The sequence below is a fragment of the Acomys russatus genome, chromosome 4 (genome assembly GCF_903995435.1).
Source record: "Acomys russatus chromosome 4, mAcoRus1.1, whole genome shotgun sequence".
Taxonomy (NCBI): domain Eukaryota; kingdom Metazoa; phylum Chordata; class Mammalia; order Rodentia; family Muridae; genus Acomys; species Acomys russatus.
In genome coordinates this window covers 31411346-31483434 of record NC_067140.1, presented here as the reverse complement: position 1 = coordinate 31483434, position 72089 = coordinate 31411346, and positions in this window count along the sequence as shown.

Below are 72089 nucleotides of genomic sequence, written 5' to 3'. Positions count from 1 at the left end.
ACCTCTCATGCTGCCTCTGGGCAAGGGAAAACCAGTTAGCTCTATTTAGGCAATGAGGGCCTGAAGAGGGATTGTGGGAGTGCAGGAGCCCAGGGTGGAGAGTAAGGAGGTTCCTGCTGGCTGGCCATCAGCTCAGGGAATGCCCTCTGTGCTGGGCCAGCAAGGAGTGAGTGCCAAGCCACACCTGGATAAGGTGGCCCAAGTGGAGGAGAACAGGCAAGCCTGACCCCACTGGCTACCTTCCTTCCTCCCTCCCTCTCCAGTCAAGGGCCTGGGGTTGCCAGACGTAGACAACAGACATCCTCATGAACGCTGCAGTATGCACCAAGGCTGCCAAGGAGCTGCCTCACACACCTCAAGTTCTCAACATGTTTGTACATCAGGAAAGCTGGGCTGCGGAAGAGCACATCCAGCCCGGCTGCCAGAGCACACCCCACCTTACCAGACCCCGGATTCCCAATCTGTAAATGGGTCTCATAAAAGCCCATATTCCAGGTTCCTGGAAGCATGCATTGCCAAGCTGAGTGAAGCACCCAATGGGCACTTGTTTCCTCCTTCCCTCCCTCCCTGGAAACCTTTCTGATAACTGTGCCAAACAAACATAGCAATAGGAAAAAGAAAACCAGGCTAGAGAGAGGGAGCTCAGAGGGTAAAGTGCTCGCTGTGCAACCATGAGGACATGAGTTCTAGTCCCAGAACCCACATGGTCACAGGAAAGAATCAATTCATGCAAGTTGTCCTCTGACTTCCATATGCTCACCGTGGCATGTGAACACACATACACACACCTCATACACACAGACACAATAAATACATGTTAAAAAAGAAAGAAAGAAAAATAGAGAGATATTGAGAAAAATTCACAACATTGACCAGGGGTCTCCATACCTGCTAGTGCACACACGCACAAAGCATGCACATATCCCTACACCAACACATACATGAAATCTAAAAACAAACAAAGGCCTCTCTTAAATTACCTGGAGGACTGGTTTAAGGCTCCTAGTGCATTAGCCATGATCCAGTGTCTATCCCAGGGCTGGTGTGGCTACCAAAGGTTCCACAGCCTTCTGTGGTCAGCCTGGTCATCCCCCTGCCTTTGGTCTGGACAGAGTTTTGAAGCCAAGCTAAGGAAAACCCCCATACATATGCATATGTTCTCCATTGTCACTTTGGGGGGGGGGTTCATTGTACCACACAAAGATCTTTCTTGTTCAGACGCCGTCTTTGACCCAAGCCGCAGGGTAGCACTGTCAGCTTTTCTTCCACAGGGAGCAACTTTCGTTCTTCTTTTGTGTGGTCACCTTCAGATGGTGAGGAGAGTCCCATACGTGGAACCTGCAGCATGGGCACAGACTCCTGTACTCCCAGGTGGAGTGTCTTGTGCAGAGAGATGCCTGTGGCTCTCTACCTCTACCCAGCCATACCTGCTTCCAAGGAACCTTCCAGAAGTCCACACAGCTAGCCACCTCATGCTGCTTCCTGCCTCTGCAGCACTCCTCTCCTCTGAAGTGCCCCATTCTACTGCTGCCCTGCCCAGCATATCCTTCCCCACACTCAATCCAGGCTTCCTCTGTGGTAGACATCTGTCCTAGATGCTCTGGAAACAGACAGACCCACAGCTCTGCAACACATACAAATATGACTTACTGGCACACCCACTGAAATCTGGTGGCTCGGTGGAAATGGCAGTATATCAGGCTTCAGGCACAGCTGGGTCCAGGGCCTCCGAGGCTCAGTTCTGGCCATCTCTCTGTTTGGTTCCCCAGGAGGTCAGGAGCCCTTGGCAGTCTCACAGCCACCTCTTTCTTCTCTGTAGTTCAGATAGCACAACTCCATTTTCCCCGGAGTTTCAACAGGAGCCAGAGTTCTTTTTGTTCTCTCTAGATTGGACCTTGGTGCACATCATGATCAAACAAAGGCCCACACTATCCTCACACTAGAGGCTCATGGAAGAAGATCTCCTGTCTTTGCACAATTGTAAGAAATAACACCCAGGAACACAAGGACCACATATTTAGCTAAACTCTAAGGCTCTTCCCCATCCGAAGGTCAGCTTTCCAAACCAAACCTGCACTCCTACCCGCTCCTCACCATGTTTATTCTTGGACAGGCCCACACAGATTCATGAAATCCTCTTCTATCACTGTGTGGGAGGGGCAACAGCATCCCTCTTTTGCAGCTGATGCAGCTGAGGTTCAGAGAAGGACAGGGACAGCCTGAAGTCACACAGCAAAATGATGCAGGCAGAGACAAGAGTCCTGGAACCAAGGACCCCTTGGAATTGGCACAATTAACATGTTGACACCTGCAGAGAGAAGAACTAGAGGGGAGAGGAAAAGAATTCTAAGCCTTGGGCTGTACAGCCTAGGTGCCCTTCTGTTCTGCCACTCAGTCTCTGGGCATAAAAGAGAAGGTGAGAAGCAGCTGGTTATGAGGCTGAGCACAGGTGACCCCTCCTTCCATGAGGGCTGTCATGAGGTTATAATGTAAGCCTGGGAGGTGACATGGTGACAAAGACAAGAGGGAAGCTCCTAGGACCCCACAGGACACGCTGCAGAGATAGTCCTGGGTGATGGTTCAGAGCCATGGACCAGCCAGGCTGGGGTCCTCGCCACATGACGAGCACATGCTGGGCTTTTGCCTGCAAACATCTCTGCTCTTTTCTTTGTTGATTGGATTACATCTTGCTGGAGTGGGTCATGCCCATGCTGTGTGTGTTGTGTGTGTGTGTGTGTGTGTGTGTGTGTGTGTGTGTGTGTGTTCGTTCATGTTCTTAGGGATTGAACTCAGGCCATCAGGCCTGATGATGGGCACCTTCCCTCACTGAGCCATCTCGCTGGCCCACTCCTCTCCTTTTCTGTGCCTCAGTTTCCTGGTCTGTAAAACTGGACAGTCCTCACTGTCACCTTCTAGAATAACTCTAAGGACTATGCACATCACGGTCTATGTGTCCCGGTGCATGCAGAGTTTCAAGATGAGCTGAGGTGTGTGGTATAGCCGTCACCAACTGTCAGTCCTTTCCCTCTTTTTTGTTTGTTTGAGACAGGGTTTCTCTGTGTAGCCCTGGCTGTCCTGGAACTCACCATGTAGACCAGGCTACAGTCATAGCACTGCAACAAAATGCAGCTGCTATTAATTTTTGCTCTATAAAGTAAAATCACCCATGTGGTAAACATGGGTGCTGCTCAAAGCCCTTTCCTTTCAAAACCTCACCAGTAGGCACTGGGTCAAGTGCACAAACAGAAACACAGGAAGGTTTTTCCCCCTTCTTTCATTTGGAAAAATAAGGAACAAACATGGGCTGTCTGAGAGGCTAGAGAGAAATTAGCATCTTATTAAGTCTTTGCTGTATGCATGTGTTCATTCTATGAAAAAAAAAAAAACAGTTTAATGAAACCATTTAAAGACAAATTAACAAAGGTGTGTGTGCAGAGAAAGCACCGGTAAAAGAGCCTCCGTGCTGGCAGGCAGCCTCCAAGCCCCACGCACCGTCAAAACAGACCTTGCAATAATAGACACAGTGTGTTCTGGATTTTGTAAAGAGTGAGAGAGAGGGGGGAAAAAAGATTTGAAGTGAGTGGGCTCAGCGTTGAGCAAAAACATGGAGCCAGCCACAGGCAAAGCCATTAACAATGCCGTTCTGCCTCTGGTTCATAAGACAGAGAAGGAACAGAAAATTCCACGCTCCTGTGCATATGTAGCTCTTTTGACAACAATCATGAGTTACTTATAAAAGAAAAATCTGCAAAAAAAAAAAAAAAAAACCAAAACCAAAGCAAAAGTTATGACTCTGAAACAGACAACTACTCAGTCCACCACTCTGCCTTCCCCTGCCTGTCAGCCTGGCTGGCACTGAGGACATCAGGGCAATGCCTCCATCTTCATATATCAAAGACCCGGACAGAGAAGTGGTCAGAATGATAGGGACATGACATTATAGTCAAAGCATATTATCCCTGTAGGGGGATGAGCAAGGGGACAGGGCTCCTGGCAGGGAGACTGCATGAGCAAGCTTGCAGAGGTTAGGCAGGATGACGTGGTTAGAACCACAAGAGACCTCAGCAACTGAAGGGGATGTAGATCTGGACAATAGGCTGTGATGTGGTTGTGTTGTGTCCCCAAGGCCTGCCGAAGCTGTGTGGTTCGCACTGGGAAGGTAATGGGAAGCCATGGGAAGATTTTTGAGCCAAGTTGCTATGTGTTTCAGAACAAGCTCTGGGAACAGAGAATGGATGAGAAGGGGGATGGGCCAGAAGGGATGGGAGCAAGAGGGTGGAGCCTACTGGGAAATCAGCAGCCTCCTGACTGATAGGCTGCTGGCCCAGAGCTTGAGAGCCATGCCTGACCTGGGACAGTGGGTGCTGGATGGAGAAGAGACAGATCCTAGCTGAACAGGGATCTCTCTGTGGAGATATTTTAAACCTGCACTCTCCCAGCACCACATCCTTGCCTACTGCTCTCACCCTGGACTCGGAGAGGTGGCTCAGTAGCTAAGAGTATTCGCTACTCCTGCATAGGATCTGAGTTCTGGTCCTCTGCAGCCATGCTCAGCGGCTCACAATCCCCTATACGTCCAGCTTCAAAGGATCTGCTGCCCTCTTGTCCTCTGAGGGCACTTACACACATACATGTGAACACACACACACACACACACACACACACACACACACAGAGAAATACACATGCGTGCACTCACAAAGGCATGTGCATACACACACAATTTAAAATACTAAAAATAATCTTATACAAATGCAAGAATGGGGCTCCCCTACAATCGTTCTCCTGGACAGAGCTTTCGTGGTCCCCTGCCCAAAGCAGCTAGCTCTCCATTCTTTCCATCCCAGAACTCTGTGGCCCTCATCACGATCAGTGGCCACCATCAATCTTGCCCAACTGGCATGCTATTATCTCTAATAATAGTCAGTGCCTTTCCTATCTACAGTCCTCTCTCAAACTGTATTTGTCACACACTAGGTTCTCAAAAGCTGTTCATTGAATGAATAAATAAGGATGATAAATAAATAAATAAATAATGCACCGGGGTGGAATGCCTAGTGGGTATTCAGAAAGACCCCTCTGCCATCAGGCACGCCTCTCTCTTTTGATGTCATTCACTCTGGTTCAGTTGAAAGTCACAGGAAGAGACACCAGCGTGTTCTGCTGAGACACCTGACAAGGAAGGGGCATGTCAGGCTTCTAAAAGCCTCCTGCAGAGACTGGAAGGTTTCTGTGGCCTTCTCCATGGAGGTTCCCTCACTCATCCCTGTGTAGTATTGGGGATTTAAGGCTGAGATCAAAAGAGGAAGCTGGAACCCAGATCCTTCCTGGAAGTCCCAGGCATCAGAATGCCAGAAATAACAGAGCTCAGATCCATCCTGGAAGTCCCAGGCATCACAACGCCAGAAACAAATTTCCCAAGAAATCCTGTGATGTGAGCTCAGTAGGAGAGTGACCCCTCCACCCCTCCCTCTGCAGCTACTATGCCCACCCCTTCATGCATCTCATGCTTGGTTGGGTTGCCTTCTACTGTCCTAGATGATGGCACAGCCGCTGTCCTGGGGATGAGTACAGTCTCTGTGACAGCTGTTCTTGGTTGTCAACTTGACTACATCTGGAATTAACTAAAACCCAAGCAGCTGGGCACACCTGTGAGGAACTTTTTCTTAATTAAATCATTTGAAGTATGAAACCCCATTTTTAATATGCATCTTTTGAGGTGGGAAGACCCACCTTTAAGCTGGACCATACCTTCTCCTGGCAGCCTTTGTTAAGGACATGGAAAAGGTAGCTTACACTCTGTGTTCTCTTGCTCTCACTGGCAACTCCATTCCTCCACTGGCATCAGAGCCTATGGGCGGGGGCGGGGGGAGGGGATTCTGGTGTAAACTGAAGACCAGCTGAGACATCCAACCTTGTGGACTGAACAACAAATGGATCCTCGGACTTTCCTTTGGTAGATAGAATAGTCAGCCTTTGCTAAACTAGCTGAACCACAGCTTGTACACCATTATAATAAATCTCCAGTCTCTGTCTGTCTGTCTGTCTGTCTGTCTGTCTGTCTGTCTGTCGGTCTGTCTCTATCTATCATCCCATTTTCATGGGTGGGGGCAGGGTAAGGGTTATAGAGCTAGGCACGTCTTCACATCACCAACTCTGCTCAGTGTGCCATGTCTGGACACTCCACAGTGGCAGAGGGAGGAGATCCCCGGTGTTGCCTCTATCCCCTCCCCCATATGTAGGGGCCACCTCGTCTCCTTATCTCCCTAGGCAGGAAACACAGCAGGATGGAGATAAGGGAGCAGGGGCAGCCTCTTTGAGCCTACACACTGCAGCTGCAGTGCGGACAGGCCAGAAGAATAGAAGGAAGCAGGAAGAGGCCAGAGTCTGTGCCTGTGTGGGAGGCTGTGTGCACTAAATCACAGTCCCCAGGCCCATCTCCCCCGGAGACAGGGAAGACTGAGGCCAGAGGTCCTTTCTGTGAGGCTAGGGTATGCAGTAGTCATGGGGTCTCAGCCATGCTCTGGGCTGTTGGCAAAGCAACATCATATCTCTCCATCCACAGATCCTTGAACACCTCACCTGTGGTCCACTTCGTTCACTGACTCCCAAACGCACTTCCCATGTGTCCCTCTGCCTCTGGTGACAGTACCTGCTTCCCCCAAAAGGCTGTCCCTGACACCCACAAGGATAGTTTTGGTGTAAAGAACTTGTGCTGCCAGTAGCAGTTGTCTCTGTCCACAGTGGCTGTACTCGGCTTCCTTCCCCTGACTGGTCTAATAGGAATGTTTCCTACTGTATCTGCTGCACAAAGGGATGTTTCCACCCAAGCGCTTGTTCCTGCTCCTCACAGCAACAGTTCTTGCCTACTGGGATGGTTCCTGTCCTTGCTGACCCATGGAGATGACTCCTGCCCTCAGGGACTAATGCTAATACAATGACTGTCCCTGCCCACACTGACTGTTCCTGCCCACACTGTCTCTACCCACACTGACTGCCTCTGTCCACACTGACTGCCTCTGCCCACACTGACTGCCTCTGCCCACACTGACTGTCTCTGACCACACTGACTGTCTCTACCCACACTGACTGTCTCTGCCCACACTGACTGCCTCTGCCCACACTGACTGTCTCTGACCACACTGACTGTCTCTGCCCACACTGACTGTCTCTGCCCACACTGACTGCCTCTGCCCACACAGACTGTTCCTGCCCATACTGACTGTCTCTACCCACACTGACTGCCTCTGCCCACACAGACTGTTCCTGCCCATACTGACTGTCTCTGCCCACACTGACTGTCCCTGCCCACACTGACTGTTCTCATCTATGATTACTATCCTGTCCATGTTTGGTGTTCCCAATCACAGACAATTACTGTTCACAATGACTGTTCTTAAACTGTTCCTGCTCACTATGATTATTCCCAACCAGAGTGTGTGTTTCTGCCCACAGTGACTGTCCCTGCCCACGGTGACTGTTCCTACCCATAGTGACTGTCCCTGCCCATAGTGACTGTCCCTGCCCATAGTGACTGTCCCTGCCCACAGTGACTCTCCTGGCCCACAGTGACTGTTCCTGCCCATAGTGACTGTCCATTCCCACAATGACTGTCCCTGCCCATGATGACTGTCCCTGCCCACACTGACTGTCCCTGCCCATGATGACTGTCCCTGCCCACACTGACTGTCCCTGCCCCTTGTAACTGTTCCTGACCACAGTGAGTGTTCCTGAGCATAATGACTGTTTCTGATCAGAGTGACCACTCTTGTCTACAGTGACCATCTGCCCACTGTGACTGTTCCTGTCCTGTACTTGACCACTATATCTGTTCCTGCTATTCACAGCGACTGCTCCTTCTCACAGCCGCTGTTCTTTCCATGTTTTTTCCCTCACATTGCTGTTTTCTGTCTTCTCACTGCCTCCTCTGAGGTCTCTGAGCACAGCCAGCACTCCCAGGATGTGTTGTTTGACTCTCAGATTCAGTGTCAGGAGGCCACAGTCCTCGCCTGTCTATAATGCTGGCCATAGTGGCTGCTTCCTACTCCCATGTTCTCCCTTGCCCTAGGGAACTGGTGCTCCAAGTCGAGGCCTGGCTCACAGTGTGTGCCCAATGGACTCATCTGGAAATGGCTTTCTCTCCTCTGGTCTGCTTTGTATCTCCTTTCTCCCTTCCACCCCACCCAGTACCAGCCAGAGCTAGGCCTGTAGCCTGCCAGTAGCTGTGAGGGTAGCAGAGGCTCACGTAGGAACACACAGGTGGCACACAGGATGACAGTCCTTTGGAATGCTAGGGTGCAAGCTTTTGGCTTGGAGGAATGGGTAGTTAAAGGTGACTGGGGACAGACACATAACAGGAAACAGGAAGCTGAGAAGTGTTCTTGAAACCATGGGAGTCATTACAGAGAGAAATGCTAAAGCCATGTCCTGGCAAGGGGCAGTGAGCCAGGAGAAAGCAAGGCCAGAGAATAGAGGGAGAGACCAGGTGTCACACACAGAGATATACTCGCATGTGTTTGGGAAGGTACATCCTGCCTCTAAGACAGTAGACAGATCTCATCGGGGCAGCTGGCTCCTGGCCTACTCCAGAGCAGTAGCCAAGGTCACAAGACCTCTGTGAAGGATGACTCACAACTGATATGAGGATGAGGCAAAGCAGCAAGGTGCTGGACATGGCTCTGGCTCCAAGGACTAGGTGCCAGCGCCAGTGTGGGTACCTCAGCACAGACAGGCTGTGCACAGGAGTAGTCCAGCCAGCCACCAAGAGCCTCTGGCTGCCTAAGCCTTCCCAGCCTCTAATGGCAGAGGGGTCCTGGAGGGTGGAATTCTAAAGAGATGGGGGAGGGGAAGGGGGAGCAAGCAAGAGGGCTCCCAATAGCAACTTGAACAGCCACAGCAGGCAATGGGACTTTCAGGACAGGAGCCTGCAACAGCTTCAGGCTGCACTTAGCCTACTGCAATGGGACGAGGTGGCCATGATGTAGGCCCTTGTAGCCAAAAAGAAGATGAAACTCCTTGGCACAACAGACTAGTGTACACTAGTGTTCAGTGGTAACCAGAGCTGGAAAACAGGGAAATGTGGGGTTCCTCCCACCTATCTCCTGCCACCTTCCTCTCCTCTGCTGAACATCAGAGAGGGGGTTAGCAGTGGTATTAATTGAAAGCGTAGGTTTGGGGGAGCTGGTGAGATGTCTCAGTGGTTAAGAGTGTGCTGCTCTTCTAGAGGACCTGAATTCTGTTCCCAGGACCCATGTCAGGAACCTCACAACTGTCTGCAAGTCCTGCTACAGGAGATGTAATGCCTCTAGCTGCCTGTGATACCTGTACATACCTGTATACACCCAATGTGTGTGCACACACACGTGCGCGTGCGCACGCGCGCGCACACACACACACATACACACACACACACACACATCCCTATACATAATTTAAAAGATAATTCTATGTTCAAAATGGTTTTAGAAAGAAAAGAAGCACAGGTTTTGGGAGGCTTTCACTTCCCCAGTTAACATCTCTCACTTTAACTAGTCCTATTCTACTTCTTATTTTCACCCCCACACACACCCAGCCAATCAGAGACCACTGGGATCTATATAATGTGGGAGCACACATCATTTTTGTCAGTCTGGATCCTGGTAAGGGTCCAGCTCTCAGCCAGCTCTGTCCATTAGAGAAGACGGCTCGTGAGACTCACCAAGAGGCTCCCGTTCTCAGCTCCCACCGGCCCTGCTTCCGGAGGGAGTTGTTGCTCCATCTCTGAGCTCCACCATTCCTGCCTTGGCATTAGAGACTGGCTGCAGTGGCTGAGAGGTGGGGGGCGGAGTGGGGGTGGGAGTATGAGGGGATTGCTCACTCCAGCCTTAGAGATCTGCCAAAGCCAGGGAGCAGTTGCTCCCCTCACCCTCATTGGTGACCTGCTTTCTGAAGACTTGTTCTACAAGGGACAGCAGCTTTACCCTGTAGAGTACATGGAACTGTGACACAAGAAACTGTCTGGTGGCACCCTGATGCCACCACGGTGGTGGGCATGAGGAGGGGCTCAGAGTTTCCCCTTTCGTGTTGGACTGTTATTTCTGCTCAATGATTAGGAATTTGCCTTGGTCTGTGGGCCCTTTACTCAGCTCTCAGAGACGAGAATTAACCTTAATGGGACTTTTGTGGAGCTAGGTAGGACAAAATGCCTGAGGAAGCAGGTCCAGACTGACGAGGGCTCACGGTTTCAGAGTTCAGACTGTGGTCTCTGGGCGCTGTGACTTAACAGACCATCACTGTGGCTGAGGGCTGAAGAGCATCTTCTCATGGTGGAAAGGAAGCAGTGAAGGGGAAGGCACTGGGGGACCTGGCATCACCTTCAAAGGCAAGCTTCCAAGATGGGTGACTGCCTGCTTCCTCCAGTGAGGTCTTGAAACTGGCCTGCCAGAAATGAAGATCTTCTGCAGGGGGACTTGTGTCCCTGAAAGAGAGATGGGCCGTCTTACAAAATGAGACTGAAAACCAGATACAGGGGTGGGGTGGGTCAGTGGTAGGTGAGACCACACCCTAACTAGAACCGCCTAGATGTGCGTATCCTGAGCCCTTTATCAAAACCTTGATTTAACCCCAGAGCCCTGCAGACAGACTTGAGTGGGTCGCTGGATCTCAGTGTCTCTCTTCCCAATGTGTCCTCACTGAATGAAGCTCCTTGCTCTACTTTGCACGTTTGATTTGGCTCTTTTTATCGCCTTAGTGAGGACAGGTAGTCAGACCTGACTAGGGGCACAGGTTGTGACCTCCAAGTTTGATAGCAGTCTTATCTCCCCCAAGTCCTCACCACCTCCAAGAGTAATTCCACCATCTGGGGACTAAATATTCAACACGTGAGCTTGTGGGGACATGCCATTTATGAAACATAGTGGAGTGATCAAGTGAGATGAGTCTGCCCTGGGCTTGGATTAACTCGGGAACTGTGGGAGTGGGGTACAGATCAGAGTCAAGGAGTCCTGACAAAAGATGAAGCCAGCCTGTGTACTTGTGCAAACATTTTGTCCTTCTCTCCCTCTTTCTCATCCTCTGTTTTTATCCTTTTGCCAGCATGGAGGTCCTATCATACACGGACCCCTTGACTTTGAACCCTCAGCCTACAAAATCAATCCTTGAGTTTAGCCACGTCTAGGAGTCTATTATAGAAACACACAATGGATCAAAACACCCCACAGTAGGACGCAGGATGAGTCCAAGTGCTCAGCCTGGCTTTTCTAAACCTGGGGCCTTAACAACCCCCAGTCTCACTCAGGAAGCATAGACTCTCCTCCACCTCAGAGCAGGACTGATTAATGTGGAAACATTCTATTGAGAAACCACTTTGTGGGCTGGGCGTATGGTTCTGTGGTAGAGCTTTTTTTTACTTAGCAGACATGAAGACTTGAACACAGTTCAGATTGGGGAGGAGAGGGAGGGAGGGAGAGAGAAAGAGACAGAGAGACACAGAGACACACACACACACACACACACACAGACACATTTTCTCCCACCGCACATGTGTCTTATCCTCTGAAAAATTTACTAACACATCACCTTGCATGAGCTGCTACTATTGGGTGACAAATGACTCTAAAGTGGCTTAAGGTACCCCCACATGCATTGAATCATAGCCTCTGTGGGTAAGGACCTCAGTCACCCCTACCTATGCCCTCCACTTCCAAGTGTCCCTGTGCTAAGGCTGCAGTTGACCTTATTTGAAGGCTTGATTGGGAAAGGGCCCATTGCTCATATTGCTCTGGCTGCAGCTGTGGCCAAGGCCATGCCCAATGCTCTTCCCAGTCTTTACCCCCAGGCTTCTCCCACATGGCTGTCAGCTTCCCCAGGCTGCCTCAGGATGAATGCTCTAATCTGTAGTTAGAACTGGAAGATTGGGAAACAGGGTCCCTGTGCCTTTTTCCTCCATGGTGGATGCCGTGTGCTATCTTTCCATAGGTTCAGAGTGGATTCATGGAGCCTTATTCTCCAAAGTCAGCATGGGAGGAGCATGGCTCGGACTTAGGTTAATGGGATTCCCAATCTGCAGCAGACCAAATGAGAGCAGAATATCTTCATACCTGCTTGTGCTTGACTATGGGCCAATGGGTTCCTACCGAAAGCCCCACTTCCTGCAATGATGTGACAATAGCAGTGATGATGAGAAAACCGTGTGGCACTTGCCCAAGATGTCACACAAGGCTTCCCTGAATGAGTTCCTTTTGTTTTTCTGAGTACCTGGGGTGACAGACTCCTGTTTCCACCACCCTGAATCAGACCATACCTTTCCCCTTCTGGAACTTTCCAGTGTGTGTGTTTTGTTTTTTTTTTTTTTTTTCCTTTCCTTTTCAAAAAGAATGCCAAAGACTTTTGTGTAGCTTCTGAGAGGGTGTGCTTTTCCCCTCACTAGCCTCACTGGCTCCTGACTGTCTCGCAAGTGCTTTTCAGCAGCCTAGACCTCTCCCCAGGGCTAGGTGCCCTGCCTAGCTTCATGCAGCCTTGTTGGGGGGGGGGGCACTATCTTAGACTCCCAGTTGAGCTGAGACTATTCTCTCAGTTTCCAGCCCTGCCCTGTCGGAGCATGGTCAAAGGAATGGTGCATGATGAACAATGCCCCAAGGAACCGTGGGAGAAGATCCAGGAAAAAAGCCAGAGGACCTTTTTCCTCAGGTGCGTTTTGTTCCCTGGGTTGTTCTTGGGTGTGATTTTGTGCCTCCTGTGTCAAATGTTTACATTTAATTTACAAGACATGCTGATTCTTGTTGGATGTCAGAATGTGGCTATCAAACCCCATCTGGTGAAAGGATGTGCTGAGTACAGTCCTTAGTGTAGCCTGAACCTGGACATGGCCTTCTGGCTTGCTTTGTGCTTTCCAAGATATGATCTATATAGTACATGCCAGGCTATTGTGTTAAAGTTGTTCTGTCTTGAGAAAGCTCTGGGAAAGAGCTGCTCTGGTAATATTTGGTTTGTGCTTACTGACCTTTATTTACACAGTTTTTCTGATCATGTTTGTTTTTCTGAACTCAAATGACCTTCCTTGGATCATTTCTTTTTTTTTTTTTCAATTTAAATTTAATATTATTAATTTATTCAGATTACAACTAAATTGTTATCCCATCACTTGTATCCTATCATTCCTCCCTCCCTCCTGCTTTCACTCTATTCCCCTCCCCTAGGTCTAAGACTGAGGGGGACCTCCTCCCCAACTATATGGTCATAGGCTATCAAGTCTCACCTTGGTAGCCTGCTTATTCTTTCTTTGAGTGCCATCAAAGCCTCCCCACCAAGGGGAGGTGGTCAAATATGGGGCACCAGAGTTCATGTCAGAGTCAGTCCTCATTTTCCACATAATTGTGGAGAATGTCCTGTCCATTGGGTAGATCAGAGTAGGGGTTCAATGTTTGCTATTGTATTGTCCTTGGTTAGTGCAATGGTTTGAGCAGACCCCCCGGGCCCTGATCCACCCATCACGATGTTCTTCTTGTAGGTTTCTCATTTCTTTCTTTGTTGCATCTGTGTATAGAAGTACACTGAAAACAGAAATAAAGTGGTTGACAGCACTAGACTGGAGTCCGCCCCATTCTTCCAGGTCCTCAGATCCCAGGTCTCGCAGAGACAGATCTGACCACACAATCATCACATCCTCCTCTGTCCACCATCACGCTGACATTTGTGTCAATACAGGCTTTTTTTTTAATTACCTAGACGGAAGGGCCCTTGCTGCCCACCCCAAGACTCAGGGGCCTGACTTCTTCACCACTGTGTCACCAGAGCTCACAATAATGCCTGTCTTCAGGCACTCTATAGACATTTGTCCAATGAGTAAATGGGTAAATTGGAGAAGAAGTGAAGGCTTTGGGCCACTGAGGAATCAGGCAAAGGGAGGTGTCTCCAGTCCTTCCTCTATGCCTGACTCACCTTCTTTAGTCTTTAGCTTCTGTTTCTAAAAGAACAGGGTTAAAAAGGAATTTTCTGGAAACAGCTGAGAGAAAGCTCCCCTTTTGTGACTCTGAATACAGATGGAAGATGGCAGGAGAGAAAGAAGTACTCTAGAACTTTCTCCCAGTAGCCCTGGCTGCAGCCATGGGGCTTCATTTCTCCTTGAGGCTGACCCATCGTACCACTTCTCATGTTCTTACCACCAAGTAACCAGCAACCCCTCACAGGCTCTTGACGCAGGTGGCTGCTAAGAACATCTTCCCTGTCCCCAGGCCTTTGGGGGAAACTCATCTTCCCACTTCCTTTCACTTTCAACAGGGTCTGTGCTCCATTCACAGATAGAGAAGCCGCCCGCCAGCCCTCCACCCCCCCCCCCCCCTCCCCACCACCTTGCAGAAAACCTCAGAGCAACCTGTGTTTTTGTTTGTTTGTTTGTTTTGTGAAATTCTACCAGTTGTCACAGCAGACCCAAAGTCTCTCAAAACTGACACCGAAGCCTTAACTTTCCATTCCTCAGAATATGACTGTGCATATCTGACCTTGGGAGTTTAAGATCATGCTTGAAACATGAGATCATATTTCAAAAGATAAGAGAGAAGAGGTGAGGAGAGGAACAGATATGAGAAGAGAGAAAAAACGAGCAGAGTGGAGAAGTCAAGACACAGACACACCCAGAGGGTAAGGCAGTAAAGATGCAGGGAGAAGTCACTATCAACCAAGGAGAACCTCCTCCCCCAGCCCCTCCATAGAGAGCAGTGGATCCTGACACTACCCTCTTCTGGCTTTTCCTGCTTAAGTTATCCAGCCAGTGGTACTTTGTCACAGCATTCTTAGCAAACTGATGTAGTGGGCGTGGTGCTTTTTATGTGTGCACTTTGATGGGATGCTTCTGGAAGATTGGTCCCCCACCTCTTCTAGAAGGGAACCAAGGAAAAAGGGGATCACTCCCTTTGGGTCTGGGTGGAAAATGGACATGTTCTGTTTAGAGCTACTGCAGCCTCTACCATAAGGCAAACAAAAGAAATGGATAAGCAGAAAGTTGGAGGGAATCTGGTTCTTGATAACATCATAGAGCATAATATCTCACTCTATTTCTGTACTTTATTTGTACAAGACAAAGCCTGTGGTTGGGGAAGTTCATAGGTCTTACTGGGGAAGCCACTGCCCGTTTGTTGTTGTTTTTAAATTAGCATGATGAGCCTGTCCAATTGCCTTCTAACATGTTTGTGTGTGCGCCTGTAGATCAGTGGCGGTCCCAAGCTTGCTGTCTCAATGGGGCAGCGGCTACCAGAAAGACCCATATGTGGTCAAAGTGTTGAGGATAAGTGACTCTTGGATGCTCAGTCCAAAGTAGAACATCTCAATGACCCCTTCCCTAAGACTCAGGGAACACTGTGGGAAAGATGGTGGAAAGAATGCGAGGCGAGGGCCTGAGAACAGAGTGGAATAGTGTGGAACATGGTCTTCCAGGCGGGGCATGCTGTTGCACAGCTGTGATTACCCACACAAGCCCTGCACAAGACAGGACCAGTCAACCTTCTGTCACGGAGGAGGAGGGGCTCCTGAGGCCTTGCTCTTCCCTGAGGATCCATAGGCTGTTAGTGGCTGGACTGAGGGGGGAATATTCTCTTTACTGGCATGGCCACTGGGAAATTGCTCATGCTTCTGTAGATAAGCCCTCCCCAGACTCATGTGTCCAACTCTAATTAAACTCATTTGTCACACACGAATATATGAAAGTCTAGAAGGAAGCAGAAAGGGGTCAGTGAGTAGGGGAGGGCACAAGGGAGGGTCACGCTGGGTGAGTAAGATCAAAACGCATTAAGTACACGTAATGGAAGTGTCATCCATGAAACTCACTATTATGTAGATTAATATACGCTAATAAGATCTTGTTTAAAACTATCACCAGAGGTTGAGGATAGCTCAGTGGCAAAGCATCTTACCCAGCCAACCCTCACTCCCCATTAGAAGAAAATGAAACATCTTGTCTGTTTTGGCCACTTGGAATCAGGCCTTTTCTTTGCATGGCACCCAGAGATGGAGGCAGGTTGGGGAAGCCCCACTTCCAGGGGCTTCCTAGATAAGACCTGGAACCTCAGAGGCATCTCAAGGGGCCCAAGGCACAGGGTGAGTCTGTTACCCTGGTGATACAGCAGGAGTAGGGCCGGCCCTTCCTCTCAGCCTCTGGTGAGGACTGATGGGACTGTGAAGTGCTGAAGGCTGCCTCTGGCCCACCACAAGCTGCAGTAGATCTCATCTCTCCCTGTCACCAGAAGCACATCAGCCAAGGCCACAGCTCTGCCCAGTCTCTGTCCACTCTGAGCAGAAGTATCCATTGACAGCATATGTTGGAAAGGTGTCTAGGAATTTGATGCTGGCGGAGGAGCAGTGGCATGGTGTTTTTTGGAATTCAGGAGTTGGAGTGGCAGTTTCCGAGCAAGCGTTTGACTTTGGTGGTGCTTAGGGTACAGGCTCAAGTTACCTTCATGCCTGCCAGTGGGGGTGCTGTGTTTATTTGTTTTGTTTTGTTTGAGACAGGGTCTCAGTATCCCAAGTCTCAAGACTCCCTATGTGGCTAAGGATGACCTTAAACTTCTGACCCTCTTGACTCTGTTTCCCTAGTGCTAGGCTTAGAGGTGTGTACCACCATGCCTGGTGCATAAAGTGCTGGGGATGCAATCCAGGCTAGGCCAGTGAGGTGGAGGTGGAGATTCCAGACACTGGCATTTGAAAGGCAGCAGCAACAATAAGACTGGAAGCGCTCTGTCTACCTGGTTGTCTGTCAACCAAGGGCACATGTCCCTCAAAAGCCAGCATTAAGAATTTGGGTGAGGTTAGTTCTGTGACGATGACCCATAAATGGCACAGCCAACCAGCTGCCTCTCCTCTAGTTTTTTGCTCTCCTGAAGCCAGGTCAGAGACGAGGGCTGGCACACCTCCAAGCTCCTCAGCATTTCTCCTGAAATAACTCATCTCCCTTCCTGTAAGTCTCGAACTGTACAGAGGCATGCGTGCAGATGAACTCCAGTGACTGTCCTCCAGACTCAAGCCAGAATCTCTAAGACAAGCACTCCTCCAAGGGAAGCATTCCCCGCCAGACAGCCAGACAGCGTGTGCTTCAAGGAACAAATCAAATCAAATAACGAGCCAAATAAACGCACAAAACTCTGGGTGGCCATGCCATGATGACCAAAAGCTTGTCTCTTGATCAGGGAGTGTTTAAGAAACTTGCCTGCAGGGGCTTGTATTCCTTCAAGCTTCCTGTGATAGGAAGTTTTTAGGCAGGGTCTCTCTCTCTGTATCCCAGGCTGGTCTTGAATTCTCCATGATCCTGCTTCTACCTCTCAGATGCTGGGATCACAGGTGTGTGTCCCCACACCCTAATGGCATCAGAACCTCCATCCCGGGGCAGCAGCTCTAGAATAGGGAGCCCAAGAAACACATGAGGTGGTGAAGGCCCATCCCCATGAGTAGTGGATGGATATTGTTACAAAATACCCTCTCCAAGCCCAAGAAATGCCAGTCACGTGATCTGATTAGTAGGAATTCTGTTTCAGATCGTCACAGGGCACCCCAGAAATGTGCACAGTCAGTTATGTGCCAATTAAAATTATAGCTAGGCATTTGAAGATTGTCGTTTAAAGGCCTGAAACAGAGTTGGCCTCCTGTTCACCCCCAACTTCTATGGCTCCGTCCTTTCCCAGTACAGATGACGTAGCATGAAGGCCAGACACCAGCGCCAGATTCTTGAACTTCATCGCCTTCAGAACAGAGACCCTAACACATTCTCAGGCATTATAAGTTTCCCAGGCTCAGACATAGTGTAATTATGCTACCCACCTCTTCCAGCTTTTCATGCACAGTCATCCATTATCCTTATGCCTCTGGCCTCTGTGGAACCTCCAGCATCTCATTCATTTTTTTGTTCATTCATTCATTCATTCATTCATTCATTCATTCATTCACAACTAAGCATATACTTACTATCTGTTTGCCAGATGATGGAGTAGACACTAGGGTTACAGCTTCCAAAGTGTTAGCAACTGCCACATCACACCCTTCTACAACCAGGACCTTTGCACAAACTGTCTCATTACCTTAAATTCCAGTCATCTCTCCCCTGTCCCTATGGACCCCTAAAGTCCCCCTTTATCCTCTGCTCTGGAAGCTTTTCAGATGTCCATGACATAAGAGATCAGGTTTTCCAGTGTCCTCTGCACTGTTATCTGAGCTTCTCGAGTCAGGGTAACATTGGTTTGAGTGACTATCAATGGGAGACCAGTGCTTGATCCCAGGTCACTCCCACACTTGGCTAATTTCATCCTGGTTGTGGGCCCAATAGGATAAGCTTGCCATAGATCTAAGGTTTTTCCAAAGAAGCAATCAGCCAAGTCCCTTGGAAAGTTGAGTGGCCCTCTCCAGTTTATAGCAGGAGAGGGGAGGCAGCCCTGTTTAGAGCTCCAGGTCCTAGAGTCCCCAGAGATGTTTTGGGCCCTGACTGGGACTAGTTCTTACTATCAGTGCTAGACCTCCCCTGTGGTCTCTGAGAAACGACCATAGCTATGGCAACTGTCCTCTCTCCTGTCAGCTGCATGTAGAACAGAACCAGGTCCACACACACTGTCTGTGTTGGGTGGGAGACAGGGGACAGGGTCTCAGAGGCCAGGGCATTAGTGTGGGAAGATGGATCATCCATGTGGCAGACTCTGGCTCAGAGGCAACACAGTAGCCTTGTGCTTTATGCAATGTGAGGTCTCCAGGCCCCAGCCCTTTCCTGAAAGCCAGGAAACAAAAGAGAATGAAATTAAGAGAAAAAGTCAGGACTGATGAGAGAGGGATGGGAGGAAGGGAACCAGGAATGGAAAGAAATAGAAGCAGACAGATAGAAACAGACACCGAAAGACAGATACAGACACACCAAAAGACAGACAGAGACACAAGGAGAGACAGACACAGACAGAAACAGCCATATGGGAACAAAGAAATCCACTCACCCATCCATCTATCCACCCACCCATCTATCCATTTATTTGTCTTCCACTCATCCAGCCATTCAACCATCTATCCATCATCTACCAGTCCAGCCATAGACTCATCCACCCATTTATCTATTATCCATACACCCACCTATGTATCCATCCACCTGTTCAGTCTGTTTAGCCATTCATCCACCCACTCTTCCATCAGTCTATCACTAAAACATGCAGGCACACACTCATCCCTCAGTCTATACCAACATCTCTCCATATAACCCACCCATTTATCCACCCACCCAACGATCCACCCATTTCTCTGGCTACTAACAAACTACCCACTCACCCGCCCACCTGCCTAGTCCACTCATTCATCCACTCATCTACCCACCCAAGACTTTTTTTTTTTAATTTGGTGAAGGAAATCAAACTCAGTGCCTTACGAATGTTAGGCAAGAGCTCTACCACTGAACTACACACCCAAAGCCACACTAGTGGATTTAAGCTTGGGCTTGAGCCCTCGGATGATGCCTTTGATATCAGGTCCTTGTAGAATGTGATTTGCAGAAAGTATATACTATTTGGTGTCACCTGCTTAATTCCGTTTCTGCTAATGCTAATATTTATTTAATGTTTTTTTTTTGTTTTTTTTTTTTGATTCAGAGTTTCATGTAGCCCAGGCTGGCCTCCAACTCCCTATGCAGTCAATGAGTGGCACTTCTGGTCTCCTTTCCTCTACCTCCTGAGTGCTGGGATTACATGCATGTAACCATCATTCCTGACTTATGCTGGGGACAGAATCCAGAGAATCGTGCATGCTAGGCAAGCACGCCCCCGGCTCTCTAGCCGCATTCATTTATGTTTTTATTCACCAAATGTTCTTTTGAGTCCCTTCTAGGAGCCAGGCACTGTGAGTGGACCTTGGGATAAGGTTGTTGCCAGGCAGCTGATTTGTGCATGCGCAGACCTGAGCTGTGACACTCTGTGCTGTAACCGAAGGGTCTCAGGGTCTTACAGCAAAGGCTGGATTCTTAGGAACCAAGCCACTAAGCAAACATTCTGGGGGAGCTTTATGGAGCTCAGCTGTTTGCACTGGCCCGGCATCTGTAAGGAGCTCTCACGGGGATGCTTATCTACCTTGTAATTGGCTCCTGGTCCTCGGTCTCCCGAGGGATGGTCAGACAGAAGGCTGTCTCTAGTTTATTAGAGCTTTACATGTGTGCGATGAAAAGTAAGGAATCAGTGGACAGTGGCAGAGCTGGAGAAAAAAGCTGGAAGAAAGGAAAAACTAGGACTGAAATGGACATTTGCAGCTGTGGGTGTGGCCCTTGGCCGGCTGCCAGTCCGGAGCAAACTTGGCCAAGCTACTTACTGATTTTGACCTGGGTCACTCCTCTCCTTGTCAAAGTCATGGTTGGTCCATTATAAGCAATGTCTGTTCCCTTTGCCTAGAGCTTCGTTCCTTGCCTTCTTCCCTCGTGTTCTTCCATACTATTTGGCAGACCACAGTGTGGGGGGTCAGCAGGCTATGCTGTGACAAGCACACCCCGCCAAAGCAAAGCTGGTTGCTGGCTGAGAACAAGATGTGAGTGATCACTGCAAAAGGCTCTGGAGGGTCAGTCCACAGCTGGCGTGTGAACTGGCTGTTCCCATGGTGTCAGGCAAGATCAGAACATTCGCTCAGTAAGAGAATCAGCCTCCCTCCAGAAAACAAAGATGCCATTTAGGCAGGATGGTCTCTTCGCATACACAGGCTTGCCCCATCACACCAGGACACATATGTGTCTAGACTTGTCCATCTGGGAGCTCTGTGAACTCCACAGTGGGATTCAGTCTCAGATACCTGTGTGTGTGTGGTGTGTGTGTATGGGGGCTACTATGGAACAGAGCAGAGGCTGAGGTAACAAGACCAAACAGTTACATGCAGCAAGAAAACATGACCAGGTACAGCAGGGTCCAGGGTAAATCTCAGCTCTGCTATTAGCTGGAGGCATTTGTCTGGTGACCCTGCTCTCTGATGGAATGGAGATGATGGCCGTGGTCTGCCAGCACTTTCTTGGGCAAGCCCCTGTCACCATGCCTGGTGGGGGAACAACCGTTTCTAGGGCTGGAGGTGGCTCTGGTTCCCATTGGCTTGTACATCTCTCCAGGGACCCTGACACAGAAGACCCTACTCACTGAGGCCCCACGTGAATGTTTCTTTTGAGCCTTGTTGCCTCGAAGCATGGAATGGCCTGTAGAGGCTCAGTGTGGGGAGGGGGCTGTAGAACTCAGTGGGTGTAGGGATAGGGTATAGAGGGTCACTGGGTGTAGGGATAGGGTGTAGAGGGTCAGTGGGTGTAGGGATAGGGTGTAGAGGGTCAGTGGGTGTAGGAATAGGGTGTAAGAGGGTCAGTGGGTGTAGGAATAGGGTGTAAGAGGGTCAGTAGGTGTGGGGAAGGGGTGTAGAGGGTCAGTGGGTGTGGGGATGGGGTGTAGAGGGTCAGTGGGTATGGGGAGGGGGTGTAGAGGCTCAGTGAGTTTTATGATGGGGGTGTGACGTTTGCTTAAACTGTCCTAGCAAAGAGCTTCTATTCCAGAGGCACAGAATGACGGACAGCTGTCACCTCAGGTTTCATTTCCCTGGGGTGGCCCCCTCCTGGCCTCTGGCTGTCCCCTGGTGGACAGCTGTCCTGGGTATCCCATGACTTGTGGGCATATGTCTGTCATATGTGTCCACCACGCTCCTTTTGACAGGGACACTGGGCAAGGGCCTTGTCTACGCTTCACCATCTGTAGAGAACCTTTATTTCCAAATGAGCCCCAGTCCCCAGGACCAGGACTAAAGACTCCAGCATGACTTTAGGGGACATAGTGTAGAGGACATAGCTGCTCCTAACACAAGGAGGAGCAGCTGGGTTGAGTGAGGAGAGATTCCAGCCTGAGATGCCTAGGTGACCAGGGTAGAAACAGTCCTTCCTGCTGGAGGGACCAGTACAGAACTTAGCTGTGTAGCTGTGACCATGGAGAAAGCTCTATCATAACCCGGATGGCCTGCTCTGCCATGGGCAAGCTTCAATAGCATGATCAGAAGTGACTGTTTATAAATACCCAGGACCTAACCATTAGTTCTCTGAGCCCCATGTGGTTCCTGGGGTGGGGGAGGGTCATTTAACTTCCCCACTGGCAGCCTTCACTGACTCAGGAGAACCCAGAAACCAGTCACTGGCTGATTTTGATGTTAAAAAAAGGAAAGGCTTAGGACCCTATGTTTGATTTGCTGGGGCATTCTAGGTGTGTGTTTCTCTTTGAAAACTGGGATTTCTGACTTCCTCTGGCCACTGGATTGTGAGGAGGTTTAAGTCAGCAAGAAGATAGTTAAATATCTTACCAGTGTCTAGAGCATCACAGGCACTCCTTGTGTTAAAAAACAGAAATGAAAAGAGCAGAGAGATGAAATAGCACGCCTGAAGACACACAGCTGGTGAATGAAGGTTTTGAATCCGAGTTTGCACCAGTTTCACCACCTGGGCATGGGCAGAGAAGAAAGCTCTTCATGAATGCCTGTTATTGGTATCATACCATTTGTTCAAGTTAAGAGAGATGATGAAATGGGACTGAAGTGCAGCAGATGCCTCCTGGGTAGGGGATCCTCTTGTTAGTCTCAGACTTGCTTTCTAGACAGCTTAGCCACAAAGAAGGAGAAGAAACTGGATGCTGGCCCCTCCCAGTAGAGGCTCCAGACCCCTGCCTCTTCCTTGTAAAGTGTGTGTGTGTGTGTGTGTGTGTGTGTTGTGTGTGTGTCTGTGTACACAAAGTGCATTCAAATATCTCCTCTTTTTAGTAGTGTTCCTGGGATGGAGGAGGCAGTGTGCAGCAGCGCATTGGGAAAGGGGGAGACAGTCTAGGGTTGACAACTGCTCCAGAGCCTAAAAATGCAATAGCGCATCCTTCCGAACTCAGAGGACATTCCTGGGACCCAGAGATTCATTTCTGGGAGAGGCTTTGGAAAGATAAACAAATGCAATCACTCTTGAGTGTACATTTAATGAACTGTCTGTCAATGTTTTTGGAAATGATTGCAAATTACACATAAAAGGAGACAATTCAAGAGAAAAAATCAAGGAGGCAATGATTAAAATTTTTCAAGTGCAGAATGCCTTGGGGGAAAAGCTAGATTAGATTGGGAGGTCAACCCCCTGAGGGAGGGAGTCGGGAGACCCTACCCTGGCAGGTGTCCTCCAGGTGCAGTTTTACCTAATGTGTTCCACGTGCCAGAGATTTGCCTGAGAACCTCACCAGCATCAATGCCAGGAGGTTGGACGCTGTTGTATCTTTGGGAAGATCAGGTGGTTTGAGCTGGCAAGATTAAAATGTTAGTGAAAAACCCTGCCCACCTGAATTCAGTCCCTGGGACCATGCAAAGATGAGAAAGAAGCAACCCCACAAAGCTGTCCTCTGACAGCCGTATGTGTGCTGCCCTCTGGCCTTCCCCCCCCCCCCCGCCTACACACACACACACACACACACACACACACACACACACACACACACACACACACACAAAGAAGACAAAGATCAGAGCATTTAAGTGGCTGACTTCAAGCAGCAGGGTTGGAATTCTCTATGCAAATGCCTGAGGGCAACCTCCACTTAAGGTGCTAGAGATCCAAGGTACCACCCCACCTCCCACCTCCCACCTCCCACCCCCACCCTCACCCCCACCCCCCAGAAAAAAGCTCACATTAGACAATGGCCCTAATGTTACAAAGCTGGAGTCACTGGCCATTCTTTCCTATGCTTTCCAACCCGTACTTTGTAAAGGACGCATGCTCTTTTAAATCTCAAGTGGTTTGCCGTGGCACAGAGCCCATGACAATGACCTAGTTGGGCTGGAAGTGAGGAGGTGGTGTTCAGGCTCCTTTTCAGAATTCTAAGGGTAGTGGAGCAAGGTCTGGTGGCCCAATCAGAACCTATGCTCATGTCTGGAGCTTCGTGTTCCAGTTGGGAGCACTGAGAGAGGGCAGAGTTCCACTCTGAAGGCTCCTGGCTCCTGGCTCAGGGTCCTTTGTGCAGGATGTCATTGCCCTACATGTCCCATGTCCAGGGGCTGAGCCCCAGCACCTGAGTTGTCCAGCCCAAGCTGATTCTGACAGACTTGAGACTTGGGATACTTGGGGCCTTTTCTTTTTGTGGGTGTTAGAGAAAATAACTCCAAAGAACTCTTTTGGGGGGAGACGTGAACATTTTCAAAACCCATTTCTCCCACACTCCTTGTATTACTTTCCTGTTGGCTCACAGTTTGAAGGGACAGTCGGTTACCAGAAAGACATGGTGGGGAAGGTACGGCAGCTGGTCACGTTCATCTGCCATTGGGACACAGAGAGAAGTGAATGAACGCTTGGCTCACTTTCTTCTTACTCAGCCCATCAGATGGTGCTGCCCATTTCAATTAACCCAATTAGAAACGTTCTCATAGACGCTACAGAGATTCATTTTCTAGATGCGTCTAGACTCTGTCAGATCGACAAATATCCTAAAACAGGGAGTTAAGAGGTATAGAATTCAGGAGGCCCATGTCATCACTGGGTTCCCACCTGTTCAGCTGGCCCTTCCTTCTCAGCATTCCTATCTAGAGAGTGAAATAGCTGGACTGCAATGATTTTTCTTTACAATGGGCAAATGAAGAATCTAGAACTGTCTGGGCTGGGCTGCCCCTGGGCCGATGCTAACCTGGACTCCATTTGGTCAGGGCTGGTTGTCCCTTCCACCTCACCTTTGGGTTGTCTCTCTCCCCTCCTCACACTATCCCCTTGGGAAATTCCTTTGTCTACCTGAAAACTCCTGGTCAGCCAACAATTTGGGGCAACTTCCTTGCTCTCCTGACAGAATAGTTGAGGGGATTCTGCAGATTGTTTGCTCAACTTTACTGGGATTGCTTTTGTGAGCAGGAGACTAACTCTAACAGCAACAAAGTGTGGCCTTACGTCTCATGGCCTAAACTTCCAGGTTCCCCATTTGGAGTAAAAAAAAAAAAAAAAGAAAAAGAAAAAGAAAGCACTTTTCTGCCTCTATAATATAGGCATCACATTTCCTGGTGTAGGGGTATCCCAGAGACCTTTCTGGTGCTCACTGCTCTTCAGGAAGGAGTAAGCCTGAGAATGCTCAGCCCTTCTTAGGCAAAGCAGCCAGTGGTATCTTGTTACACTTTCTTTTATTGTGACTGAAGATCCATTGTTGGAGTTTAATGACACCGTTTTATTCTCACTGCATTTGTTTTATGATATCCTTCTATTTATAGCAACCTTACACTGCTTTTCCATTTATGGCTGTGGCAGAACATATCACTGTTTAAAAACAAGCTCGTTTAAGTAAAACAAAATATAAAATAAGTGCTGATTTAAAGAAAGCCATTTAAACAGGCAGCTCTCACACTGGGACCCAGCCAGGTCCATGTTCTGAAGGAGACAGAAGGAAACTGAGGCCTGGAACTAGAATCACTGTCCCAGCTGGGTGTGAGGTGTGCAGCCAGCTCATACTCTTCATCTACTTAGTTGCTTCTGGGGCAGAACTCAGGTTGGCAGGCCTGGTGGCAAGCACATGTAACCAGTGAGCCCATCTTGCTGGTCCCCAGACTGTCTTGTCCTCCCTACAACACTCAGTCTGCTTTTATCAGAGTTAAATCTTTTAAAGCCTCTCCCTCCTGCCAAACCCAGGCCATCTCACTCACAGCTTGATTTGCCTTAAGTTTCTGTGATGGGATGCCTCTCTCTGCCGACTCTGTGAAGTGGTTTAAAGGTTAAGCTGTGGGCCCTTAGACATTCAGTTTCTTAGACTGTGGGCTTGGGAAGGCCGAGTCTTTCGGTCTGCCCTTCAAAAGTCTGTCTTGCATTCTGACCTCACCAATGTTCACAGCCAAGGCAAGAATGTCTGTCCTGGGTGAGATCTGTGTGTCAAGAGGTCTCCTGAGGAGCGTAGTTTGACGTGGGCATGCTTCCACACGTGCCTTTTCAGAGTAGAAGCGTCAAAGTTGGGACACTGATAATTGCTGCCTGTGAGAAAACGGGAGTTGTCATTTGATCCCTCTCATGGCAGTTTTTCTTAGGTTGTAGCTCTTATGTGCCTGCTTGTGAATTTTGTGTGGACTCCCTCGTGGCATGGTTAGTTATCTTAATGAAAACTGATGTCAGGGAGGGGGAGAGGGTGAGGCAAGAGCCTCGGGTCTGATCTTTAAGCAATGCCATGGTTTATAGCTTAGCTGATGAGTTTGGGAAGGCTTACCAGACTGACTAGAGGCTGTCACCAGCAATGAGCCTTAACAGGGCTTGCTGCACAGGCGCCCATCAGGTACAACCCTGGCAGTGAGTGAGAAACCAAGAGGCAACATCTCAATGAAGAATCTCACACTCAAGCCCTGAAGTCACACTCAAGGGTTTGATGATATCAAGAAAGCTCCCCTGGAATAAATGTCCCAGTCCAGCGTGCCACCCTTTCTCTCTTCCAGTAGTCTCCTAAATTCAGACACTAAGCGAGCTTGGAGAGGATGCTAGGGGTGCAGGGGACAGTGCAGAGCGCAGCCCAAGAGACCATGCGCTAGAACCGGGTGAAAGAGCAACCTTGTTCCACCAGGGCCGGGTTAGTCCAGAGACGCGCCAGCACCGGAGGCGGCAGCAGTGGCGACAGGAGACCAAGGGGAGGAGGCTGGGGCGGAGGGAGCGAGAGGGCGGGCCGGAGGGTGGCGGGAGGTGTGGCCGGCGGCGGTGGCGGGCGAGCGGCTGCAGCTGCCGGCGGCGTCTCAGGGGCTGCAGGCAGCAGGAGGACGCCGCGCGATTCCGAAGCCCAGCCGCGCCAGGCCACCCGGCCCGGGCCCCCAGCGGGCGTCGCCGCTCCTAGTCGCCTTTGACGCTTGGCCCAGCGCCCCGGTGCAGGATTGCCGGCGCCCCGCAAGTTGCGAGCGCACTCTGAGTCCACGGAAACTTTCCCCCCGCGGCCAGATCTCTGCCAGGTAGGACTCAACCACTGAGCCCCTCTGAGCATACTGGTGCGGGGACACTGCGCGCTCCAGGGGAGATCCTGGACCAGCGCGGGTCCCAGGACGCTCGGGGAAGCAGCCACCGAGTTCTGCTGCGACTCCACGGGGGGCGGATACAGCGCCGCCCGGAGTGACCCCGAGCATGCCCCGGGTCGCGGACTTCGCCCGGGTCAGGTGCAGCCAGCCATTCTGCACTCGGCGATCTCCGCGGCTCAGGCGACAGCAAGGCTGCAGGTGGGACTCGTAGGTCCGGGATGTTCGCCGGGGCTGTACTGAAAGTGAAGGGATGTGTGCGGGCGACCCTGGGCGCGGACAAGTCGCGACGGGGAACTCGGAGCCGGGCTTGGGCGCGGCGGATTGCCGGCCGGGCTGGGGCACCGAGCGCGTCGCCTTCGTGGGACCCTGGCGGAGGGCTAGGGGAACGCGCTTGGATTTGCTTTCGCACCCGGGCCATCACTCTCTGCGCGGGAAGGCGTGCAGCTCCGTGGATTCGGAGACTGAAGAGCCTGCCGGGCGAGTCCTGAGCTCCTCGCTGCCGGATGTGGGGTGTGGTGGCCGCGGGTTCCCAATGTGGCTGGCCACGGTGGGCGCGCGCGGGCTCCAGGTCTTGCTTGCGTTGGGAGAGTTGCGTCGCCAGGGGGCGCCCTTCCTCGCACCGATAGGCTTCCCAGACCAGCACAGGAGCTTCCCAAACTGGAGGGAGTTTCTTGGGCTCAGGAACAGCAGAAGCACCACTGCAAGGAGCAAGGGGTCGGTCTGCCTGGAGGAGCGCCCCACCTTGTCCCAACGAATTGGGTGGAGGGCTCCACTATGAGACTGGTGTACCTCGGTAAAGACCAGACAGATCAGTGTCAAGGAGGTGATAGTTCATGGGCTGCTGACAAGGATGAGTGAACAATTCATATCTAGAAAAACAAAAACAAAAGAAACTTTATTTGTACAGCAAGCTGGTATGGAGACAATGGAATAGAAGACTAGTTGGGACTTACTTGAAGTTACTGAAACCCAGCCCTTTTTGAAAAGTGGCATCCTTCGTCCTGGTCCTAGCCAGATCTCTGGGCATCATGGACAGGACTCAGCAGCCTATTTCTGGGCAAAGGTAACCTGGGGGCATAAGAATTTCTATAGTCCCATCAGAAGGGACTCCTTAGCCATCATGGCGAGCACCCCATGTTCTGGGCCTGAGATCCCACACACCAAGTCCTGGTGAAAACTCATCTTCCTCCTGTATGCTTAGACTCTTATATTGTGTCTATGAGAGGGGACACGCTGACTAGTCTGGGTCTGTGGAAAATGGTATCTTTGTTGTGTGAAGGTCTGCTCATATGGAGGAGACTTTGGAGGGACTGGTGCCTCCTCTTTTTCTCTAAACTCCCCTCTGTACCCCCAAGACAGGACAGATGAGCTCACCAGAGACTGTGGCTTCACACTAATTGCAAGTTTTCATGTCCTTGCTAGGAATCTGTGCTCACCATCCAAGCTACGCCCCCCCCCCCACACACACACACCCACACATGCAAAGGTGATGGAAATGGGGCAGTCCCTAAGTCCTCAGGACACAGATGGGGTCTTGCCTTCAGCATGGGTAGAAGCCGTGCATGCTTATTGGATGCAGCTAGTGCCCCAGTCCAGGACAAAGTTTCCATCAGAGAGATCAGCCTATCTGCCTGGCTTCTGTTTGGAATGGGAGAGTCAAGGCAGAGAGGCAAAGGAAAGGACAGGGAAGCCCTTGTCTCTGGGTTTGTCTTTAAGACTTTCCAGGAGCCAGAAAACAAAAGAAGTGTGTGATTTATTTTGGTTTTAGTGACTGTGCGTGTATGTGTGTCCTAGAACCCTAGTAGGACAGCCCCACCCTTGGAACTTGGGCATTAGCCTGTCCCCTAAGGCCTGTGGGTTCTGGGGGCCGTCTCTCCTCTCTGCTCCTTATTCACCCCAGTCCCCACGCTGAAGAGAGCACAGAGGTTCTCCACCTCCCGGGGCTGCTCATGTCTCCAGTCTTATCTCTTAGACACCAGGTAACTTCTCCAGTCTCTGCCTTAGCAGTAATCCATGCCTAGGTCCAGTTCTTTGTCTCTGCTCCCAAGTCCAAAATGCCCGTCAATCACTGAATCTCCAGGGAGCTTTGCAGACGCAGACCTCTGGACTTGCACGTAGGACAGATTGTTCTGAATCCAGAAAGGACCACCGCCACCTTTTTAATAACTTCCACACCAGCCTGGAAATAGCTCCCTACTTACTAAATGATGTTTTTGGTGCTCTTGGCTTGGGGATGATTGGGTTTGGAAGCAGGGGATTAGGAGGATTTGTGGGAGGGGGCCGGAAGGGGAGTGGAGAGCAGATTTGAAACCCAGTCAGCTTATCAGTAAGGCCTTGGATGAGGCACCCCCCGCACCCTACCCCACCTTGGTGGCCCTGCTTCCTTATCTGTGAACAACTCTGGGGAATGGAGGGACCTTGTGACGTAAACCCAGAGAAGCCCTTTGGGGTTCTTCTGGTCAGCCATGCTGGATGCTGCCTCTGGTCTAGGCTTTTTGGCTTTTTCTTGCTTGGCCTTTTGGCAGTAGAACCCAGGAGGTTCACAGCCAGAGGTAGTTGTTCGTCTTGTGTGGGTCAATCCAGCGGTTTAGGGTAAAGAGAAGGTACCATTATGACCCACCCCTACTAGGAGTGTCACAGCAGCTGGTGCAGGCATCTTTCTCTGGGTGTCTGTCCAGAGCCTATTCTCTGGGAAGAGCCAGGGCCTGTGGCTGGACCACACATTTTAGCAACCCTTCCCTTTTAAGAGGGCTGCTCTTCTGGCCCGTTTCATCAGCCACCGAGAAGGGAAAATCAGGAACATTTGTCTGAGTTCTGCTGGGACCCCGCAGAGAGAGCTCAGAACCTGGTACTTGGTTCCAGTAAACAGATGACGCCCACTGATCAGCATCCCACAGCCCGGTGCTCTCGGACAAACATGGCAGCTTGGGTTCCTCCTGCCGCCTAGACTGGCACCTTGGACTAGTGTCAGTGCTCCATGGGATGGAGTGGGGGCACCTCGCAAGTGCTTTTACAGAGACAGGTAGAATGAGATAGTGAACCCCAGGTCTGCAGCTGGCACAGCAGGGCTTCCAGTGGGGTCCTGCTTACCCTGCTATCTCTGACTTAGACTTCTGGGTTAGGGGATGGTCTGATGTATTTTGATGCTAATTACTGCTTACTGCTCAATGACTTACCTTTTGCTTAATAAAAAGTCATCCCACCTGGGCAGGGCAGAGATAGGTGGGGCTAAGAGGGAGAGGAATTCTGGGGAAAAAGAAAGACTGCCAAGAGGAGAGACCTGAAGTGAAGAGAGGGAGGCCGCCATGGGTTAGCTAGAGGAGAAGCACATGGCCGACGTGGATGGAGAATCCAGCCCAGATGAAAAACGTTGGCAAGTGTTTGAGATTATGGATAAAACGTAACTTGATAGAAGTTATTGAAAACAGATGACATGAGATTGAGGCAGGGATCCCATGCCTGCCCCACTATGGGAGGTAGTTTAAAGGATTGATATCTGCCCTACCCCAGGTTAACTAAGACTATTTTAAAATATAACAAGTGTTGGTGTCTTAATTGATTGCTAGCGGGGCCTACAGATAATACTTGTAATTTTAAAAACAATACTTCTGGGTTGGATTTAGGCAGAAGCAGGCTTGTGAGCTCTTGGCTTGTGTGTACACCCAGTGATTAGACACGGTAGAGTAGAAAACCCAGAGAACCATGAATTTGGATGAATTTGAATTTGGATCATAAACGAGGCTGTGTGACTTCACCCGAGTCACTGCCCTTTCTGAGCCTCTGGCTCTCGGTTTAGGAAAAAAAAAATCACTGCATGGTGACTAGAGTAGCTGGGTTAAATGCTGCCTACCCTGCTTGGCAGTTATGTGACCTTAGGTCACTCAACTTCTGGTGCCTTTTGTGTTCTATAAAGCAGAGTTATCCATCTCTCCCTTCAGCCTGTAGTGGCCCCTCAGTGAGATAAGCCTAGTAAAATGCTTAGCACGGCAGCTAGCACACACTTAACACTGGTATCTTCCCATTGTTAGAGTTTAGGGATGGAAGACAATGTGAATAGTTGTTTTTCTTTCTTTCTTACCTCACTGGGGTAAGGTGTTTACTGGTGGGTTATTCTCATAGCAGGTCTGTCCCTGTTGCCGAGTAGCCAATATGATGTCTACCCCCTCAGCCATCATCTGCCAGTTCTTCCCCCTCCACTTCACTTCCCATTCTAACTAGGTACCCAGACCTCCTGTGCCGATGAGAGGTGGCCTGATAAACAGCTTCCAAAATCACCCAGCAATGGGCTCTCCTTTTAAAACACTTTGGACTTTCAGATAAATGCTCCTGGGCTCTGTGGGTTGCATTTCCCCCCAGATGACCCTCAGTCCCTCTTTGGATGTGGGCTGGACCAGGTCTGAGGTCTGCAAAGTAGGGCCATGCCCACTGTCTGAGCTGAGGCAAACTGGGGCAACTTACCCAAGAAGCTGCTTAGGAGGGCCTACCTAGCCCAGGATGCAGCTATGCTTCTTCCCCAGGAAAGCTGTTGCTCCAGGTGATCTTGACAGTGATATCTATGGTACAGACACATGAGACGGTTTCTAGGAGTGAGGGCTGAACCACACTCTGTCCTTTTTTTTTTTTTTTTTTTTTTTTTTTTGAGACAGGGTTTCTCTGGGTAGCCTTGACTGTCCTGGATGCACTTTGTAGACCAGGTTGGCCTCGAACTCACAGCGATCCGCCTGCTTCTGCCTCCCAAGTGCTGGGATTAAAGTCGTGTGCCACCACCGCCTGGGCCACGCTCTGTCCTTATCTCCTTTCACCGAGGGTTTTAGCTATTGTTCCTGTTTTATAGGTAGGAGAATTAGGCTCTGGAAAAAATGGAGTCAATGGTGGGTCTGGGACTTGAGACTAGCTCAACTTGACTCTTCATGCTGTGTGTTTAGTCACCGTGTGGCTATGAGACCCAGAGCCACATAACACACTTTTGACCATACTTGCTCAGGACGCCTTCTGAGAATCCCTCTTTTCACCTTGCATATATTACTCAGCCACTATGGGAACCGGTGTGTTAAGCGGTTTGGAGACATGGTTGCTCACAGGAGAGAAACAATATTAGGAAGCAACAGAAGACTCTAACAGGAAGAGGTGTGTTGCTGGCTTGGACCTGCAATTATCGTGCTGTGGTGTGGTCTCCGATTCCTTATCTGTGAAAATCGGGCTGATGGCTTCTGTGTTCTGTTAAGCTGGGTGACACTTGGCGCTGCAAGCACATGACCTCAAACCTCCAGGCCTGAGCACTTTAGATTCCCTGCTTGGCCTGGCCTCCGTCTCTGCTGTTTGTGGTGCTTGGGATGGTGACTCTGGCATGTCTATGGCTGCTCTCCTAAACCGTGCAGGTGGTACTGAAGTCAGTACCAAAGGAGAAGAGGGGGGTTGGAATATGCCAGCAGGCATGCTTCAGCAGGAAGTGGTACATATCACTCAGCTCTGGTACACTGGCCGGATCTGTCACCTGGTCCTAACCAGCCAGGAGAACAGCTGAGACCATGAGGAAGCTGGACACTGGCATCAGCAGCAGAGTGCTCTTGCAATGACTGGGTTACCAGACCTTGGAACATTAGGCTTATCCCTAACTGTGACCCTGGTGGGACACGGTCTGCACATGGGAGCATTATTTCCAGGTGATCATAGTGGGCCTGTGACACACTGCAGGGGGTGGGGCCAAAGGGGCGGACAACCGGCACCTGGCAAACACACTCAGCCCTCGCTTGACTTTCCACCCAGTACTCCGTGACCGCCCTTGGCTTGCTGAAACTTACGGCTTTTGAGACGTTTCCAGAACCTTCTCCAAGTTGTTCCAGGAGCCACTTCTGCTCCTCTCTCCTCTCATTACCTCACAGGGTGATTCTTCTGTGCTCGTCTCTGTGCGGGTGGAGAGTTGAGGAGGAAGGCAAGGGTGCTGGACTCATCTGGAAGCCCAGTGGAGTAAAGAGAGAGAACCTAGTTAGAGGTATACAGTGTGGGCTGGAGCGTGAGGCCTTGTGCCTGTGTAAGAGGGAAGGGGGCAGCCTCAGCAGAACAGCTAGTTACCATCCAGCAGAGAGCCAGAGACTGGCCACTGACGAGAGGTTCTAGATGCTGCCCACCCCTGGCCCCTTGTGACCTCAGGAATGGCTCTCTTGATGAACCAGCAGAGCTTTGGTTGGGAGTGGGAGATAGATTTGGAGTGAACTGCCACTTTAATGGGTCCTGAGCCCAGAGATACTGCTAGGAATGGCTCCCCGCCACCCACCCCACCCCCACAGCCCCCACATGGCCATCTCTACTGCTGGGACAGATTGCTTTCAGGCTGGCCAAGTGTGTGCAGCCTCCTGGGGAGCAGGCTGGGCCACCTGCTTCCTGACATTCAGGGACCCTGCCAGTTGAGCAGGCACCGCTTGTGGGCTGTGGATCCAAGCAGGTTTAGCAGGCGCCTGTGGAAAATGATGGGAGCAATGAGCTCTGGCTCAAACAGAATCCTCCCATGGACCCCACAGGACATGTACTGAGGGCTGGATGCAAGGAGCAGCCATCCCTGGCTCCAACCCAGGGAGGTTAGAGGGCCTAAACACCCAGATCCCTCCCAGGCACAAGAAGCAGAGGAGGTGGCTTGTCTTAGGGGTTAGGGACAGGCATGTCTAAACATAACCACCTGGTTGTGTTCAAGTCCCTAGCCAGCCTGGCAGCCATGACAGATATTTGGCCTTTACCAAAATCCCTTAACTTATTGTGGCTTCCTACACACTGTTCCACACTTGGCATTCACTCGCTCACCCTGCCTTGCTTTAGTAGGGCATTTCCAACAGCAGGTTCCCAATCGAGGATCTGAGTGCCAATCCTTTATGCAGGACAAAGAAGTGAGTTGCCCTCTGTGGGCTGCTGGGGCCCAGTCCTTTGGGGGCTCTGTGAACAACTGTGTGAAGCACACTTCAGTCATCCCACCAGGCAGGGGAGGTGTGCTTGTTGCCCACCACTTTTAGTGTCACAGATAAAAGGGAGCTCCCGGAGACTCCAGCTTCGGGATATTTCCAGCCTGCCTTCTGGCCAAGAAGCTCAGGTGGGTACTTGAGGGACGGGCTACCAGAGAGAGAGCCGTACCTTTAGGCAACGCCCTAGGAGCCCTTGCTGGACTGCTTGCACGTGCAGGACCTGGGATGGGAGGTGGGGTGGATTTGAAGCACAGCTCACTTCCTGAGGTAGAGCCATGGGTTTGCGATGGATTCGGTGAATGGCATGGATGGCCACAGTCATTCTTTCCTTGCCAAAGGACTGAAGTCATGTACACCTCGCTAGCTCATGGACTTCTGCCTCGCATGGTTTCCTGGCCCTCTCCAGGTTTTCTCCCTGTTCTCTGCGCATCCCGACTTGGTCTTCCCAAATGTCACCTTTGTTTTTCCATCTCATGGGGTCCAGTGGCCTGGGCTTGGCAGGGTCAGAAAGAGCCTATGTGCCCCTCTTGAGGCCTTGTGACCTGGACAGTAACAGGTAAAGGTGGTGAGCTATTTCCACTCTTTTTCAGACTGTGTTGTTGGTCTTCAAAGGGCTTTTGCTGTTGTTTGATGCTTCCTTCTGGAGGTGTCTTGCTGAGAAAGCCAGCTGCTGAGCCAAGGCAAGGAGTGGCCTCTGAGGCTCTGCCTACTTACAGTGTGAGAGAGCCAGTGAGGGTTGCTTGGTGGTGCTGCTGAGCCAGATCTGCAGTATAGGCTGAGCTTCCTGGGGCCCTGGGGGCTTCTTCTCCTTTGTGACTAAACACTTGTGACATGAAGAGGGCCAAGCTGTAAGCTTGAGGTCCCTAGCAAGCCTGGGAATATAGCGTCCTCACAAAGCAAATGAAGAGTTAGAGTAGCTCACAATCAGCCTGCAAATGGCTGCCCTTCATCTATCATTGTAGAGAACACTGGACTGCGTCCAAAGCCTCCAAGCTTTGTACAGTGTGTGTGTGTGTGTGTGTGTGTGTGTGTGTGTGTATCTGTCTGTCTGTCTATCTGTGTATACAAACATGCATATCCAGGTGTATGTGTGTGTGCATGTGCAGTGAGGTCAGAGGTCAAGGTTGGTGTCTTCCTCTGTTGATCTCCATTTTCTTTTTTGAGACAGGGTTTCAAATCTCAAAGGACACTGAATCAGGTGCTCATAGATTTGAAGAGACTAGGGGGCATGAGCCCCAGTGGATCCTACCATGTCCACCCTCGGGGTAAAGATGTATGCCACACATCCTACTTCTTTTGTGGGCACTGGAGATCTGAACTCAGGGCCTCAGGCTGGCATGGTGGGCACGTTACTGGCTGGGCCATCTTCAGTCCCAGTGTGAACTTCTGATGCCTCATCCTCTGAGTTCTGGTGAGTCTCAGGGTCTGTTTCTGGATTCACCTCAGAATCTGAGAAGGGGAAGAAAAGCCCCAAGCCATGCATCTCTTGGAAGAACATGTTCAGGAAGGCCACTGTGGATGTTGATGGAAGCAGGGTGCTGTCTAAATAATATTAAGAGGGAAAGGTTTTCTCAAAGTGCTCCCCCCCCCTCTCTCTATATATAATTTCCTTCCTCTCATTCGATAATCTTTTCTTTTTAAAGTTGTTTGAAGGATGCAAGCAACTGCTGGTTGCCACACAATAAGCTCAAATAAAAATATTTTTTGAAAGAAAATGGCTGTTACATAATTGAATTTAAATAACGGGCAATTTTTGTTTCCAAGTAGCCCAACTACTTGTAGTGAAGGCCTTCGTGAAAATAGTAACAGCAGTAACAATATCGTCAAAGTTGCATGTGTGTTCACACACATACTTGGATGAGCAGCACATGGATTCCTATGAAGCACTTCTAGAAGGGAGTGTTCTGAAAGCTGCTGGAATGTTCCCCATGGAACTGAGGCAGGTTCCATGTTTGCAGTCCCACAGGTTGGGGGCAAACTCTAACCCTGGTAAGCTGGGTGACTGGAGGTGAGTTATACAGTTCATTGAACAGAACCCCTCCCCATTCACCTGTACAGAAATGGCACTTTGGCTGAGGACCAACTGGGCCCCCACACAATGTCCTGCAGTGCCTAGCAGTCTTGTTACAATGGGGTCTATCCATGGTTTATCCATGCTCTGCAGAATGGAAAGCTAAGGTGCAGAAGTTATGGTGTTTGGTAGATGGCACGGTGAGGGGAGGGAGCTGTGAAGTTTGTCTGTACCCTACAAACTCAGGCCTGTTGTGTACTAAGGTGTTACAGTTTAATCTGAAAGGTCTTCTGCAAGCTCTTGTGAATGTTTGTAACCTGCTAGTGGCACAATTTCTAGACACTTTAAGGGCTGGGACCTGGCTAGTGGAAGGAGGTTGTTAGGGGTGGGACTCTGGAAGCAATACCTACCCCTAGTTCCTGCTGCGTTTTGCCTTGCAGCCACCACACACTACAGCAGCATTGCACTGAGCCGCTCTTGCGTGCCCTCCTCACCACCATGCCCTCTCTCCTTACCACCATGCTTTCCCTCTTCACTGCCATGCCATCCTCACCACCAACCATGTCTTCCTCACCCTCATGCCTTCCTCACCGCCATGACCGCCTTACCACCATGCACCAAAAGTCTTTGAGAGTATAAGTCAGAGTCAGCTCATCTGCCTGAAGGCTGCCTCTGTGGTGTATTTTGGACACTGTGACACAATGGCCTAATGTGTAAGGGTCTGTTTGCCTGGGTCTGTTGATGCACAGTGATTGCTTCCTGCAGCTGTTCTCTTCAGCCCACTGTGTGTACTGAGGACCTGAGTCTGAGGGTAGGGATACCACCGACCAGCCAGCCATGCAGTGTCCTTCTCACCCTCACATATGCTTCAGTCTACTCAGGGTTCTTGTCTCCAGCTAGGTGCAGACCCCTACCTAAGCTTATCCCAAGATCCCATCCTCAGTGCCACACGAGGACATAGAGGTAACATTGTACCGTGTGGGTAACTGGGACTGGACAGTGCTGATATGGCAGTCCCTCCAACACTGATCTCCACCCCTTCCTGCCTTATAAACCCTCATGCTGCTGTGGCTCTTTCTCAGGTACCCTGACTGAAGACACTGTTAAGCCAAGCAGGCTTATCTCATGAGCTCCCCAGCTTTTTCTGGCAGAGAGTTACTTCTTTCTGCCCTTTCTTCGTGGTACTTCTGAGTCCCTCAAGTCTAAGTTACCATTGACTACATTGAGTACGTTCTTCCAAAGCAGTCTCTCTCAGTGACTGGCCATCGGCCTCATGCGCATTTGGAGTCTCCCCTCCTGTTGGTTAGCAGGGCTTTCTGCAGCAGCATCCTGTCCCCTCCAAAAAACCAGGAACTGGTGATGCAATGTCTAGGCACTACATGTATGTGAGCCTGTGCCTTAGAGCAATATCAAGAGTTATGTCCTAGTTTGCTTTCTACTACTGTGATGTACACCCTGAGCCAAAGCAAGCTAAGAGAAGAAAGGCCTTATATTTCCCCATTACAGTCCATCTTCAAGAGAGATCAGGACAGGAACTGAAATAGAGACCTCGGAAGAAGGCTGTTTACCAACCAGGCTCATGCTCAGCAGCCTTTCTTATACCTCCCAAGACCGCCTGCACAGCGGTGGCACTGCCCGTCTCCCACGGGCAGTTAGTCAACAAACTATCCATGGGCCACGATGAAGGAGTTATCTGAGCTGAGGCTCCTCTTTCTTAGTTTGTGTTGTTGACAAAGCACTAACCAAGCAAAGGTTGTGTCATAAATACGGGAGCTTGAAGTTGGAGGGTGATGGCGGGAGCAGTAGGTCACTCCCACCCTGCTAGTTTGTGGTAATTGGTAATTGGAAGAGCCTTGTGGTGCAGTGGTTACACTTAGCCCTACTGTCCCTGGCTGATGTGATCCTGAACTAGGCCCTGCTGCTTGCTCTGGTGATAGTGACAAGGCAGGTGTCGTGGCTGGGAGGACAGAGTGGCTAAGTGTGGGACACTGCTGAGCACAGTATGATAGCCAGGACTCCTGTGAGCAGTTAGTTTCCAGTCTTCTGACATTTGAGACCTTGTGGGGCAGTCTGTCCAGAGCCGAGACTCTCCTATGCCTGGAGCTTCCCTGGTACTGGATCTGTCTTCCTAGCCCAGGGGCAACAGGAAAAACTCCACCAGCCCACACCTTCTCAGGAGTCCTGCCTTGTTTGCTGATGGTGCATGCAGGCCAGCTCTTCCCCCTCACCCCACAATTCAGTAGAGGACTTTGGGGGCAAGCACCCAGTGTGGGTAGAAGACTTTGGGTGGGAGCATCCAGTGTGGGGGAGCATCCAGTGTGGGGGAGCATGCAGCAGCTCTAAAGGGAGGATGCTCTGTTATAACTCAATCCCAAGGCTCAGGAATCAGCTAGCCTCAGAACTTGTGGATGGATGCTAGGGAGATGTTAGGTTGTTTTTTGTTTGTTTTCCTTGTTTGATCCTCTACTGTGGGTGGATGGGGGAGGGGCAGGGGAGGACGTGAGAAGAAGTGTCTGGCCTGGCTGAGGGAAGAAAATGAGATAGCTTGGGTTTCATTTGCAGCCAGACGCCCTGTGAGCTTGTCTGCAAAGCTTAATAAAGACAGGAAGGCTGAGACAACAGAGGTCTCCTGGGCTGTGCAGAAACACCTCCCACAGCCTCCTCCAGTGGGCCTCCTCCTCCTCAGGCTTGTGTGTATTAGCGCCTCGCAAAAGGGCAATTTTCAGCGATGTTGGATTCCCAATCTCGGGCGCATTAGTGCAAATCTCTTTCTTAAAGCCCAGGATCAGCAGGAGAAGGAGGCTGGTCTGCTCTGGGCCTGGCCCTGTCTGCTTGGAGAGCCCAGTCACCAGCCAACCTGCCATTTACTGCTTAGCAGGGAAGGAGTGAGCTGTATGATTGGGTGGAGTGAAATGAGGCTCTCAGCTTAGCTATGACTTTCCCAGGGGTTCCTAATTTAAAGGGGAAACTCCATGGCGTGAGGAGATACAGCCCTGGATTACAAGTTGGAGTGTGGTATCAAGGTCTAGCGTTACCACAGCCTGTCTGGGTGACCTCAGGCAAGGCACTAGACCTCTCTGGACCTGTTTGTCATTTGTGAAAACCTAGGGGTGGGAGAATGAACCATTAAACAATAACAGCAGCAGCAGCAGCAGCAGCAGCAGCAGCAGCAGCAGCAGCAGCAGCAAGGAAACTATGCCAAAACAGAGACAAACAACAGGCTTGGTTCTGTTCACTCTCTGTGTGTCTGATAATCACTGAGTTCAGGAGGGCTGATCTACTGAGAGAGAAACCAGGCTTTTGGGGACCAAAGCTGACCAGCAGGGCCATCATACTGTAATAGTACCTGGCAGACATGTACATATTTGATCTCAAATGCCAGTGTTGATCGATTAGTGGGGTCTGCCTTGAGTCCTGTGATGGGTGGATGGGGCTGTTTTTTCCAGGCTCAGCAGGAAGGAGTGCCAAGATCAGTTATTGATGTCTGGCAAGATTAGAAGAAGGAAACAGATTGACAGGACCATGGAGGTTCTGGGTACAGCCTAGGGTCTGGGGAACCCGTCACTAGTTACAAGGTCATGTCACTTAAGGTCTGACTTCAGCTAGATTCCACAAATAATTATCCATTGATGTCTTCCTTGCCTAGATGTCTGAGGGGTGCTCCAGATGTTGACTGGTGCCTTGCTGGACATTAGGGTGCTAGAGGGTCTGCTTGGGTGATCTGAGTGCAATTCACCTGAGCAGAGCAATGCTAAGCCCAGCTGCTGGCAGGTGCACAGTCAACATGCCTGGATGTTTAGAGTAGGAAACTGACTAGGCATCAGTGTGGTGGGTGTGGTGGTTTGGATGCAAATGACCCCAATAGATTCCTATGTTTGAGTAATCGGTGCCCAGTTAATGGAATTGTTTGAGAAGGAATAGGAGGTGTGGCCCTGGTGGAGGTGTGTCACTGGAGGCAGGCTTGAGGCTGCAAAAGATGTGTGCCATTCCAACTCTGCCTTGCTTCCTGTTTGTAGATCATGTTGTGAGCTCTCAGCTGCTGCTCCAGCACCAAACCTGTCGGCCTGCTACCATGCTCCCTACTACGATGGGCAGAGACTCCTGTCTCTCTCTGGAACCGTAAGCCTCGAAGAAACTCAGCCTTCTTCTATAAGTTGCTTTGGTTGTGGTGTTTTATCACAGACTAGAAACATTGCTACGATAAGGGGCTATGCACTCAACTCAGTTATATGGTTACATGTGCCCTGTGAGCACATACATGTGCTCTTTGAACTCAGCCAGGGATCCAAGCAGGCGCATCGGCTCAGGTCACTCTCATCAGCCTTGCTTTTTTTTCTGAGGTCTCCTGTGTTTCTTGGGACCCTTGATCTTAATCACCAAGAGGCACGTTTTTCAGAGTTGACCCTTGCTTAGCTGATCTTTCTCCTTTCTCCCTTGTGGTTAAAGAAGAAGAGTGGACTGTGTTCACTGAGAAGTGGAGAAAACGGAGCCCTTTTGGGGAGGATTGCTTTTTGAGACACCCAGATAATCTCGCCTGAGCCCAGAGGTGTTTTGGAACTAAGGAAAATACATTTGAACAAACAAACAAACAAACAAACAAATAAATGTTGTGGTCACATAGGAGCCGATTCTCAAGATAGCTCCATTTCGGCAAGGCATCTCTTCCTGGCCCCACCCCCTACTCTCCTTTTGCAGTCCCCACCCCATCTCATAACTTTTTTCCTCTCAAAATGTAAGTCCACATGTATTTAGCCAGCAGTGACCCACCACATGAGGCACTTTTGTGAGAATTAATATATTAGAGAGTCTCCAGTGACTGTAAAACATCCCGTGAAGATGGAGAACCAGTGAAGAAATACATGCTGACATTTAGCAAACATCTTGGGCTCAGGGCCCCTTTATTTTAAAGACAAGGGGATATGGTTCAGAGAGGAGTGGTGACTTGGCATAGGCCAGTGGATTAGAGATACAGCCATGTCCCCTGGCATTCCTAGGCTGGAGGCTTCCCAGCATGCTGAGACATTCATTGGCTGAAGGCTAGCTGCCCCTTGCTCTGTGATACAGTAGTCAACCAGTCCCTCATTGTGGCTCGGGGTGATAATATAATCGGAGCAGGTTGAGGGGGTCACTTAGGTGTGTCCATTGTCCCCATGTACTGAGGAAAGCAAAACTGGAGTACCAGTGCCTGCCTGCAGAAGGCGAGGAGACACATGTGAGTTCAATTCCAGGCTGGCGCAACTCGAGCTTGGCTCTCTCGCACACTCTGTGTTCTGGGAGTGGGTGGGGACACCATCTTCTGCAAGCCTGACCCTGGCAGCCCAACAGATGTGTTTTATTTGGTCCTTCTCCACTTGGGAGGCAGGCAGCAGGCGTCTGTGGGGACAAGGAGAGGCAAGCTCTGTGACTGCTGCCTGGGCTTCTCAGTGTCTACACCTAAGATCTCAGGCTACCTGCTGTGCTCACCCGCAGGGCGGGTATTGAAGCCACCCTTTCTCTTGGAAGTATCTTTGCTTCAACGCCTTAGTCCATCCCCTGAGGGCTTAGGGAAGTGCCTGGTGGGGGAGCAAGCAGCTTGCCTGAGGTCTTAGGACTCTGAGAAAGGAGTACACACAACTCTGCAGTTAGAAAATCATGTTTACTTTTTTTCTTTCTTTCAGTATTAGAGTCACATGCAATAACCTAGAGATAGCATTTTGCTGGTGTTTCTTTATGTATTTCCCTTGTGCATTGTGTGTGTGTGTGTGTGTGTGTGTGTGTGTGTGTACTGTTAATTACAGTTTATGTGAGGCCATTGTTTTGGATTTAGTTCTACAAAGCCCCAGCAGGCCACCCAAAATGGAAGCAAGCAAGCTAAAAGTCCCAAATAACTAAATTAGAACCCAAAGGCTGGAGAAATGGCTCAGAGGAAAAGGTACTTGCTATTAATCCCAATGACACAGCATGATCCCAGAATCCACATGGTGGAAGGAGAGAATTGACTTTCCAAACTTGAAGATCACAAACGCCATGGTGCGCGTGGGGGGTGGGGGGTGGGGGGGCGGGGGAGAAAGAGAGAGGAAGAGGGGGGGGGGGAGAATAAATCAATGTAATAAAAATACTGAAACCTTAGCAGTTTATTGGTAAGAGCTGAACTTCTGAGGAATCAGGCAAGAGACAATAGCCACCTCACAAGTGGGCCAATGCTGGCTAAAGTGGTAGGACATCCCTCTGCCTTAACTCATATATATATATGTAAGTTTAGGGCCTGGAGAGATGGCTCAGTGGATAAGAGCTCTGACTGTTCTTCCAGACCAGGTTCAAGTCCCAGCACCCAGACAGCAACTCACAACTATCTGTAACTCTAAGATCTAACACCTTCACACAGACATACATGCTACATGCAGGCTAAACACCAATGCTCATAAAATAAAATTAAATACATTTTTTGAAAAAGAAAGAGTTTAAAATGTCCCATCTTATTTCTGCTTTTCTATTTTTTTAGATTTCAAAAATTATTTTAAATTGCAGGTGTACGCCTGTGCTTAGGTGAGTGTGTGTGTGTGTGTGTGTGTGTGTGTGTGTGTGTGTGTGTGTGTGAGAGAGAGAGAGAGAGAGACAGAGAGAGACAGAGAGAGACAGAGACAGAGACAGAGACAGAGACACAGAGACAGAGACAGAGAGACAGAGAGAATAGTGCCATGGAGGCCAGAAGAGGGCATCAGAGACCCTGGAGGTAGCGTTGCTGGTGCTGAGACCCAAGCTTGAGGTCTCTGCAGGAGGAGCACATGATCTTAACCACCAAGCCAGCTCTCCAGTCCCTGCCACTGCAGACTGTGCTGCCCAGGAAGTGCCTGCCAGTGCTCAGCTCAGTGAGTGCCCAACCAGACTCAGTCCCATTTGTGACAGAGACACATACTTGGTTCTCTGCCTATTGCTATGAGAAGATACCTCAGGAAGCAACTCAAGGGAAGAAATGTCTATTTTAAATTCATGATTATGGTCGTAAGTCACCAGGAGCTTGAGGTAGATGGTCACATCACAGCCACTCAGGAAGTGGAGAAAATGGACTCTGTGGCTCAGCTCTCATTTTCTTTCTTATTCAGTTCTAGGCCCCACCCCGCATGATAGCGCTGCCCACGTAGTCCCCCCTTAGTTGCACAGTCCCTGGAAACACCTTCATAGACATTTCCAGAGGCTCATCTTCTAGAGGGTTCCCTATCCACTAGGCAGTGATGATGAAGATGAGCCATCACAAGCCACTTTGATTTCCAGTACAGCTTGCAGAGATTTTGTTCACAACTTGTGTTCGCGTGTGTATATAGAAGTGTATGTCCGTATAGACGCGCCACACATATAATTGACCACGTATTGTCAGTATAATTGAGGAAAAATTAAAACCAGGCCCACATATAAATCTAGCATGAACACAGTCCAAGGCTGATGTGACTCAGCCTGAAGAGCCAACAGGATGTTGGAGGCAGTTCTGAGAAGAACCAGAGGCAGTGATGGTACAGGCATGGGGGGAGGATATGAAACTGGCTAGTGCCCTCAGTAGGGCAATAAAACCCTAACCTTGGGAGTGATCTTTTTATAAGGGGGAAAGTCTGCAAGTTCCTATGTAGCCCCACAGAGTTTGTACCTCAGGAACCCTAACAGCACTGCGTATTTTCGGTGGGCTGCAAAGTGGTGGGAGGCTGGGCTTCTCTCTGCCTTTGTCTGTGATGCAGCATTCTTAACAGCATCTGAGTGTCCTGGTCACCGAGACACAAGACAGCCACGCCTTCCACACAAGTGATGTGTGTGTGTGTGTGTGTGTGTGTGTGTGTGTGTGTGTGTGTGTGTGTGTGTATTGCCATCTTGGGTTTTGTTTTTTGGGTTGCTGGGGTGTGAAATGCATTTGCATTTTCATCAGCCAGGAAGCCTCCAAATGTGTGAGCAGCTCACAGGCACAGACTCGCTGCAGTTGTCCACTGTGTTTCATTGTCCTGGTCCTTCCCTGTCTCCCTCCTCAGCTCAGCTGAGTTTCTAGGCTTTGAGGGTATGTGGAGCCTCTCATCCCAGGCGGCTAATATTCTGGTACATAGTGATTCGGGCAGAGGTGCTGAGGTTAAAAGGCCAGCTTTCGTCCAAGACAAATAAATGACCCAAGCTGTTGGGGACAGGCAAGGGTTCCTCTCAGGAACTTGGCCTTGCTGCCTATTAATGCAGACATTTCCAGCTCTCATTCCCGATTCTGCCTCTTAGAGTTTGGAGGGCTGGACACATTCCACATAGAAAACAGCCTTGGCTCTTCCCTCTTAGGATGGGACCAGGCTCTCTGGATTTCTAACTTTGTTTCTCAGTCAAGGCCCTTGAAAAGGGCAAATGTTGCTGGCCATCTCCAACTGGGAAGGGGAGCTGCAGAAGGTCTGTATTAATCCACACCATGAATTTTAAAGCCCTGTAGCTTCATGCTTTTGGGAGACCCCATCAAAATGCTAATAGCCCTGTGTTCCTGCCTCCCGCAGCCTCTTCTGCATTCGGGAATATTTATGTGGGAACAGGGAAGAATTACAAAGAGTCGAGGTGCAGTTTGCCTGGACTCCACCACAGCTCTGTAGGTTATAAAGCTTGAATTAATAGCCCCAGCAGCGGAGGAAAACTGTGGTTGGCCACAGGCTGGGCGCTTCCCTCAGCGGGCAGGTTCAAGTTCTCAGCTTTCTGCCTCCTTTGTAACCGGCAGGGTGGCCACTTTAAAATATCTCTATTACTACTGTGTGGCTTTTTAAATACTGTATCTCCAGGAGGCAGAGTAGCTGAAGACATGTGGTTCACAGGGTTAAGGCTGCATATTACAGCCACATGGCATTCAAGGTCTAGAAAGTGTGGAGACAACTCGCACCAAACCCTACACCAGCACAGAAACTGGGTCTGTTCTAGACCCTTGTGCCAGAGCTTGGGAGATTCTAGAAGCCTTTGAAATGCTGATATCTATACTTAGGCAACCCAGTGGCATGGGAATGCTGTAATTTGGGTGCCTCCATGGCAGGATACACACCATGGTGTTGGCCACCAGCTGCATGGTGCTATAGCATGGTGTCTTTGACTGCCGTCCTTGGGTTCCGATTCTCCCTCTTCGAGGCTTGGCTCTGTAGCTTTGGACAGGGCCTTTGTCCCCCTTGATTCTCACTATCTTGTCTAGGAACATCTATATCTTTTGGAGGCCCTGTTAAGACCATACTTTCTATGGGCTTCTTCGGGCAGATGGCTCCATAAGAAGAAAATGGGATTTATGACCAGGGGCCAAACAGTCTAGGCTCCATGAACAAGCCCTTTAAGCTACCAAGGCTTGCAGGTTCCTCTGTTTCCAAGTGTCCAGCAAGTCTGCCGGCATGGGTGAATGGCAGCCGATAGTGTTAGGATATCAGATCCCGGCCCCTTCTCTCTGAGGCCTCACCAGGATTCAACTGCACATGTGTGCTGTGGCTCCCATCACCTCTGCCTATAAAATGGGCATGGCATTCATGTTTCCTTTGCAGCTGGGATCTGGGGGTGGGGGGATGAGTAGGGCTCCAATGTGGAGTGAGGTCCTGGGGTGTCCTTGGCCATATTCTTCTCCAGGCCAGGAGCAGGTGACTCCAGATAGGATAAAACAGGCACAAAAGCAGCTTGGTACCAGCTGATGGCAGGAGGACCCCAGGGCCATATGCTGTCCTTCCTGCCTGTCTGTCTAGGGATGACCTGCACCGGAAGTCACAGCGAGACTCTGGCTAGCATGTGCCATTGTCACAGACAGTCCCCAAGCCCCTGAGCAGATGGGAGGCGGGATGAGAGGGTTATTAACAGTGGGCACCAGGGGTTCACAGCTTCTGCGCTGATTCAGGGGGCTGGTACACTGGCTCCCCAGCCACCTGACAGCTAAGCAGCTCAGATTGGGAATCTTATATGGCCTTGGGTCTCTTCCACCATCAGCTGGCGTCAAACTGCTTTTGTGCCCCATTTCATCCTATCTGGAATCACCTGCTCTTGGCCTGGAGAAAAATGTGGCCAAGGACACCCCAGGACTTCATTTCACATTTAATTCTACTCTTATTCCTCCCGAGCTGCAAGGGGAGATGAGCACCATGCTCATTTTATAGGCAGAGGTGGTGGGAGCCATAGCACTTGGATCTTGGTAAGGCCTCAGAGAGAAGGGGCCGGGATCCTGACATCTTATAAGACCTTTGGAGGACCCTTGCTGCAGTCCCTGGAGACCCTGTGCTGTTCGGGTGGCCATCTAGTATACTCATCCTTCTTGTTCTGAGGATGCTATGGTCTCAGCACCACCCTATTGAGCACAATTAGTAGGCTGACTTGGGGCTTCGTTACTAGATCTGATGAGGCTGAGTGACAGGGCTGGTGTGGAAGCAGTCACCCTCCTCCACCCTGCATGACAAGTGCAGGTAGAGAGCCTTGATGAGCTTGGGGGTGCACCCAGCACCCCAGCAGCTTCATTAAGGGCTACAAGGGTCTTTGAGATAAAGGACTCAGCAGGAATGCATCCCAGAACGCTCACCCTACACTCCCAAACTAACCTCCCATGTAGCTAATTTAAAACAAAGCAAAACAAAGCCATGGCTTGGTTTGGAGCCATGAACTGTGGTGCTTTTATCTGTCAGCAACAATGCCTCTGATGGCAGAGGGCCAGCCAGTGTTCTGGGACTTGGCATCGATGCCCTGCGAGGTGTTCAGGGAGAGCTGCATCTGGACTCCACAGCCTCTTCCAGGTCTCAGGACTCAGCAGCAGCTAGGAGGTGATATGATGGCTACCATGGAGAGCAAGGAGCCAGGGTAAAGACGGGAGGTGCAGACAAGAAGAGAGACTGAGGCAGAGACAGGGATGGAGTGAGGGGTTGCAAGCAGGGGCCCGCTAGGAAAAGGTTGGCTGTCTTCCTCTTGGAACAGCCTGCTGACTTGGGTCCTGCCACACTAAGAGACTAAACCCATGTTCTTCAACATTATCTGGGAACAATGTATGGAATATTCCAGAGTCCAGCTGTTGCTAATTAAATGCTGGCTTGTGAATGGGGAGGAGACACATCTGCTCTCTGGGCAGACGCCTCGGAGAAAGAGGGGGTGGGTTTCTAGGAGTACGGTTGGGAACAATCATTTTGGCCACTCCCAACTTTTTTTATTGTGGTAAGTAAATAAATATCCATAACACATTCGCCATCTTGAGTGGTGTGTGTGTGTGTGTGTGTGTGTGTGTGTGTGTGTGTGTGTGTGTGTGTGTGTGTGTGTGTGTGTGTTGTGGAGTCCAGAGGTCATCACCGGGCGTCTTCCTCAGTTACCATCTATCTTATTTTTTGAGACAGAGTCTCTCACTGAACATGAAGGTTGCTGACTTGGTTAGACTTCCCAGCCAGCTAACCCAGGGATCCCGTCTCAGCTTCCACAGTGCTGATGGGTACTGGAGATCCAAACTCAGATCCTCGTTCTTAGCCTCTTAATCAATGATCTTATAGCTCTATTTGCCCCCCATCTGCCTGTGTATTATTCACCCACGCACCCATCCAACCATTCACCTACCCACCCATACATCCATACAACCATTTTTGTGACTGTGTACTTACTCCATCTCTCTAAGCTCCCATGTGCACACCCACCCACACACTTACCCGCATTCATCCGTCCACACAGCCACCCATCATTCATTCACTTATGCCTCACAACCATCTACCTATCCATCCACCCTCTATCTCTCCATTCCTGCAACCAACTCTAATACTCTTTTCAGTAAATTTTCGTAGCTCCTTCTCTACCCGCCTGCTGTCTGTCTCTCCTACCAGCTATTAACCACCCAGCTATTATCTACTGAGCATGGGCCTAAGACTCACAAAAGGGCAATGAAGGAGCTAAGATTCTGACCCTATTTTGGCAGAGGCTATGGTCTGGTATGTGGGAAAAAAATCACACCACACACACACACACACACACACACACATATTGTGTTACCTCTATACCTAGACACATTATTAGGAGAACATAAGAGAACCATGTTTTATCAGGTCTGCTGTGATACTGGGAACATACATCAGAAAAGAAAATTGAAGGAAGGGTTCAAAGGTGCTTAGGAATTTGGCAAGTGTGGAGAGGAGTAAAGCTCAGAGTTGGGAAAGGAAAACAAGAATTCCAGAAGGAGGGAGCATTAGTAAGGTAGAGCCAAGCATGTGGTGGGGTTTCTCAGACGAGGTCAGCTTGACAGGAGTGTGTTCCTACGGTGAGGACCTGTTGAAGGTGGACCGGGGCCACTGGAGGATCAAATGATAAAAGGTCTGTGTACAGGCAGAAGGGAGGCAGGGCACCCTCTGCAGCAAGACAGACACAGTGCTCATTGTACACTTGGGGGGGCTCACTGTGACATCAGAGACAGCAGGCTGGAGGGAAGAGAGGCTGGAAACTGACAACTGACCTCAATGCCCTCTGCAGTCTGTGGACAGGCAATTATGAACTTGAGCCTGGGTGGACATGGGTAGAAGCTATAAGGATGGAGGATTTAGAAGAGAGCTCTAGAAAAGGAAGGCTACCTTGGAAACCACAGAGCAATGTATGGCAGGTTGGTCTCAAAAGGGTGCTGCGTTATGAGAACTTAACGGGCAACACTGTAAAGATAGGTGGGCACCATCAAGAAGGCAAACCTTGTTGTGTCAGCCTGCTGTGTTTATTTGCTTATCTAACATGTATGCATAGGGATGTTTTGTCTGCATTCATGTGTATGCTTCATATGTATACCTGGTAACCAAGGAGGCCAGAATAGGCCATCAAATCCTCTGGAGCCAGTGTTGTAAATGGCTATGAACTGCTAGGTGGGTGCAAGAGCAGCCAATCCTCTTCATTGCTGAGCCAACTCTCCATCTCCAACCTGCTGTATTTAAATCAAAAGGTAAGGGGCTGGAGAGAGATGCCCACAAGCCCCTCCACCCCAGGCTTTCACTATGAGAGATTTTTAAGGTGCCACTTTTTTTTTTTTCAAAATAATTTTTCAGTATCTCAGAAACCAGACTGCATCATATAAAAAGTGAGGTCATAATTAATTAAATTAATTGGTGCTATTAGATGTAATTAAACCCACAGTGATTGTGATCTTGGAGCCTGGCGTCAAGACTCTTTGCTGCCTCCATCTGTGCCTTTCTCAGGGAGTCTCCCGTCAGCCCCCTTGTTACTGAACTTGGCTCATCTCCCGGATGAGTTTTTGAGGCTCTGTATAGGTGGAACCCTTGTTCAATACTACTTTCTGAACTAGATCTTTTGTCAACCACGGCCACCTCAGACCTCAGGGGTGCTTTGTCCAAAGATAAATCTGATCTACAAGAGTGGCAGTCAGGTGAGAGTTGAGCCCCTTCTGCTTGGATCCCAGCCTGTCCTTTTATCAGGTCGGGGCACTGCCCGTTTCATCTGGCTACCATCTTTCCACACTTGCATCCTTGGATCCTTTCTTTGTCTCCCAGGGGAGTGCTGGCTGGAACATGGGTGACAGCCACCCTCCCCAGGGGCTGAAGGGGTGGGGATGAGATCCCAGCAGAGTGGCTTCATGGGATAAGGCTTGGCGGGAGGTTTGTCTGTCCTGGCTATGTGGGAAGAGTTCATCTCCTTTAGGCTGCAGGAAGGTGGGATCTGTCTGGCCTAGAGATGCTCCAGTGGGAGCAGCCGACGTGGAGAGTGGCTTTGTCAGAGCTGGGCCTTGTTCAACCTCCTGACACGAAGCCTGCAGCTGCTTCTGGCTGGAGCCTTTAATTTCGTTAATGTGTGACATTCACCCAAGCCACATAGCTGACGGGCATGCTTGACATTAATACGTGTTCTGAGTGTTCCCTTGAGCTCATAAAAACTCATTATCAGCTCTGAGCCTGTAAATGCAGTTCCCGCTCCTCAGAGGTGCCCCGGGCAGTAGAACCCTGGACATCTGTCTTCACCAGCCGTCAGACTCCTCCCTTTGTCCTGGGACTCAGTGTCTCAGCTCCTGGGAGGGGAGCAAAACAGACATCCCCTAAGCAGAACCGTTGCCTTAAGTTTACAACTGAGACCAGAGGCACCTTTTGATTGTACCAGCTGTGATAAAGTCTATCTGATAAAGACGTGCTGATTTGGACACCAAGCCATGGTGGTAGAAAGGTTCTCGTGGCCTGAGATGGGCATGGCCGTGGTATCTGTAAGCAGGTGGTGAAGAAGTTTGCTTCACAAGCACCACGGATATATTAAGACCAGGAGTCTTACACTCAAAGGGGTGCAATGACACAGACTCATGAGGTGTCTATCCTGTGTATCAAGAATCCATTTGTTGTCGGTGTGTCACGGAGCTGCGTACAGCATGCTCAGAGAGTGGTAGGTGTGGGTCCCAGTTTACAGGCTGTGCCAAAGTATTCTATTGAGCACTTTGGGTGAGTGAGGAAGGATGGTCACTTCTGTGTCTAAAATGAAAAAATATAATCAGGGATAGTAACTCATAGCATTAGGGAGTTGGAGGCAGAAGGATCAGGAGTTCAGTGTCGTCCTTGTCTATGCAGTGAGTTGAAGGTCTGCCTGGGCTGGGTGAGAATCTGTCCCCAAAATATGAAAAACCAACAACAAACTTGCAAAATAAAAAATCCTGTTTGTTCATATGCATGCACAAGTGTGTGAGAAAGAGAGCACACGTCTGTATGCATACATGCATGTTACATGTGCACATGCATGTGTGCATTCATGTAAATGTCCAAGTGTGCATATGTGCTTTGTATATGTACACACACACACACACACACACACACACACAGAGTGTGTGCCTTCTTCTGGCCTATGATCCATGAGGTTTCCAGGACTCGCGCTACCTGATGGCACTGCACAGACAGCCAGGTAAAACCAAGCCAAGTCCCCAGCCATTCCACTCCTCATCAGTGAGTGTCCTGAGAATCTCTCTCAGGTAGGGGACCTTATACTCATCCCTGCGCTACTGGGACCTCTCTCGTGTGAAACCCGTACCTGTGTCAGTCTGGGCTCCCCAGTCTGAGTTCTAATCCCTGCCTTGCCAATCTTTCTCTTTTGACTTTGCGAAGTTTATTCACCTCCTCCATGCCCAGGGTCTTCAACCGTGAAGTAGGAAGGCTTTCTTGTGGTGTCCTGATCTCTGTCTGAGTGGTATGAAATGACGGGGCCTCCACTGTTCAGTTTAGCTCAGTTCTTGTGGTCAAAGGGTCACATCTACAATTGTGTTCCCACCTCTCTGGTATGGTAGCAGTACACCTTGTTTACTTTATTCATCAGTGCTGTGACAAGCCAGTTCCTGGGACTAGCCTAAGCTTAGTTAGCCGATGTGTCACTAGGTTGTGGCCAATTTTACCTTCCCTGTAACTTCTCCTCAATGTGACAAGAGAACCGGAGAGGCGGGGCTTCTGGGCCATACGATGGAGCTGAGATGCCACCTCCGCACCCTGTCCTCTGGTTGCTGATCTCTTCCTACACAGTACTTGAAATTATAGGTCTGCCTGAAGAGCCTGCATTCATCGGGTAATGGTGGCCTCCCCTTTCTCCTCAGTTATCAGAAAGCCTTTGCAGCTCAAAGCAGAGGCACACACACACACCGGTGTTCTGCTCAGCTGTTCAGTGTCTTGGGTGCACGAGTTCCGGTGGTCTGGGGCTGGCACGGGAAGACTGGAAAGATGAAAGATGCCATCCTGGGAAGCTTGGGCTCCATGTTCTGCTCTGATGGTCTCTGTCTGGTACTGGCTCAAGGGAAAGGGGAGCCTAAGGCTAGAGTGTGTGCTGTGTCTGGGCAGAAGAGATGCCAGAAACCATATGCATGTGTCCCACTAACACTTTCTTTCCTTTTTCTCCCTGTAGAGTTGCCTGAAGCCACCATCGGGAGACTTCGAGGAATCTCAGATCCTTCCCAGATAGGAAGTGGACAGCTGGAAGAGGTAAGGATTTCTTGACATTGTGATAGTGGCCTGGCTTATTCAATCAAGATAGCCGAACTTCTCATCTGCCTCCTGCCCTTCTGACCACACTTCTGAGGGAGGGAGGGTCTTTGGGCTCATGCCCTAGGGGTACTTGGCAGGGGAGGGCAGAAAGAGATGGCTGGGAATCCATCCAGGAAGCAGGAACTAGCCTTGGAGGAGGGCACAGCTCCCAGGAGCCCTTTCTGGTCTGTCCTTTTGTCCATGATAACACTGTATATGACAAGACTGAATTCAGCCTTTGGGACTCCAAGACCCCAGAAATTTTGGGTGATCTCATAGAAGGTCCCTGAATGAGTAGTAGAGGCCTACTGTCTCCTGCCCAGCTGTGGTCACTAGTGTACTCCAGGGTGTGATCTTGACACTATTTCTACCTGCATTTTAAAAGAGAAGAGAAAACCTGTTGTCAGAGAGGTGAGACCAGGGTCACAAAGCACTGAGTGACAGGGTCAGGTTTGAATCGCTGACTGAATGGTACCACAGTTCTAGGCCCTTTCCTCATTCGGTGACTCGATGCTGAAGATTAAAGTAAACCTATTAACTAAATTGCCTGTGTGAAATTCTGGTTCTTGAGAAAGCATGAAGGTAGTTTGTTCTTTTGCCCCAGGGATTTCATGATTTAACACTGGACTTCTTGTAAAATACTTGTGGGCCTTGGTAAAACCAATAGAATAAGCTGGGTGTGGTGGTGCACGCCTTTAATCCCAGCACTCAGGATGCAGAGGCAGGTGGATCACTGTGAGTTCGAGGCCAGCCTGGTCTACAAAGCGACTCCAGGACAGCCAAGGCTACCCAGAGAAACAATGGGAAGATACAAGTGATGGGATAACAATTGAGTTGGTATCTGAATAAATTAATATTATATAAAAAAATATTAGAGTAATATCTTTTAATAGCTGGAGAGAGTTGAGATGAGGAAGATTCTAGAAGTATCCCACACAGTTCCTTGTGAGAGGCCCTCTACTGCTTTCCCAAAGTCTAAGGTTGTTGTCACCAGGGCATGGTAAAAGCAGGCAGATTTGCTGAACAGTGGGCTGGTGGCATTTCCTATCTAGCTGTCCTGCCATCTGTGGCTGGTCAGCACTCGGCTACTTTTCTCATTACACCGACAGTTCGATTCCTCGGCCTCCCCCCCCCCCACCCCCGCTTGCAGCTGGATGTTGGGGGTTATTTTGGCTGTGACCTAAGGCTTAGTGACAAGCAAATGCTGGGATCAGCTGTGGTTCAAGTGGCCTTTTGGCGTCTGCAGTTTACAATTCTCCAGCTCTGCGACCTCCAGTAGTAGCCTCAGCCTCAATCCCCACAGGAGGCAGATATATACAGAGTCTGGGTCAGTTTCTTTTATCAGAGGCCTCGAGCTGTTGGGAGAGAGTTTGCCTCCCCAGCCATCCTTCAGGGAGAGTTTCCTACCCATTAGTCTCTTCACACACAACAAACAGCAGGATTTGTCACTGGGTCACCCTCAGGAGGGAGTCAGGAACCCTGACAGTTGAGCCTGGGCTCTCCTCCAAACAGACAAATGTTAGTCACAGAGAAAAAAAAAACCCATAAAATGGCCAAAAAAAGCAACAGGTGGAGGCCAGGGTTGCACAGCACTACCTTGTTCTGGGGCTTAGCTATATCTAGCAAGTGAATGGCAACTCATCTCTGAAAAAGTCTGATAGCACATACCTCTTTGCACTCATGTGGTACATACTCCTGAGGCCAGCCCATTCTTTCCTCTCACTATCCTATAATCTCAGCACTATTATCAGGTGTCGTGAGGGAAGGTGATAGCCAGTGGGAATAGCCTGTTCTACTTGCTTAGAACAATGGCAGCCCTCTTGGGGTCCTGTGGCATCTCAGAGGACCCTCCTAAAAATACCCAGGCTTCCAGATGTAGGAGTGGGTGTTTATCACTAAAGAGTGATGCTACCCAGGAGACACATGCCTTTTCCTGTGCCTGGTCTAAAAATGGCTGGGAAAGGGGTCTGGCTTGTGTCAGCAAACACACAGTTCTGACGTGCTAGGGCTCAAAGCCATCAGGGTGTGAGCTGCCTTTCCTGGCTTCTAATTTAAGATGACATCTTACTCCCAGTCACCCTTCCTGGGCCCTTTCAGCAGGTAACTGTTGATTGTACCAACACCCCAAAACCAGCTTCATAAGTTTCCTATGGGTGGGGCCATTTGGAGCCTCAGAGAAATGGTGACTTGCACCAGGGCGAGTGTCTATCAAGTGGTTAGGGGAGAACTCAGCATGGGCCTCCTGCTCCTGTTTGCTGAATACCCAAAGGGCGCATTTTTCATGCGTGGTGACAAGCTTCCCTCATTCTCTACCCAGCGTTGTACAATAAGAATGGGACGGGACAAAAGAAGTTCCCAGTAAGCACATGTAGTCCCATTGCTTAGGAGATCAAGACGATCAAGAGGCCAGACTTGGCTTCATGATAAGACCCATTCTCCCCCCCCCCCACAACACTCCCCCCCACCCCGTGCCCTAAGATCTAAGAAAGGAACAAAGTGAGTGATGGAGACCCAGCTACAGAGGCAGAAGTTGCTCATAGCCTCCGTTTTGTCTGTTGCTGTTGTTTGCATGTTCTTTGATGTCCTGTCCAAGAATCCATTAGCAAAGACAAGGTCGCGAAGCCCCACCTCTATTTTCTTCCAGGAGTTTGTAATTCTAGCTGTATACTTAGAGAGTTGACCCCTTTGGGAGTACTCGTTCTCCTGTGAGATAGCGAATGGCGGCTGTCCCAGCTCTGTCTATTGCAAGCACCGTCCTTTCTCCCTGATTTCTTTGTTACTCTTGCTGAAAATTAATCAATCATGGACACATGAGTTTATTTTTATATCACTCTTTTAGGTCTGGGTTCGTTTCTTGACTTTGAACTCCATTCCATTGGTCAGGTATCTGTCTCTACATCAGCTCCTTACTTTTTGGTGACTGTGGCTTTGTTGGTCATCGAAGGCTCACTGCTTCTGTACTTCAAAGCTTCCCAGGATATCCCAAGGTTGAGCATGGATGGGCTTTCCAAGCACATGAGATGGGGGCATCTGAGAGTTTGCTCAAATGGAGAAAAGAAGGCATGGGTGGGGAGGCTGTGATGGAGCTGAGAAAGGTTGGAAGGCTGATAGACCAAGTGTCCCAGACTCCAGAAGACCTTGGAATTGGCAGGTGACCATGACTAACTCCCTTCCCACCCGCTATGTGATTTGGTGTAAGACTTAAATGTTGTGAAAGGTCTGCCTCAACTTCTCTGAGTTCTGTCCCTGACTAAAAGGTGGATGAAAACTCCATTCCTCTTACAGGAAGGGTGGGCAGGGGTCCAATGGGCAAGTACGCAAAGAGCTGGAGTAGCTTGAAGGTTACCGAACAGATTGAGTCTCTACTTTGGGACTCTTACTTCACCCTTAGGGATTTATGCTGCTGCTGCTGTTGCGAACTGGCTCTAATGGGTCAAGACATCTCTGAGCAAGAACCTTTGTGCTCAGTCTACCTGCCCTGAATCTGCTTCCTGGGGCTGCAGAGGACAAGTGTAGCTAGTTTTCTTCACACACTTGCCCCAGCCTGCTCATCTGCTGGCTCAGGGGCCCCAGCTACCCTGGCCTCCCTCTGGGATGCAAAGATAGATGTTGTCTTGACTTACTGTCCACCTTCTTCTGGGCAGACTCACTTCTCTTTTCAGCCTTAGAGCCTAGGTTCTGACACAGCCAGGAGAAGAAGCCATGTGGCCTTGATACAGGATGTGATATTGAGGTGCAGTGATTCTCACATCCTCCTGGGGATCCAGCTTCCTCACTTCATATTTCCAAGGTCCAAAAGGAATCCACTCTGACGGTGGACACACTTGCCAGTGGTTCCTCTCTAGGCATGAGGGCGCAGAGCGATAGAGAGAACTCCAGCCCCACCCCCACCTCTTCACCTTGCTGACTATCAGCCTGGGTGATAGTCTCAGCCAGAGAAGATGTCCATGGGTAGCTATACCTTCAGGGCAATGTCTGTGATGACAAAGCATCAGTGTTCCCAGAGGGTGATGTCACTGTCTTGCTGCCAGTTCCACACAGCCTGCATTTCCCCCATTTTGACCCAGGGCCTTGAGCCAGAATGTTACTACGTGAAGCATCTTCCAGCCTCATCCCTCCTATATCTTCCTCCTGGCTCTGTGCCTGAGATATGTGCATTGGGGACAGAGTCTCAACACCCATGCCTCCTCTTCCAGAACTTTCTAGACTCAGGCTGGTCCTGTGTGAACCTATAACTCACAACAGCCTCTATCGTTTCTGCCCCTTTTTGAAGGCTTCCAGCCCTAGTCTGTACCTTCTTCCCTTTACCAGTTTAAGGCTGCTATTTTGTTTTATGTGCCTTCTGGATTTATTTTATTTTGCATGTATTAGTGTTTTGCCTGCATGTATGCATCACATGTGTGGCTGGTGCCTATGGAGGTCAGGAGATGGCATTAGATCCACTGTTGTGAGCCTGCTGTGTGAGTACCAGAAACCAAACCCTCATCCTCTGGGAGACCAACAGGTGCTCTTAACCACTGAGCCATCTCTCCAGCCCCTCAAGTTCAGATTTAAGCCTACACAAAAAAGATTCACTGGTAGCCACACACTAGTGGTCCCTACAGGAGACAAGGCCGGTGGACTTTCTGCCTGGGTGTCTCCAGTCTCCAGGTCCCTGGCCTCGTTGTCATGGAGTCAGGCAGACAAGCCTACTTGTTCATTGGGGTCCCCATTCCAGGACATCTTGGAGAGATAATAATGTCTTCATTTCCCCAGTGAGCAAATTGATTCTCTCTGTCACACAGCAGTGATGAGCAGACACTGCCTTGAGAAGCTGCTCCTGTTTAATAATGATGCGAATCCAAGCCGTGAATCACAGCTGGAGAAGGACTTCTACTGCGGACTGAGTCAGATGAGGACTGCATCGCTAAGGGCCATGTCCGCATCAGAGAAGGGTAGTGACTGGCCTGAGGTCACACAGCAAGCAGCAGTAGAAACCCAGCTGCCTTTTTTTCCTGGTGAAAAGGATAAAATAGAATATTGTATTAAATGGTCTGCAAACAAAGGAAGAAGCCTGGCCCAGCCTAATGCAACATTGTGAGCCACTCTCTTTGTCATCTGTCACTGCCCCAAGAGCTGTTGACTGGAGTGGAAGGCAGCAACCCACCCCATGGCATGAAGGAAAGACCTTGTGGGATCAGGAAGGAGACGCTCTCTGGAATCTGAAGCTTGCTTTCATTCATTTTTTAAGAAATGGATATTGCTTACCAGAGGATTTTCAGGTTCATAGCAAATTAGAGGGAAGGCAGGGAACATTCTAATATGCCTCCTGCCACCACAGACACAGCCCCCCACTGAGGGCCATGCCTCATTGAGACTGTGTCATTGTCGATAAATGCACACAGACATACATGTCACAGCCACACAGTCTGAAGCCTATGTGAGGATCACTCACATCTGGTCCACGGGTTCTGATAAATGAAACCAAAGCTGACTCCATTCTCCTATTGAAGCACCCACAAGGTAATTTCACTTCCCTGGGGTCGTCTAAGCCCCACATGGTCACTCCTCCCTTCCCCCTGCCTCAGCACCCACATATCTTCTCATGTCTTGACAGCACCGCCTTTCCCAGAGTGTCTCATGACTCGAATCATAGTCTAGGCAGACCACTGAGTCCCACGCACTGCCATTGAATCTGTATCTTATCATGACCACAGAGCTCACTTCTTTCTGGCTTGCAATCCCCTGTTGGACAAGGTAATCTAGGGTTTGGTTGTTGCTGTTGTTGTTTTTTTTTTTAATGTTTTCCTCTAGGAGTTGTATAGTTTCATATTTTATATTTAGGTTTGTGCTTCCTTTTGAGTTAATCTTTGTAAATGGTGAGAAGCCTTTGTCTAGATGATGATGGTGGTGATGGTAGTTGCAGCAATAATGGTGGTGGTGATGATATGATCATGGTGGTGGTGATGGCTATAATGCTGGTGATGCTGGTGGTGGTGATGGCTGTGATGATGATGACAACGATGTGGTAGTAATGATAATAGTCACAGTGGTGGTGATGGTGATAATTGTGATGATGGTGACATGGTGGTGATGGTGATGGTTGTGATGGTGATGGTAATGAAGGTGATGGTTGTGATGATGGCTGCGATGATGGTGGTGATGGTAATGATAGTGATGATGATGATGATAATGATGGAAGTGATGCTAACAATGGCGATAATGATTTATGTGGAATATCTCGTTTCTCTAGCACTACTTGTTGAGTAGACTCCTCTTTATCATGTCACATTTTCTTCTTTTCCAAATATCAACCAACACAATTTATGCAGTCTGCACTCAGGTCTGTTCCATTAGCCAATCTGTCTGTGCATTTGCCAGTTCCACGTGGTCATGATTACTCTAGCGGTGCAGTATGTGTTAACATCAGCAGTTTCTGTCCACCAACCCCTGTTTATTAACACTGGATTGGTCATCCTGGTTAATTGGGGATTTATTTTTGCCTATCTTTGTAAAGCCTAGAATCAATTTGTTATTATCCACAAAATGTCTTGAGAGATTTTGACCAGATTCTACTGAGTCTGGAGCTCCAGTTGGAAATCCCTAAGGAGTGGGAAGTAGTGAGAACATGGCTTTCACTTTTCTTTGATTCTTTTCATCAGAGTTTTGTATTTTTCCAAGTTGATCTTGTTCGAGCCTAAAGTATGTATTTTGTTTGGGTCTCAGTAGAAATGGCTGTCTGTTCTTTAAAAAGAGATTTACTTTATATGAATGTGTGTAGGAATGTGCACGTGTGTGAACGTGGATGTGGGGCGGAGACATTGGATCTTCAGGAGTTGAAGTTAGAGGTGGGGGTGAGCTGCCTCCTGTGGGGACTGGGAGCCAAACCCAAATCTTCTGCAGGAACAATGTGTGCTCTTAGCCCTGAGCCGTCTCTCCAGCTTCGCTTTTCAGTTTCAAATGTCATATGTTATTGCTGATATGTGAGAAAGCAGTTGGTTCAGTAGTGCTATACCTAGGTGTGGTAGGCAGGGCTTCCCATGAGAATGAAAACAAGAACCAAATGGTGTGTGCGTGTGAGTGAGTGACTCTGTGTGTGTGTGTGTGTGTGTGTGTGAGAGAGAGAGAGAGAGAGAGAGAGAGAGAGAGAGAGAGAGAGAGAGAGAGAATGGTCTTCTGCAAAGATAAAGGCTGGAGAGTACTAAAGCAAGCTCTTGGGAAGCTGGGGATCCAGCAGAACCAACAGCAGAAGTTTCCATCTGGAGAGCATGAGAGGAAGGAAGGAGAGCCAGTGCCCCCAGGACATGAAGTCAAGCTGGTAAAGTCTTTTCTCACTCAGCATCTTAGTCTGTTTTGTGCTATTACAAGATACTCAAGGCTGGACAATTTACAGCTCCCTGTCCCTCCTTGAGTAGAGGTTAAGAAGCCCAAGACTGGGGTATTAGATTTAGGTTTAATTATTAAGGGAGGATCATGTCTCCATGAGGAAATGCTGTGTCCTCACTTGGTGGCAGTTGGAGAGGCAAGAAGCGCTGCTTCTGGAAGCACCTTTAACAAGGGCCTTACTCCTACCGGTTAGGAAGGGTCCTCATGTGCTGACACTCCTCATTATCTTCTCACAGACCCTTTGTTCTGTTTGGGTCTTGAGTGGATTGGGGTCTTGAGCGCATACTGGGGAGCCTGTGTGCCTCACCATGTCCTCCTCCTTCGCAATCCAGTGTTATCTCCTCCACCAACCATGCAGGAAGATGCTGGGAGCCCCACATCCTAGTTAAGCAGACATAGAGTTCACTCTGGGACTGAGTGCTTAATACCCACCTTCCTGCATGAGCTTGTCTTCAGCCACAGGGACGGGATGGGACCACTTCTAATGGGGCACTGAAGAGGGACTCAGATGGTCATATCCTCCATGAGCTTTGTATGTGGGACCTTGAAGGTGAACATTATGACCCACAACAAAAGAAGATGAGAAGGCTCAGCTGGTATAGGCACTTGCCACTAAGTTTGGTGAACTGAGTTTGGTCCCTGAGACCCACACGGCAGAAGGAAAGAAATGACTTCTCAACTTGTCCTTTGACCCCCCCCCCACATGTGTACTGTGGTGTGCATGATCCTACACACACACACACACACACACACACACACACACACACACACAGTAAAGAAATAAATGTAATTTTTAAAGGGGGGAAGGACAAAGCCACAAGAACCAGTAAATTGATATTGTTTTGTTTTTGTGAGACAGGGTCTCCTTATGTAGCCCATGCTGGTCTTGAACTCACAACCTTACTGCTTCAGCCTCCTGGGGGCTGGAATTGCAGACATGTGTTGCCACATCTGGTTCAATTAACACTTTAAAATTTTTATTCTTATTTATGTATAGATGTTTTCTTGTGTGTATAACGCACCACATGTATATAATACCCATGGAAGCCAGAAGAGGGTGTTGGGTCCCCTGGGAACTGGAGTTACAGACAGTTGTGACAGTGACTTGTCATGTGGGTGCTGAAAATTGAACACAGGTCCTCTGGAAAAGCACAGTCCTCATGACCACTAAGCCATCTCTCCTGTTCCTGACTTAACACTTCATCATTACACTTACAGATATTGTCACACAGAGAAAAAATATGTTTGAAGAAATTCCTGGAAGTGACACCCACACGGTTCAGTGCCTAGTGCACATGAGACAGTAGGGTTGGCAGCAATCCAGTGTGTGTGTTCTTGTCCCCATTGTCACTGTGCTACTGTTTATTTGAAAGCTGCCGTTTAGCTGTAGGATAGTCAGCCCCACGGGAAGCTTGGATGGCTCGGGCCCCTTGCTCTGGAAGTGAGCACATACCTCTGAATCCACAGCTGTTTGTTCTCTTGGAATGTATGAGTGTGCTCTCCATCATCACCACACAAGCACAGTGCTCTTTAAAGGCTGAAAGGCCAGGCAGTGGCAGGGCACATCTGTAATCCTAGCACCTGTGAGGTTAAGGCAAGAGAATGAAGAGAACTCTAGTCCAGCCCATGCTACATGGCAAGGCCTTCTTTTATATGTTTTTATTTACTGTTCATGTATATATATGTACATATATACATTCATACATATGTATTTTGCTTTGTTTTTTTTTTTTTTTTCAAGACAAAGTTTCTCTATGTGGTCCTGGCTGTCCTAGAACTCTCTCTGTAGACCATACTGGCCTTGAACTCAGAGATCCACCTGTCTCTGCCTCTGCATCCCAAGTGCTGGGATTGAAGGTGTGTGTCACCATGCCCAGCTACATACATGCATATGTATGTGCACATATGCATTATGAATACACAAAGCATGTGTGCATGAGTATGCCAGGGCTTGTGAAGAAGGGGTCCGCTTCTACTCTGGTGTTAGGGATTGCACTCAAGTTAGCAGGCTTGAATTGCAAGCTTCTCTGAAGCAGAGCCATCTTAGCAGCCCACAAGACCCGCAAGGAAAGAGGAATGAAGAAAAGCAGGCAGGTTAAGCTATACAGATTCTTTGAAAGTGTCCATACATACTAATAAAACCTGCTAGAGGCTGTAGAGATCGCTTAGACCCTAGTTCTCACAAGGTCATTCTCAAAGCAGTGTTTTATCCATGATCCTGCTCAAAACTGTTCCCTTTTAGTTGGTTTCAGGTATGGTTTTGTTTTTAATTTAATGTGTGTTTGTGTGTGGGGGGGTGTATTATGTGCACCATATGTGTGCAGGGGTCCGTGGAGGTCAGAGGGGGCATTGGATACCCTGGAGCTGGAGTTACTGATAGTTGTGAGGCACCATGTAGGTGCTGGGAACCAAACCCAGGTCCTCTGCAAGAGCAGTAAGCGCTCTTGATGGCTGAGCCATTTCTCTAGCCCCTGGTTTGAGGTTTGTTTTAAAATCCCATACATACAAGGCTTACTCTTGTTTCTGGTTCCCTGGAAGGACAGCCCACTGCCCTCTTCCTCACTAGTAATGGAGAAATAGCTCCAAAGGGTCCTTGCAGGAGGATGGGTGGAACTAGGTGAGGGCAGGGAAGAGACCTGTGACTGAGTCCTGTCATATGACTGCAGAACTTCTTGTGCCTTGTCCTGGAGATGAGCCCTAACTTGGTATCTGTTCAACTATAGCTTCCTATGGGCAGTCAGAGTCTTGGGTGCCATCTTTATGTCTGGCCTGATGTTTGAGAAACTGAGCACAAAGCTTGGTCCCCAGAGTGGCAGCTTACCCTGGTGGCCTCTCCGAAGTCAGTCCCACCTGCTTAGCTCAGTAGGACCCCTATCCTTGCCCTTGCTTCCTCTCTTTCTCTCCCTTTCCCCTTTCAGCATAGCCCTGTATGAAGGCAGCTGTTTTAATTAAAAATTGTATTAACACCAAGAGATAAGGATCCAGGGTCTTATTCCTCCTCCTCCTCCTCCTCCTCCTCCTCCTCCTCCTCCTTTTTCTTCCATTTCTGCCAAGACTCCTCAGAGAGTCATTTCAGTAGAAAGTGTCCCTCTGGAGCTGAGATCAACTTCAAAGAAAGGCTTCTTAGGAACTGTTGAGCCACAAGGCAGGTGTATTCCACAGTAGACCCTGCGGCTGGAGGATGAGGTGCTGAGCCTGTCTTCCGTCTTGCTTTCCAAGTTCTCTGGCTTATTCTGTACCCTACAATATCAGGCTGGACAGTGGCTCTAGAGAAAGGCAGAGGACATGATGACAGAGAGGGGTTCAGGCCAAAGACTGGAATTGGGATTGCCTACTGTCCAAATAGCATCCAGCCCATGCATGTGCCTGAAGCCTCCAGGAGGCAGTGAAGAGAGCCAGAACAGCTCTGGCCGCTTCCTTCAGAGAGGTCCCTGTGACCTTTAGGAAGTCCTTAGCACATGGAGACTGGCCAGGCCTGGCACTGTGTATCAGGAGTCTCGATTACTTACCTTCTTTTCCTCCCCCTCCCTTCACAGGCATTCCTAGCATCTCTTGGTGTAGACATTCAAAACCTCAATCTCCGGCCTCAAAGTGCTTGTTATAGGTTAGACCACCAGAGTGTTCTCCAAAGATAACAATGGTGGCGTGAGCATGTCTGTTATTGTTCAGGCAGTAAAACAACAGTTGGGAGCTTGGAAACTGCAGCAAAGCTCTGTTGCTCCCCTCTCAGGATGAGAGGCCCCTTCCTTTCCTGCCTTTGTTCACTCTTGCCCAGGCGCAGCTTCCATGGAATCCTGGCTAGAAAGGCCTTTCTGTTGCCTTCCTGCTTTTCCCCACTCCTGTCTCTCACTGCAGGACAGTGTGTGTGCCTGTATCCTAGCAGAGTGTAAGGCCCCCTGTGGCTACCTGGAGCCATCCACTTCCAGCAGCCACCATTGTCTGATTGCCTCTTGAGAGCCTTTCCAGATCTCATGCACAAAGTCACAGATGCCCCATCAAATGTGAACTCTATACAGACAGAGAAGACATTTGTACATGTGTGATCATGTGAATGTTCAAGTGTGTATGTATGTGTGTGTGTGTGTGCACACGCCTGTGCACACATGTGTGTTTGCCTGTGGAGAAAAGAGGCCAGCCTCAGGTACTGTTCCTCCTTACTACCATACACTTTGACTTTTGACGCAAACTCTTTTCGTAGAACCAGGAGATCCACTTACGCCCCAGAGATTTTCCTGCCTCCACCTCCCCAGGGCTGAGATGGCAATCACGCTGCCATGTCTGGCTTTTTACACAGAGTTTGCAGGTGGAACTTAGATCCTCCTTGCATGATGTGCTGGCAAGTTTTATATTAACTTGATACATGCTAGAGTCACTGGAGAGAAGAGAGCCTCAGCTGAGAAAATGCCTCCATGAAATCTGACAGTAGGCAAGCCTATAGGGCCACTGTGAGTGTGGGGTTACCGCTGACCTGATAGTCCTGGGTTCTATAAGAAAGCAGCATGAGCAAGCCAGTAAGCAGCTCTCCTCTATGGCCTCCGCATCAGCTCCTGCCTCCAGATTCCTGCCCCGTTGGAGTTCCTGTACTGACTTTCTTCGGTGGTGAACAGAGATGTAGAAATGCAAACCAAATAAACTCTTTCCTCCACAAGTTGCTTTTGGTCATGTTTCATCACAGTGGTAGTAACCCTAACTAGGTCACATGGCAAGAATCTTAACAGACTAAGCCCAAGAAATATATTTCTAGGATAGTTAGCCTTGGGCAGTATTTCCCATGAACTGTTTGGGAAATCCATGAAAAGATTATCTGTTGTTTATCTGAAATTTAGACTTAGCCCAACATGTTGCATTTGATCTGACAGCTCTATCTTTTCGCCAGTATATTATCTAGGTTTCGCTACTGTAACAAATGTCTGAGATGAGCCACTTATAAATGAGGTTTATTTGGGCTTACAGTCTGAGATGTCTCAGTCCTATATGGCTGGCTCTGTTGCTTGGGGCTATGATGGGGCATCCTGGTGAGACTATGTTGCCAAGCAAAACTGTTCACCTCATAGAAGGTGGAGGGGAAGCAAAGAGGGGCAAGATTCTGGTAACCCCTCCAAGGACACACCCTCAGTGGCCTGAAGACTTCCTACTATCCTCCTGTTTTTGTTAGTTGGCTTGTTTTTTTCAAACTTGACACAAGCTAGAGTTATCTTGGAAGAGGGCATTACTTGAGAAAATGCTTCCATCATATTGGCTTGTAGGTAAGTCTGTAAGGCCTTTTCTTTTCTTTTCTTTTCTTTGTTTTTCAAGACAGGGTTTCCCCGTGTAGACTTGGCTGTCCTAGACTCGCTTTGTAGACCAGACTGGCCTTGAACTCACAGCGATCCACCTGCCTCTGCCTACCAAGTGCTGGGATTAAAGGCATGTGATGATTGATGTGGGAGGGGCCCAGCTCACTGTGGATGGTGCCATCGCTGGGGCAAGGTGGCTGGCAGGGGTGTGTGTGTGTGTGCGGGTGATTCTGAGTTGTCTCATAAAGCAAGCTGAGCAGCTGTAATGAGAAGCAAGCCAGTAAGCAGCATTCCTCTGTGTTCTCTGCCTGAGTTCCTGCCTTGGCTTCCCTCAGCGATGGATTGATCAGGACACATACGATGAAATACACTCTTTCCTCCCCAGGTTGTTTGTTGGCCATGGTGTCTTCATCACATCAATAGAAGGCAAACTCTGAAAGCCTTTCCACCTCCCAGGAGTGCCAAGCACCAAGCCTGTAGCATGCAGGTCTATGGGGCCATTCCATATCCCTTTGGAAAGGCCCTGAGAGGAACCTGAGGATAACTTGTTAGGGGTCCTGGGGCTGTCTTGAAGACTTTTTCTCAACACAGTCAGACTGCAGGCTTCCAGCAGGAGGCTGGCTTTCCAGTGTCCCCTTTGGTGGGGGATTTTCTGGGGCCCTTACACACTTGAAAATTTTCAAGAGGCAACGGAATGTAATCATGGACGCTGTTGTTAGTACAGAAAGCCTGTGGCTGATAGATTTTCTTTCCCATTTCACGTAAGAACTATACCTAAGTTCACTGCAGCTTAGCACACTTGGGGGGGTCACTGGGTCTTTGAGGGTCCCCTCTAAGCATATCCCCAGTCTCCTTTTGGTAGCCTCCGGTGACTGTGGCTTGCCACATACTGGCGTCAATTAACCCTGCCTCTTGGAGCTCTGGGCTGCTGCCTGCATTGCCCACCATCTTAAGTGAAGGCAGAAGCAAAGATGGTTTTTCTCCTGCTATGCTGGTTTGAGGAAGTTAAATCTGGGCTGAAAAGCCCCAGAGCAGTGGTTCTCAACCTGTGGTCATGACCCCTTTGGGTGTAGCTTATTGGATATCCTGCATATCAGATATTTACAATTCATAGCAGTAGCAAAATTACAGCAATGAAGTAGCAGCAAAATAATCTTATGTGTTGGGGTCACCACATCCTGAAGGGTCACAGCATTAGAAAGGTTGAGAACCACTACTGCCCTAGAGGTTGGTGGCATCCTTCTGTCCATCAGTGATTTAGTTTTAATTCTGTGATAGCTTTTGAATGTTAAAGATGTAAGCTAAGTGGAAGACGGTTAAAAGGCAAAAAGGCTAGAGGAGGCTGGGGAGCCGCACTGAGGCTAAGTGGATCTTCTGCTTAACTCAGGGTTAACTAGGACACTCGTTTGATTCCAACTCTGTTGTTGCCAATCTTTCGAAAATGTATTAGCCTGCTCCCTGGTTTTCCTAAGTGCACCATAATGACCATAATTGAATCTCTGTGCTGGCAGAGGATCCTTTGGTGGGGGGGAGAACACCACGGGAAATGTCAGTCTTCGTGGAGTGGTCCAGGCCTGACTGGAGGAGCTTGCAGGCGTGAGTGATGTACTCTGTGTGGTCAGGTCGCATTCGTCTCCCTCCATACCCTGCACCACAGGCTCAGGAAGGGCTTTAAGACCGCTGTGTGGATGCGGAAAGTCAGGTGTTTGCCCCGCTGGCCACATCTGCCTAGTGAGAGAGCTGAGCCTAAAGCCAACAGTAGTGGCCATGATGTTGGCACAGAGAGAAGTCCTGATACTTGAATTCAGGAGAGCCATGAGCTCCTGGCCTTCCCTTACTTCCTCTGTGAGTCAGTTCTATCCTTGCAGAGAGGTGGCTATGCTAAGATGACCCTGTGAGTGTGCTGGACACCAGGGCCTTTGTATATTTAAAGAGATAATGTGCCCCTCCCCCACTTTATCAAGAGCATGCCTGTCCTGGTATTCTGTGTGCACCCTCCTACGTCTCATTTTTGCCTGCCTTCCTTCTCTGTGGCCTGGTGGGGTAAGATCCTGCAGCTCAGATGGCGAGTTTAAATTGGGATTCTGTCCCTTCTCCCTTGACAACTATAGTTGTAGGCCTGTTTCTTCCATAAAGTGGGATTCCAATGTGACCTGACCTGCCTCCAATGGCCACCATAAGGATTCAGCAAAGGGTGCTTGATTCTCCGCTACTATCATGGCTTAGGCACCATCACCCCAGGACTTGGTGAAACAAGTTCAAGTCCCCAAGCTTCCATGGGTTTGACTCACAATGTGAGGATGTCAGAGGAGAGGGCTTTGGTTCTACACCCCGCCTGTTCTAAGAGGAGGGAGACATTCAGCTCCTGACCAGCTAGCTTCCTGCCAGATCCCCGCACACACCCCCCAACCTGATCCCAAGGAAAAGACTCCCCTCTCTGAGAAGGGACTGTGAGTAATTTGTGATGGGCCCAAGGCCTGCCTGGAAGACTTCTTTTCAACAAGGCCTAACTTTCCAGCAAGCCCAGCCCTGTGCTGGCCCTCTCATAACCCCTCCGTTAGGGAGCTTTCATGTACCTCTCCTAGGGTCATGAACTTGGAACATTTAATTAACAGCCCCCCCCCACCCCTGCCCCATCCTCCTTATGAAGGTACCCAAGGAAGGCAGAGGTCTATCTGTAAGTGACTTCAGACTCTGTCGAAGGAGAGGAATATTCTGCCAAGAGATAAACTCAACCAAGTGAGTCTACTTGGTGTGGTCTCTTGCGGTGCTTGCTCAGCTACTCCTGCATCCTGTGAGTAAGTCTGCTTTGGAGTATCTACTACTGATTGGCCTCCCCAGGACTATTTAGGGATGGGGTAATGGTACCACACAAGCTACTCACTCTGGGGATGTAGCTCAGTGGTTAGAGTACCTGCCTAGCATGTACAAAGCCCAGGCTTCCACCTCCAGTTTTGGGTACGAGGTGTGGTGGTGCCTAACTAAACCTGTATCCTAGCCCTCAGGAGATGGAGGCTGGAGGACCAGGAATTTAAGGCTATCCTCAACTACAAAGAGAGTTCAAGGGCAGGGGGCTACTGGAGACTGTTTCAAAACAAACGAACACACACAGTCACTGTGGTGTTTTATGAGAGGAATACTGCCTGCGTGCAGAACACCTACATTGCCTTCTTTATTTATGCATTTATCTTTAATGGGAAGGCTGAGAGAAATTGCATGGTTTGTGAATATTTACAGGCAAATTATAAGGAGGAAATGAATTCGCTCTTGTCTCCCACTGTTAATAGATCATGCTGGTTCCTGCCTCCCACATCCCTCCCTTTTCTTTCTTGCAGTTCCTTGTAGTCTTTTCTGCCAGCTGCAGAGGGGGCAGCTGGGTAGATGTGATGACTTGATGTGCCCTGCGCTTATCAAGTGTCTACTCTATGTGGATATACAGACAGGGGATACATTTGTATGAGCAAAGCTCTAGATATCTCTGCACAGGATCCTGGGTGGCCAGAAACTGGTGGCCTAGTCATCTTGTGGCTGCTACCTTGCTGGAGGCCATCATCACCTATATTTTGAACCACTGTCACCCAGGTTACAGGAGGAGCCCTTTGCTCCTCACCTGCTTTGGGGAAAGGAGGGGCACGGCTTTTTTTCCCTCATGCAACTCCAGTTGATGGAGGGTTGAGGGAAAAAAAGATGGGACTAAATGGATTTTCTTATTTTTGAGAGAGAGAGAGAGTTTCATAAAGCTCAAATTGTGCTTGAACTCCCTATGTATCAGAAGATGACCTCAAGGTCACAATCTTCCTGCTTTTATTACCCTAGGGTTGGGGTTACAGATGGGTGTCACTATGCTGGGAATGGAACCCAGGACGTTGTGCATACTAGGCAAGCACTCTACCAGCTGAGCTACAGCTACTTCTCTGAGTGGCTGAAAAGGAATGTTTTAACATCTTTAATCAGATATTGGACATGCAGTTCCATCCCTGTGATGCTTTGGCACATACCTATGTGCACACAAGGATACAGGTGCCCAATAAGCTTCCTGATTGATGTGGACATTGGGGTTGTCATCTTTTACTGTTGCAGGGGTGTAACAGCACACAGTAGGTCAACATATCTCTGTGGAATAATGATGGAATCTTCCACCAGAGCATAATATAGCTGCAATGTCTTGTGACAATACAGGGCTCTAAAGGTTCTAAAGTGGGCCCAGAATTCCACACCTGTCCATCCCACAACCTTTTGTTCCCTCTCCCCAAAGCACTACAGACCTCACTGAGGTGGTGACCTGAACAGTGACAGCACAATCCTCTTTGACTTTGTACAGCGTGATATCGGGGTTTCTATCAGCCCAGAAATCTCTCCTGTCCAGCTGGCAAAAATGAGTCAGTGGGTAAAGGCACTTGCTGCCAAGTCTGATGGTCTGATTTCACTTGGTAGACCCCTCATGGTGGAAGGAGAGAGCTGACCTCCACATGTGGGCTGTGGCATGAGAGGAGTGCATGCTCGCACACAAGCATCCTCATAAATAAGTAAATTTGTTTTTAAATTAAAGACGTTTTCTTCCATCCCTTTCCAATCTTTCCTTGACCCCTCCCCAGGGACAACAGCGTGTCCAATTCCTACAGTCTAGCTCTATCTGTTCTAGAGCATCCTGTACACGGAATCCTACAGCAGGCACTGTTACCTCTGGCTTCCAGGAGTCAGCTCAATGTTCTAAGACTCGTGCTGGCTGTTTCGGGCATCCGTAGCTGATTCCTTCTTGCTGCTGAGTAGAGTCTTCCACTACTCCGTGTTAGTAACAACTGGCTTATCTGCTAGTGTTGGTGACCTTTATATTGTCTCCTTTTGGGCCTACAATGTTATTACACCTCAATGGAAATTGAGTCCAAGTCTGCTCTTGGAGACAGACTTTCTCCCTACCCCTTGGTAAATGTCTTAGAATCATAATCATTGTATCAAAGATGAAATACAGGCTTAAGGTATTAAAAGATACTCTTGAGGTGCATTCTAAAGTGCAGGTAGGGTCTTGGACTCCCACCTGTGCCTTCTGGAACCTACTCAGTCGCTGTCCCTCCACTGCTTAGCACATTTGTGGCTAGCTTTTTGATATTCTACCTTCTACTAGTTGCATTGTTATAGCACTTTGTGTTTTCATACTGTTATTTGTCCTTTAGACAACGTCTTGCTATGTAGCCCAATCTGGAATCTTCCTGCCTCAGTCTCCTGAGTACTAGGATTATAGGTCTGTGCCACCATGCATAGCTCTCTCTCTTTCTCTCTCTCTCTCTCTCTCTCTCTCTCTCTCTCTCTCTCTCTCTTTCTCTCTCTCTCTCTCTCTCTCTCTCTCTCTCTCTCTCTCTCTCTCTCTCTCTCAATCTCTCTGTGTGTATATGTATATGAGTTCACATGTACACACGTGTGTAAGATATGTGGAAGTGGAAGCCAGAGGTCAGTGTTGGAGTGCCTTTCTCTATCACTCTCCACCTTATTTTTTGAGGCAGGATCTCTCCCACTCATTGGATAGATAGGCTGGCCAGCGAGCCCTAGAGATATACCTGCCCCTGCCTCCCCAGCACTGGGATTAAAGCACATCCTACCACAGCTTTTCAAGTGGACACTGCAAATCTGGCCTCAGGCCGTTAGGCTCACTCAGTAAGCACTTTTGGAACTGGGTGCTCCCTACTTCCTGTGTTGCCTCTGTTTAGCTAGTGATAATTAGCATGTTTTGCTACTCTTATTTTCTGTCATTTGACTATTTTCTTGCCTAAAATAATCTGTCTACTTGACTTCTATGTAGTTTTTATTTGGGCTATTGTTTTATGGTTAAGGGAATTCTTCAATTTTTCAAAGAAAATATAGGGAACACTTTTTAAGACCTTGTAAGTAGGCAAAGATTTCTTGGGCCATTAAAAACAGTAACCATAAAAAGAAGATTCAATAAATTGGACTTCATTAAAATGAAAAACGTCTGCACAGACTGGCAAACAATAACCACAGTGTGTACATCTAGATGCCCCAGCACTGTTTCTGAGCTTGCTCATACAGGTACTTGCCTGGTCCTTTTACAAATCTTACTCCCTGCACATACGAGAGAGCTCTACAGAAGCCCTATCCAGTACGAATGGCCTTGTCAACTCCCTAGCTCTCTAAATTGATCCAAACACCTTTGCCATGGCTATATGTTCTGTCTCTTTTCTGCATTGTCTGCACCAGGATCCTGTGTCCTGCCTCCTAGACCCTGCAGCATGTCCCTGCTAGGAGCTGGCCACACACAAGCTGTTTCCTGGAACACACGGTCTCTGTTCTCTAGGCTTACTCTTTGGCACCTTCATCAGGGAAGCCTTCAGGGCCCCCAGGAGCATAGTGTTGTGGGGAAAAGACACAGCCACTGTGATTGGCTTGAGAGAAACTGAGACACATCTTAGGAAGTAGATGGTTTAATACAGGCATCAAGTGGGGTGAGAGTACTGCTGGTCAGAGGCTTGTCCTGGGACAATCCTCATCTTAGTTGTCAAGACCTGGGAAGGGGCTAGAACAACAGTTGATCACCAAACAGCCATTTATTTCCCATCTTTACAGTAACTGTGTTGTTACCTTTCCCCCAAAGTCCATTGGTGTTCCCAGCTCTGCCTTCAAACTGGGCTGGACTTCATGGTGTAAACTCTCCAGACACTGTTGCTGTGATGAAATACCTAGCAAAAACAACTTGAAGAAGGGAAAGGTTTTGGCTCACAGTCTGAGGGTACCCAGGCCATCAGGGAGGAGAGGGCATAGCAGCAGGAGTTTGAGACAGCTGGTCACATCACATCCCCGCAGTCAGAAAACAGAGAGAGATTCAAGCTGATCCTCAGGCCAATTTCTCCTTTTTATTGAGTCCAGTGGCCCCGAGCCTATGAGATGATGCTACTCAAATTCAGGACAGATATTTCCTCCTCAGATAGTCCTCTCTGGAAGCATCCTTAAAGAAACACCCAGAGGTGTGCCAACCAAGCTAACAAGTCTAACCTTCACAGGAAGTGAGGGACTCAGGCTCTCACCGCTCATGTTTATTTCAGTTTAAGGAAGTGTCATTGTGGTATTCTTTGTCCACTGTCTGCTTTTCTCTCTGGACAGTGGACTCTGAAGTTAGCCAGTTCCTCAGCCCTGCTCTCTGTGTCTCAGAGCTCTCAGCTGTGCCCATAGAAAGGGCTAAGAGAATCCCAGCTGATCCAATGCTAGCATGTAGCCGTCTGCAAGCTGTAGGGAGCGAGAACTTTCTTCCTATTGGAAAACTGAGGCTGAGGGTGTGGCAGTGGGGGGGGGGCAGCTCTCACAGCAGGTACAGGGAGGGTTAGGAAGTGGGCAACAAATGGGGTTTTGAGAATTCTATGGTAGAATGACTTCAATCCTTATCTAAATTATTCACCAATCATGCCGGCTTCGAATGCTATAAAAATTCAGAGTACTATATAAATAAAATGTATCATTAATAATCTCAGTGGTGCTTTTAATTGTCCTGCACAGGGTAACAAGATGAAGTGTTGAGCTAACTCCAAATGAAGCAGGCACTGAAATCAGGTGTAACACAGGGCTTGAGAGACACCACGACTGGGCAGGC